At 38.1% G+C, this 67352-nt stretch overlaps 2 protein-coding genes across 2 annotated transcripts; one reads left to right on the top strand and one right to left on the bottom strand.

Annotated features, from left to right (window-relative positions):
* Window positions 1-19391: 19391 nt before the first annotated feature.
* On the top strand, window positions 19392-53044 carry LOC134801011 (uncharacterized). The gene is made up of 2 exons (XM_063773510.1): window positions 19392-23439; window positions 53032-53044. Exon 1 carries the CDS (start codon window positions 19487-19489, stop codon window positions 23288-23290), a length of 3804 nt encoding a protein of 1267 aa, XP_063629580.1. The 5' UTR covers window positions 19392-19486; the 3' UTR covers window positions 23291-23439; window positions 53032-53044.
* On the bottom strand, window positions 43470-56171 carry LOC134801339 (uncharacterized). The gene is made up of 3 exons (XM_063773879.1): window positions 56167-56171; window positions 52124-53095; window positions 43470-44622 (listed from the first exon to the last, which is right to left on the bottom strand). Exons 1-3 carry the CDS (start codon window positions 56169-56171, stop codon window positions 43560-43562), a joined length of 2040 nt encoding a protein of 679 aa, XP_063629949.1. The 3' UTR covers window positions 43470-43559.
* Between the last annotated feature and the right edge of the window lie 11181 nt (window positions 56172-67352).

Here is a 67352-nt window from a genome sequence, read left to right on the forward strand (position 1 = left end):
TAAAGTGGTACTAATAGTAGTAGGCTTCAGCGCCATCTTGCTATTTTGCTGTCTTCTAGAGAGACGCGTCCTACTAATGATTTGATTTGAATGAAAAAGTAAGTATTAATCCTTAGAACGCCATACCTTACATACCTATCGAATGCCCATGTACGAATGCACGAAGGTCACGAATGCACGAAGGTCACGAAGGCAAAGGCAAGGCAAGGGTACGGCCAGGGAACGAATGGGGGAAGGTAGTATTGGGATGTAGCCGCTCGCGTCACTTGATATCTTTGGGGGTCAAAGGGTTAAGTAAATATTAAATAATCTTTCTCTATTTTCTACTTACTAATTAATCTATATGCCATCCTTTTTGACCGAAGCGAAGCGAAGGTCTACGTTTTGACTCGGGCGTTTTGCTTTTGTATGTCCGGATGTTCTCCTCTGGTCGCAATTCTTAACCGATTCTCGTGAAATTTTGTAACCGAATTCTATGAACCGATAATTTATTTTTGTCGAGCCGGTTTTTGAAAATTGTTCAAAATGGAAAAGTTGTGATAGCTCGCGCTTATACAAATAGTCGTATCGGTATCATAAGAGTGTATTCTTTTTGAGATATGTTTATAGATTAAATGGCCATAAATTCAGAAAATTTATTTCGCTGGTTTCGGAGGTATTGAGATATTTGATTGTAACTAATTTTAACTTGAGAATGAGTAGCTAAATTTCGTCAGCTTATCTAAGAACTATTTGGCTCAGTTTGTAAACATTCGCTTTTTTTGTTTGCACAGAGAGTCTGGGTTCGATCCCCAGTATTTGTATGCTGGGATATATAACCTTTTTTATTTTTTTACACTTAAATTTCGTATTGTTTTTTTTAATTTACTATATTTAAAGCTCTTAGCACCATGTAATTTAAAGCTCTGCTCGCGAGGTCTACAGCTCACAGAGCCACTAGTTAAGTAGGTACTTAAACGTTTTGTTTTAAACTGAAATACCCGGAACAACGTTCAGCGATCAGAACTTTTTGTTTTCAGCTTGTACTGCCCAAAACTCTCCAGCAAAAGTTGGAGGCTGAACGCTTAAAAATCCAAACACGGCCTAAGCAGGCCCGCGGCATCAGTAATGAGGGTAAACGAGCAAAAATGAAAGATGGCATTGAGAAACATTTCCAAGTTAACAAGTGACTGATGAGATTTCTTAAGTTCTAAAGAACAATTTTATGCTCTACGAGAGAGGGGAGAAATACCATAGTCTACAGACAATAATTTATGCTAGTTGGAATCAATTCCAAACGGCGGCTGATGCACGTAGTCAGAAATTAATCTGTCGTGTACCAAATGCGGATATTACCGGTCAATTGTTTGTTGCCCCCGTCTACCGCTTCCCACCCGCGCGGGCCACCCCAGAGTTGTCACGACCACAGAATAAATAATAGTACTAGGTACAGAAGACTCACTCTCTAACAAAACGCGTCTGTTACGATTAGCACAGATATGGCCGCTAGGTGGCGACAGCGCCACGCGCGGGTTATGACAAACCCCAAAATTGGGGCCGAACGGATGTACTTTTAGCTACCTGTAGCAAAGCGACGAAATCGCGGAGTGAGCCACGCCTGTCACGACTGATTTTTTTAGGAAATTTGCAGTCGAAAAACAGCTTTATTTTCAGAATCAGAATCAGTATCATTTATTGTGTAAACAAGAAGTATAACTAGGTACATTTTTGATGAGTATCAACTGTTTTACCCTTTTTGGGGCATACAATTTATTTTGATTTTAATTAAATAAAACTGCTTTTCGACTGCGGGTACAATGACCGGTAATCTCCGTACGTAACAAATACGGGGCACAAAATACTGGCCGGTAATCTCTCCTAAATATTTGTTACGGCGAGCGCGCCGATCAATGCTTCACGCACTTCGCACATATCCAATTCCAATACAATCGATATCGTGGCAAAAATGGAAGTTTCTAGATCCATATAAGAAAACACACAGCCTGACCCCATACACAACACATCAAATACCCATTTAACGTCCGTCGGGCAATCTCAAAGTTGAACAAATCGGGAGCCCCGCGCGTGAAATGGGTACGCCTACACCGCCGTATTTATTGTACCTACAGAATTATGGGACGGGGAAGTTTTTCGTGGTATTGTATTTTGTAAAGGTCAAAAGTAAGAAGACCTTTATAAGCAGACGGACAGACTAAAAGTTGCCAATCAAAATGAACGAGCGATGAATTAGAATAGAGTGAAATCGGGATTGGGAGACCCGCGCGTGAAATGGGTACACACCAAAATTGTGTGCCGAATTATGATGATGAAAAGATCAAAAGTAGGAAAATATATGCAAATATATAAAAAGTTGCAACCAAAATGGATACGCAACGAATTAAAATAAAGTTAACAGATTCTGATTCTGATAAAAAATCCTAAAAATCAATGATCCCTTTAAGTATTTCAATATCTGTAAGATACACGTTAAATTTACTTAGGTAGTACACGTAATATATCCAATAAATTACAAAATGGAGGAAAACCCGCGGACCACAAGCTAGTTTGCATGGAAATCCCCGTGGCGTAATGTCGGTAAGCCGCGATTGGTTTCGCTCCGTACAAAGGTCAAGGCTAGAGCAAGACCGATATTTCACGGACCAGGGATATTGCCAAGGAATTTTTCCAAAATTTACTCAAATTAAAGCGTAATTAGAGCGACAGAGAAACCCCCACAATTTGTGAATTTCGGTTTTCGCGATAGGCCCTCGATCTTAATGGTAGGTACTAGAGGTGAGTAAATTATCAAATTCCTATCCACTTGACCTAGTAATACATTGTAGCACGTCGCATACTTACAAAAACTACCTCAAATTTTTTCGTCGATTTCTTTTATTCCATTTTTTTTTCAAAATGACGAAGACAAGGGGGTTCACAAGGGTATAATACACTCACAGTACGGTTACCATCAGTTTGTCACTGACATAAACGCCGTCGAGAACGTAATTTACTTTCTATACATCTCGCTCGCACTCGCATATTAGTGCAAACGGGATGTATAGAAAGTAAATTACGTTCTCGACGGCGTTTATGTCAGTGACAAACTGATGGTAACCGTACTGAACTCTTTTAGCTAGGTAAACATTAGTAAATACATATTCTTATAAAAATATTTTATAGAAAGTAAATAAACATACCTATCCTCTAAGTACCTAATTGTAATACCTACGTTAGTTATGTTAGTTTGAATTGGTAGTTGCAGTTAGTTGTATTTTATAAAATTGTTGATGTAGGTATTGTTATTATTTTTTCTTGTATGTAAATTCAATGTCGACATGTAAAAGTGCCCTTGTGGCCTATTTGCTGAATAAATATTGAAGTTTTGAAGTTTTTTGAAGTATTCCATCAGCCTTCTCCGATCTGTCTTTGCTCCGTGGCCCTGCTAACCGTTGATACACCATTTGCCATTAATCAGGAACTATACCTAAAAACGGCGCAGTTATTGGTTTTTCCGATTCACGGAACCCTATTAAAGGAAGGACGCTTACCACGCGTAATTACGTACATTGACCCGCCCGTTCCATGTGTGCGTGCACACACACACATTTTAGCGCACGCGGTCATGCACGTCAAACGTCAACACACACACAGCTACTACTACCACCACTTTTGACATTGCCATCACGTTTAAGAAATTTACTTTATTTGCATCTCGGTCGTACTCGCATATTAGTGCAAGCGAGATGTATAGAAAGTAATTTACATAGACGCGAACTAATATGTCAATATTGTCAATGTCAAAACTGGTGGTAGCCGTACTGGTGTGCATAGGTCTTTATACCTAGTAGTGAAAATAATAAAAATTCTAATAGGACGATGTAAGAAACAATCGTGTCCCCGAGATTGGCAGCAAAACTTGATGGCGCTATACAATCATAGTTACCGCATAATGAAGAAGACCCAGGGGCACATTCATTTTTATAATTTACACAGCTATCTATACCTACTTACTATAAGACCTATCTATACTACAATAACTTATAAGTAAGATCTAATATCGCTCCTTGAGAAACACAGTGTCATTAAGCGAAAAACGTGTTTTTTGGGTACAGAGCTTTAAAATTTTCGAAATCTTCAAACGTCTAAAACTGCCGTACTAGAGATAAAAGAAAGAGTTTTTTTGCTATATTTTGTTAGATTTTAAACTAATCTTGTGAGTCATTTGAGTAAACTGTGTTTTTTTTGTTTAATTTCTAAGATAATTCAATTAAAAGAAAATTGTAATGTCACTATTCCGTTTAGTTTTGCTTAATGTCACATGACGACTTCGCAATATTGATTCAATTTATGGAACAGTGACACTATATCCAGTTATTTGATATGACTTAACGTTTATTTCAAAGAAAAAGCGCAAATAGAATCATTTTACATGGATGTTAATTAATATTTACTAAAGTAAGCGACTTTCAGTCTTAAAAAATTAGCAAATAAGACTAGTTTTTCTTTAAAACTAGAGTATTCTTAGCTTGTTCTGTTTGGCTATATTTTTACGATCAAAAATTACCAAAGTAAATAAACAAAGGGGAGGATAATAATTGGGGGATGCGATGTAAGGGGCCCGAATGTCATGTAACGGACCCCAGACCAGCCTCTCCTGCACGTGGTCACCCTGTGGAATACCAAACAAGCCTCTGGCGATCCACCAACCCGCACTGAACCAGCATGGTGGGCTTATGGCCCAATCTCATTTGACATGTACGACTCCTCGTTACGGCGCTAAGTACCCTGTAAAAGGGGTGCTAAGAATCCCCGGGCGGAAGATACCCACGTCATCATCATCCTGCTAGGCCTTGTTCTCATTTACTTGGGGTCGGCCTTCCCTGTTCTTTTCCTCCATTCTGCACGATTGAGTGCAACGTCGGCGTCTATATTGAGGTCTTTCAGGTTTCGCTGAACCGTCGTCAGCCAGGTGGCAGATGGTCTTCGACGTCCTCGCTTCGTCGTTGAAATATCGAGCGCTACCTTAACCATGTAGTCTACAGGACGCCTCTGTACATGACCGTACCACCTCAGACGTTATTCCGTTAGCTTTTCTGTTATTGGCGCTACTTTGAAACTACCCGGAGGAAGATACCCTCACGATTTGTCGTCAAAAAGAAGTGGCAGGACAACATTGTCGGATTATCAAATTACTCGGACAAGGTGGCTGTGTTGACGTTAAGCATATCCCAAATCCCAAAGCTATATACCTACCTTAACCGCAATCAAAGCCTACGCATCAACATCTACACATTGCGATGATAAGATTGAAGAGTATTACGAGATTATGACCCTCTAAATAAATCTACTGATGAAAAGCAGAAAACATGGACCATTGTCCTTGGTGAAGTCAGATCAAGCACACATACATAGTTGGACCACATATGGCCTTGGCAGCAGAAACGACCGTAGTTCTAGGTCTATTCCATTTGCCTTTGGTCGAAACATGAACGTAGATAAGTAATTCCTTCTTTCTCAAAAAAACTTCAAAGTCGCTGGACCTGGACTTCGCCTGGCGGAATATCACACACGAAATTGACTACTTATATAATAATATTTTCATCTGACAAAAGTTTAATTAGATATTTATTTATGTAGGTATTAGGTACATCAATAGGTTTAAATTTAGTTCCGATCACAGACCCGTGAGAGCAAAAATAAAGTTTAAGACTTAAATCCACCGTAAGCAATTAATTCATAAATAGGCAAAACACCTAAACAGAAACACACTCTTATTTGTAACCACGATCAGTTTAACTTAGAATTACGAAGTAATTTTGACACCTTACAAGAAGAGATACCACAAATACACATTCAGAAGTTCAAATTCAAAATAACAACATTATAAATACTTTAGAAACAGCCAGTAGCAAAATTAAACCAACCCGGAAAAACAACAAAAAACTCACAAGCGACACATTACGTTATTAGAACTAGCTCTTCTGAAGGAGGTACGAATTCTTCATCATCATAAGTATTAACTTTATTAACAGTTTCAACTGAAACAGTAGTATTAACTTTATTAAAATAGCTTTAAACTTTTTTGTCATTCAAGACACATTGAGACATTTTCTACTGTAAGAGAACAATAGTTTTATGGGTAATTAATAGGTAAGTACCTACCTAGTGATAATAATAATTAATGTGTGTTTTGTGTCACCTTGTCAGAAATAAAATTGGAACATAACAGACATCACAAAAATAACTTGCTAATTTTGATGAATGAAAAAGTATCACACAACACATAAATAATATTATATTATAATTAATAAATATGGGAATCTTACACATACCAACCTAGTTCCACAGTTAGATCAATAGGGCTCGTAATGTGGCTATATCTATCTAATTATAAAAAGTCGTCTAGTAGGTACCCATAATACAACTCTATTATGAACCTTATAGAAAAAATACAACACAGTGACATTAAACAACGAGTGACATTCATTAACCACACCGTTATAAGCGTTCTGTACCAGTTGTAGTGGCTTTAAGCTTAAAACGACATTTTTCACTTAAGCATGCCAACTGTCGCTATGGTAAACTAAGCTAGCATATTGACACTACACAGATAATGACGATCGACCTGCTAAAACTTCTGTCAGCTTCTTAAAATCACAATGTCACTTAAAGTAAAAGAACAGTACGTTTTTATTTTTAGTCAGCATTATGGCTTTAAGTTTTAAGCAAAACCGTCATTATAGGTATAATGTCACTTTACTTATTTCAAAACGTTATTCTATTCTACTAAATTCAAAGGTACAAGTGTCCTTAAAGGGAAAAGTACGATATTGCTTTAAATTGAGTTTTGATTTTGATACCATATTATAAGTTTAAAGTGACATAGTACGTATACATACACTATTCCTTATGTAAATTGACGTACTTACCATTGAATCTCATAGAAAACCGTCACTAAGCAAAAAAATACAATTTACTTCCCTTTAATGACATTGTTCCTATGAGACAGGCACCTATTCCCTCTATTCGCCATAACGACATTAGCGCCCTCTGACGTTTCTAATAGAGCTAGGGCGATACGTGTCTTCGTATTGCGTGCGTTGCGATCATACGAGCTAGATGGCGTTATTAACTCAAAAACCCCATTTTTTGGATAATGACGTTATGTTTCTCAAGGAGCGATATGTTAGAGGTACACCAAGAAAAGTCTGCAGCGATTTTGATATCATACACAGTGCAAGTGTTATTTAATACGTCATAATTTCATAGAAGTTTGACGTTTAAAATAACACTTGCACTGCGTGTGCTATCAAAACTCTAGCACAATGGCGATTAGGGACATCACATACAACCGGGCTTATCTTGATTTACTTGGGAATATTGTCCCTAAGTCGACCTTGACAACGAAACAACAAATAACCACAATCGAAATACCTTAGAGACCCTAAAACGTAACCTTTTACCCTCTCCATACACTTAGCTTCATTTAACTCTCCAGCCATTGGAAAGTCAACCTTACTGTAATATTTTTGGGTCGGTATTCCTTTGAAAGTCGGCTTTATTAACGGGGTGTAGAATGTTCGAACCTCTATAAAAATGGAGATAGGCAGCTGTTTATGTGTATTCATAAAATAACATGAGACGGTTATTTTTCTTAGCAATTTTACAACAACTGTCCAGCTTAGGGTGCGTTAAAGTTTGTAGTCTATAGCGTTGTAAAATGAAAGTCAATATGAAATTGAGGAACCCCTTCAATGCCAACAAACTTTGAGTTGTATCTTTCAACTTAGGTCATTTGCAATGAAGGTGGGTGTCAACTATTAGGTGTTAGCTTTTTTTTTCGTATGTTAGGATTTTTTATCCGTATTTACTGTAAAGGAAGACATAGGGTTAGGTTATATAGCCTAGATTTATCATTTAACTTTATCATTATACTAGCGACCCGCCCCGGCTTCGCACGGGTTAATAAATTATACTATTGACAGGTGAAAACCGCATTAAAATCCGTTCAGTAGTTTTTGAGTTTATCGCAAACAAACATACAAACACATAAACAGACAGACGTGGCGAGGGACTTTGTTTTATAAGGTGTAGTGATCAAACATGAATTTCAATTTTTTGGCCTTGTGTTTTTTGTAAAAGATATACCATTATAACTAGAAGTAAGTATAGTGAACATCGCCATAAGATATATCGGAGCAGCCAAGGTATTCACAAATATCTGAACAAAGCCTTTATTGTTATTAAAACGTTGTAAAAACTTTTATTAAATATAGGTATAGTACACATAATATAAAAAAAAATATTAACTAAAATTAAAAACTACATAAAGCTACAAATAACTACAACAAAAACACTGTAAAAACTTGTATTCAGTTGAGATATTTTTGAGAAATTAGTAACTTTAAATAAGAACATTTTGACCTCGCGTGAGTATTTTTTACCAGTAAACAAATTTCACGGAAAATTAAAAAAATAATAACATAATTTCATCTTTACCAATTTCCTTGTATTTCTAAAGCCTAAAGCGAAGTTCTGAACTCTTTATTGCTTTAACCAAAACGTATTATTAAAAGGGCCTAACCGCCATTATATTGCTGAGATCCTTAACTCCTTTTGACACTAAGACAATAACAGTATAACAATATTTACAGTAAACTCACTTAGAGCGAAAGCCACGAAATTTCGAATCCCTTCTGGGTAAAAGGATAAGGGTTAATATTATTATGAAGTTGGTTGTCTTTGAAAGTTGTGTTATGATTATGACTTCAGCTGAGTGATTTATGTAGGGCTGTCAATTTTAATTTACGTTATTAAATATTGGTTGATTTATTTCATTCAGGCCCCAGTACACAATGGGCCATCGCCGGCCACTCCAAGGGACGCATTTATGCGTTAGAAGGAGCGAGTGATATTGCTATCTCATTCTACCGCATGGCTGCGTCCCTTGGAGTGGCCGGCGATGGCCCATTGTGTACTGGGGCCTTTAGGATTGGTTTTGCTTTTGTTTATCGTTATATAGATTTTTGTTATTGGGTCATGTACAAATTGTACAAGTCACAATGCAGCTATAGAGGTAAAATCGCTGTGACGAACCTGTGATTGTGACGGCCTCCTAGCACAGTGTAAAAAGTAACAGTGGACCGACGCTTTTGATGTTTGCGTAAATGCCGACACCGCACAATAGGGTTGTCACAGACTTTTACACAACTGCCCAAAAAACTGCACATTTCAAATAAGACACGCTAGCCCTGTAAGTAGTACCGAGCTACTAAAAATGCCGATGTATGCAGCTCGGTTGCGCGTGACCCACCCCTCGCCCCGTCGTTATACAGAAATAATAACTCAATGGTCTCCCTTGAGTTTTCTAGAAGGAATAACTGGTTGTTTTGAAATTGTAGATTTACATTTTATTCCTCGTATCGAATTGCTACGTGCCATTTGGATGGACGGAGGACTTATAGAATTTACATAGGAGCCTATGATGGTAACCTCACCCTCGACACACCAAACCCCGTTGTCAATAATATTGTCTTCGGTTACCGCGATTAGTTACTCATGATGACATGAAATGAAACTATTGAAACGGATTATATCGCGTATATTGAATTCATACTGTCACCCGTTGACCACGAACGCATGTACAGGGTTCGAAACGTCGGGATGTAGTATGAATTCAATATACGCGATATAATCCGTATCAATTTTTTTTAATTGACATTTAAAATAAAATCAATAGTTTTAATAGTTTTATTTCCCGTTGTCAATGTTGCAATTCATTGAAAATCAGGGTTGGAAATAAATACATTACGATACAAGTGCGGAAAATAGGAAATGCAACGAGTGGCATAACTTAAGAGGGCAGAATAGCTTTGCGATCCTAAGGAAATAACGGTACCAGTCTACTTTTTCTATGAAGCTCCATTTCGGGAGAAAACGGTTTCCACTAACTAAATATTAACAAATCACTTTGATTTTGATGTCGATCGCTTCAGCATATTAATATATATTCAGCATAATAATATATATTCTTGGTTTATAGGTTTCGATTTTTTTTTTTGAGTTTGAAATTTTGAAAAAAGGAAAACTGATAACCTTTATTGTGTCAATAAAATACAAAAAAAAAATCATGGAGAATGGAAAATATTTAGAAGTGGACAAAACATATTTTCTTTTTGTATGAACGTGTACGTGATATACTTCCCTCTTAAAATACGAAGGGAGTGTTTTAAATATTCGCACGTATATCGTACGTTTTACAGTTTAAATTTGATTTGTTTTGGATTTAAGTATACCTTTAGATTTCTCAGATTTCTTTCTTTATTGTCAAAGCTGTGTTGGTATGTACATAGGTCTTATAAATATTACAGCCATCAGCTTGCCCATTTCGGGCTTTTTAGGTAAGGTCACTGTGGGCAAGTCCGTCTACAAGGCAAGTCCGTCAACACGTTATAACTTTTGAATTTGAAGGCGTATGCGACTTTGGAGTCCAGTCGATTAACCAGTTTTTCGCGCTAGTTCCGTCACTGTAAAACAGATGGCGCTGTGACAGCCAACTTCAGAGCAATCCGCCTCAACAAGTCATTTCGTGTTTTGAACTCGAAGTCATAGTGCGACAGCCGTTCGAAAAAAAATTGTTAAAAATAGTTTTTGAAAAGATTGTGCATCAGAAAGTAACTACGTAGGTAGCATAAGAACCAGTTGTCTTTATTCTATTTTTAAAATATCAGAAATTAACTTAGTTTTGTAATTATACGTTCCACAATTTATCATATTAAAATTTGATTAAGTTGGAAAGTCCGTCTATTATGTTCAAGGCAAGTCCGTCATATGCCGGACTTTCGTTAAATCAGAGATTACCAACTGTTTTTGCGACTTTAATATTATAACGATTTGATAAGGTATCAAAAAATCCTCCTGACTTTGCGCATGATGTTACTTTATTAAATTTTGATCTCAGTAAATTAAAAGAAACGATTAAAATTCATTTTAAAATTACTATTGATCTTTTATTTCGGAAATCAAAAAAAATATTATGTTTAATTATTTGCCAAAAAGGTTTACCACCCCATTTCGGTAGTATATGCCGGACTTGCCTTTGTTTCAGAAAAATGGTGTTTATTTCGAATCTGAACCGTATATTAACAAGTTTAAAATACACTTTTCATTGTCTTGATCCGTTCTTTTTAGGAATTTGACTACGAACATATACGCACCCATAGACTGGTTGGCTGATATCATAACTAGACGGACTTCCCTTAAACTGCACGGGAAGTCCGTCTAGTCACCGAATTTTAAAAAATGCCATAGTTTTTGCTTAATTTGTGCTTGAAATGATCTGTCACTAAGGCTAAACTATTAATTATTAAATTCGTCATCGTATGCGATTACAAGCAGTAACATAGGTGAATATTTAACGGAACTAGATCACTCCAAAGTCAAAAAAAAATAAAGTATGCCGGACTTCGCCACAGTGACCTTACATAGTAGAAAAGTCTGTTGATTCACAAAAATACCTGACATTTTCGTATTCCGGCCAAACGGCCAACATTCCTGCCATCTGGTACCTAACCCTAACCGTGAGGGGCACATAAATAAATAAACGGTCAAAGATCTCGGTAGTATAAGTTTGATGTACATCAAACTTAGGTGATTTGAGTCGTATCTTCACGGGCGGCCTGGGACTCGTTAGGTAACGCATCGGATTTATATGTTTGACAGTTAACGCTTTTTGAGCGTCTACGTCTGAAGGTCAATATACTCTTATGAGACGTAAGACGTGAGAATTATTTTTCATATCGGAGGCTGAAATGGCAACGTGGCTTCATTTATTTCGCGTTTCAACGGTATATTTCCATTTCCAACTCCATACTTTTTTTTTCACAATCCATAACTCCCGCGGGAACAATATAGACCTTTGTCCTTCAGTACACCTGCATGAAATAAGGTAATTTTCGAGCAAGTGTGATGAAAAGTAACTTAACACAACACATTCAATGTGAGATAACCCGTTGATTGCATTCTCAATACAAAAAGTTGATTATTTCACACGTGTTTTAGCGAACACAGTTTGTTTTCCTGAGCTTTGGGGCTTATTCCCAACGCTTACCTACTTTACGCAGGCAAGTCAAAGCTAATAATCCAAAAATAAACTGTTTTAGACTAATAATATCATTCCATATTTGCCAGTTCTCAGTGAAGCACAAAAACCGCGTACCTAATCATTTCGTAGATGATATTATGTAGATGCGTACAAAAATTCACTTTTTTACACCAAGGTCGGTGGCAAACGAGCATATGGCCCGTCTGGTGGTAAGCGGTCACCGTAGCCTATGGACCCACTACTATAGAGTGTTATTTCACCTGATCGTTTCTTAGAATACATTCATTAGGTTCGATTATCGTTTCCCATAAACGATTCAACGAATTCAATGATGACGTGTAAAAGTGCCCTTGTGGCCTATTTGCTGAATAAATGTTGATGTTGATGATGTTGATGTTGATTATAGTTGGACGAAGCTTTTGTTTTTTTATGTATACCTACCTATACTTACATTGATACTTTTTTTGTAACATCCTAAAGCCTTTCCAATATGTATATGTCAGCGGCCGATGGTAATATCCCCCAGGTCATGAAATTCCTAGGCATATCGTGAAACGTGAAAGTCATTGTCTCGTTCCCCGAGTCGACGGAGCCCCGCAACGCGGGACTCCTAGTATCATACTATACTATCTATCCTTTTTAACGTCCATCTGTTCTATGTATTCTTTGTAATTTTGGTTTGACGTAAATAAATGTGTTTCCTTTCTTTTCCGGTCGGCCACCCGATATAAGTAGGTATACTCGTATACCCGCGTGTAGATGAACACGGGAATACGCAGCGTTTTCGAGTTTAATTCAATCTGTTCCCGGATGCACGCGTGCGGAATAAACAAACAGAAAGGTCAAGTTCGACGGCTGTTCGCGGGCAAGTCGAATATTCCCGTGAGGGCCCGATTCAACTCAAATAAAAAGAATGAATGATTTATAACCACGAAACAAATAGAATTATTTTATCATTTTTAATCCTGCGGGCTCAGCACGGTTCCATTTTTATCGACTATCACTATGCGCGTCCCTTTCGCACTTACATACTTGTTAGAACGTGACAGGCATGGTGACAAGGGATAAAAACGCGACCGTGCTAAGCCGCCAGGGCAGCCTTGGTGACTTTGGGTTTGTATAAATACATGACATAAAATATTTAGAGAATGTTACTAAGAACTCAAAATTGGATTTTAATTAAGTCTCTAGTTAATATGTTCTTTACTGTGAGGATTACATTTGGTACCGGATGTAAATAATGAACTAGGGTGGGAATCGAAAACGAACTAGGCACTTAATCAATTATTTGCTAACTCCCAATGAATTGATTTTTTTTTTCAAAAAAAAAAAGCAACCGATTTTTCGACGAAGCGTATAAATTTTTTCGTCATATTACGACTGTATTTGTTGATTTATATATTTTTTGTTTTATACTATCAACTAGGTATGTACCTAATTGAATAAAACTCATCCATGCCCAAACTAGAGCTTCGAGCATTGTCCAGTTTTCGAATGCTCCCAAAAAGCAAATCAGCGTTGAGTTTAACCGCTCACGTGAACTTTCCCGGAACCGCCCGGGGTGGACAAAGTTTCTAGAAAGTTTCACCTATATCTACGGACTAGTTGTTTAACCCTAAAAAAAGATAAGCTGTGAGTATGCTAATTTGATTTGTTTGCTAAGTAAATTTACTGGATGTCTATAGGCTCTATGCTCATTGGTATGCCAGATTCATTTATTTTTGTATTCAAACTATATAGCAAAATAGAGGAATAGTACACACACAGTAGTCACAGTTCACATTAATGTACTTTCTATCAATCAACTATATTTTTGTTATGTCTACACACTACAAAACAACAACACAAAATGTTGCCTTGATGTGTATACACGACTACACAGTTCCTGTAATGTATTCCTATTTCTTCTTACAGTTGGTGTGAAACGGTTACCTATAGATATGTTTTGTTAACTCGACTGCATTTTCCACATTATTTTGAACAAAAATACAATTTAATATTTATACCTACAAGGTGTAACAAAATAGTGGGACTGAATCCGTATAAGGGTATATTCGGTGTTGTGTTCTCATTAGGAAAAAGTAGAAATATTTTTTTGATGCGAGAAATATTTCGTACTTACATAAGTTCCAAAAAACACATTGGTACGAGCCGGGGTTTGAACCCGCAACCTCCGGATTGAAAGTCTCACGCTCTTACCATTAAGCCGCGTATCCATTAGAGGCAGCCTCGGGCCGAGCGGCATTTGCTTCGTGTCGCGGCGAGCCTCAGGCCGCGCAAGTGGAGACGCTTGCTCGACCTGAAGCTCGCCGCGACACGAAGCAAATTCGTGACCGCGAGCCGAGCCATATTTTGTCGGTTTTTTTACCGTGCTCAAAGGAGCCTCAGTCCGAGCCGTGCATTTGATGGAGACGAGCGACGCGTTTGGGCTTTAAACTGCACACGTTGCACATCAAGCTGAGGCGATTCGCCTCAAGCTGATCACAACGTGCCTCGAGCATTTGCCTCAGAGCGAGCAGCCTCAAACTGAGGCTGTTTGCTTCAAGTTGAGGCTGCTCGACCTGAGTTTGCCTCTAGTGGATACGCAGCTTTAGGCCACCAGCGCTCCAGATCCAGTCTATACAATCAACAACAAAAATACTTATACTAAATGTTGGAATCCTCTGCCCCAGCCTTATATTCATTGTTCTGAGGCGTTTACCCATTTTGCACTTAACCAGATTGCGATTAAATTAGTAGGCACGGGGCTTCGTTAGTATGTGCCCGACCTTCAGTAAAATCCGGAAAATACGGCTAGTGCGCGAAATGCCTCGTACGAACTTTGAAAATCGGAATACGTGAGCCTATTTCCATGACTTTGGTGAACCGTACGATACAATCGACGTATTTTTCTACAGACTCTACTGAGCCTGTTCGGAAAGACATGTACTGGGCCCCATACATTCCATGACTCTTCTCTTTCCTCACAGACTCTAGCTGATTTTTTTTCATAATTTCGTGGATGAGTCCTCAGGTTCAGCATGTGTCTGTAATGGGACCAGTAGATACACAACTTGGGCAGTTTTAAATGAACGCTGGCTTGTTAAGCACCCGTTTTATGATTATAACTAGTAGGTACCTACTTAAATTTTCACGCAAAGGATGTTAAGTAATTTATATTTTTATTTATAATATTAATAATAATATCATGTTCGGATAGTCCGCCGGTTCCTCTCTCTGCAGCCCGACCACCGGTAGCTTGGGCCTTGCCCCGCTGCTGGCGGCACCCTAGGTTAGGTTTTTTATAATGTGTTTATACTCGCATGTATTTTTTATTGTTTTGTAAGTGTTTTTATATTTTACTTTTATATTCATATTATAAATAACCTAACTTAAGACGAAAAATAAATAAAGAATAATATCATGTTCAAATTTATTTCATATTGCTTCGTCAATTTTTAACGACATATTTAAATAACAATGTTGGTCAGTTTGAGAAGTACAACCCACAGTTTAATTTTTTGCTTGTATTACAGGGCACAACCCGATATGTTTCATATTAAGGTGGGATCAGACGGTTCATTTTGTGTTCATTTTGTGTTCATTTTCGTGTTTCATTATTCATCTTTCACTCAAAGTGACACGTGTGAACACAAAATGAACCAAAAGTGAAAAATGAATTCATTAGTGAAATGATCCAACAGTGTTGGATATTTTCATTCGGCATCTTTCACTCGCACTCCAAATGAACAAAAATGAACAGTGTGAATACAGAGTGAATGTTCATTCCGATTTTGCATATTGTTCTCGAATCCTGTGGGTAGTAGTACATAGATTTCTTGGAAAAAGCAGGATATGGTTTTTGTAGGTACCTACTCCGTAAAAATATTCCAGAAATCCAAAATAATCGCCAGTAGCAAGGTATCGCAGTAAAATTTGATGATTCATTCGGTTTGGTATATAATATATATACTGCGGCTGTAGCACGGTCGCATTTTTATCGCCTGTTACCATGCCTGTCACGTTGTAACAAGTGTGTTAGTGCGAAACCGACGGGCATAGTGACAGGCGATAAAAATAGAACCATGCTGCCACCGCTGATGTAAGTGCAACTAATAGTAGAAGTTCTTCAAAATTACTTAAATTCATTCATCAAATGGCTAGTTTCCCCAATGTATTCGAAGCTCGCGCCCACCACCGTCGACGATTTCTTTGCTTTTTGCTTGTTAAGATTTTTATTAAATGATCCCAAATAAAAAAATATCCAATACGCACAACTTCATTCGACGCCATAGTGAAAGAAAATGAAAAGTGAATAATCTTAGCACCAGCACCGTGTGAACATGCAATGAAAGAAAAATTAATCATTCACTCAAGTGAACATTCATTCGAGTGAACCGCCTGATCCCACCTTTATAATTATAACGTGTAAATTGTTTTTATAACTAAAATAACGACTTATTTTCTTAAATTGCGTCAGTGTTCATTATGTCACTAATAAAAATAAATAAAATAAAATAAAATTAATTTATTCCGGACAATAGAATCCATATAACGTATAACTACAATCTTATAACTAACTTACATTAATTTTAAAATGAATATAAATGGAAATTCAAAATTAATTGCCCTGCTGTCAGGTGTAGAATATTAAAATACCCGACATAAATGAATCATTGCGGCTCTGCGGAGTGGTTTATTTTCGGCAAAATGGCCACTCCAATACACAAATAAACACGAGAAACAGATACTAACAATACACTTTTAGGGATAATTAAAAAGTACAGGTAAATCCTCTCGTACAAACTATACCAAACGATAGAACAAAAGACATCAACAAGCTTCTTTTTCAGTAGGTAGATAATTTTGTTTAATTGTTTAGGTTGTAGAAAATGTATTACTTTAGTTGACTCATATAAAATAATTGTATACAATCATCATCATCATCATCATCAGCCTACTCTCGTCCACTGCTGGGCATAGGCCTCTCCTATTGCACGCCATTGAGCACAATTTGCGGCAACTCTGATCCAGCTCTTGCCAGCCGCCTTGTCATCGCTCCATCTAATAGTCTGAGGGCGTCCTACGCTACGTTTGCCGATGCGCGGTCTCCACTCGAGAACTCGTCTACCCCAACGGTTATCGGTTCTACGGCTAATATGACCGGCCCACTGCCACTTCAGCTTGCTAATCCGGTGGGCTATGTTGACGACTTTAGTTCTCTGACGGATAACTTCATTTCGAATACGATCCCTCAGAGAGACTCCGAGCATAGCCCTTGCCATAGCTCGCTGAGCGACTTTGAATTTATGGACCAGTCCTACCGTGAGTGTCCACGTTTCGGCTCCGTATGTCATCACGGGTAGGACGCACTGATTGAAGACTTTTGTCTTCAGACTTTGTATACAATAGTCAAGAGTAATTTGATCAAGCTTTTCAATCTCGTGTCTTACTTAGGCCACTCAGCAAACTTTTCGGCCTTGTCCAAATTAGGCTAAGTAGTTAAGTACTTATGCTATACATGCGAGCGCATACCTAGTTATAGGTCAATATATGTATACAGTCCACATCGATATTTAGTTAGTATAGAATAAATAAGCATCGAGAGCACACGTTTTGAGTTTAAATTTCCCGGCTCCTCAATAATCAACCTTACCGCCTGGACATATGGTCCATATCGAGCCGGATGCAATTGGTGCATACCTGTGGCCGGGCGGTCGGCGATCGAGATAAGGATGAGCCGGACGAGTGTTTACTGCAAGTTTTAAGTGCAATTATAATTACGCGTAATAACATTGAATGTGAACATTTACATTTTTGGTGTCTATAAGTGATTTTTGAGACTTTTTCGCTAAAGTTTATTACGCTTAACATTATGAGTGAGTTATAATATCGAACTGAGCAATATAAACCGAGTTTTTGAGACATTTTCATCTGAGTGCTAAGTTATCTACCTACTTATAGCTACGAACAATACGAACATTCGAGAGTTGTGCAAGTCATCATGTCTACATTAGAAAAGCTTATTGAATATCAAGAGGAGTTAATCAACAATTTGAAGAAATCTGAGAAGAACTATAAAAAATCGCCTAAAGAGAGAATTAAGCAGCCGTATTTAGAAACTAGACTGGAACTACTTGAGCAACAATTTAACGAGTTTCAAAGCGGACATAAGGCGATTATTTCCAAAGCGTCAGGAGACAGAACGGATACATATTTTACACAAGAGAAGTATGAGGAGTTTGAGGAGTTGTATGTTCAATACAAAACGATTTTACGTGAAGCTTTGAAAATGTTTTTGCCATCAAATGCCCAATCATTACCGCAAATTAGTGACAAGGCCGTTGTCAGTGAAAATGGGAATTGTGACGTAAAATTACCTCGCATTATTTTGCCGACTTTCAGTGGCAAATATGAAGAATGGCAAACGTTCTATGATATGTTTTCCTTGTTAATCCACACAAATAAGAATATTACGGCGGTTCAAAAAATGCATTACTTGAAAAGCAATTTATCTGGAGAGGCGCTGAGTTTACTTAGTAATTTTTCGACTACCGATGCAAATTATGATGACGCTTGGAAACAATTAGTTCGACGTTATGATAACAAGAGATATAACTGTAATGCTGTTATGAGGAGCTTATTTTCGACCAAGAAAATACATAACGAGTCTGCTAACGCTGTGAGGCATTTATTGGACAATACATCAACATGTTTGAAGTCGTTGCAGAATATAGGCATTAGCACGAGTACTTGGGACACAATTATCGTGTATTTGGTGATTACAAAATTAGACGCTGAATCTATTAAGCAGTGGGAGCAGCATTTGAATATGCTAGGCGACGACTTACCTACCTGGGAGCAGTTGCGTGAGTTTTTGGAGTACAGATTCAGGTCATTGGAGATGATTGACACCAACACGTCCCGCCCAGCACCACCAGTTAAGCCTGCAGCTAAGGTTAAAACATTTCACACTGCTATCGAGAATAAAGTCAAGATGAGTGACATCGAGTGTGCTATGTGCCATGAGACCCATCACGTTTATCACTGCAAGCAGTTTGGTTCTATGACGCCCAAGGAACGTCAAGATTTTGTGCAAAACAATAAACTGTGTTTTAACTGCCTGATGCCCACACACTCTGTAATGAAGTGTCGTCAGACGTCGAGTTGCCGTAAATGCGGAAGGAGACATCACACTCTCCTTCACTTCGAGAGAGATACCAACCAGGAGACGAGAGCTACGAGCGAGGTTGCTGCGTCATCGGCGTCACCGAGTGTACCCCTACCCGAGAAACCGAGCACAACACGAGGTGACGCCGATGACCGCTTCAACCTAACCGAGTGCTACTCGCGACGGCTAGAGTTAAGGTATTTAATTCCACTGGTTGTAAACAAACTATTAGAGCTTTAATTGATCAAGGAAGTATGATTTCCTTTATTACTGAGTCAACTGTTCAATTACTTGGTCTCAAACGTAGACCTGTAAGTACTTCGGTGTCAATGCTAGAGGAGTGTAGTTTGAATACCAAACACATGGTTTCATTTCGCGTGGTATCATGCCATGACCCAACAAGTTCAGTCGAAGTTTGTGCTTACGTATTACATTCTTTAACTGCTTTGCTTCCAGCTATCAAGCTTAAAGTGCCTAAATGGACAGAGATTGAAGACTTACCTTTAGCGGATCCTGAGTATTCAACGCCAGGTAAAGTTGAGATCCTTCTAGGTGCCGAGGTGTATGCAGAAATATTACTCGAGGGCTTAATCAAGAAGCGTTCAGAGGCGAGCAAAGGAACCATGATAGCTCAAAATACTATGCTCGGATGGATCGTGTCTGGCCGAGCAGTGAGAGGATCTGAGACTGAGGTGAGTGCGAGATTTACTAGTTTGCATGTTCATATTCAGGAAGATGACTTATTGAGAAAGTTTTGGGAGATGGAGAACGAGCCTAATATGATTAAAAAAGACATGACTAAGAGTGAGCAACAATGTGAGGAGTTTTTTAACTCGACGACTGTGAGAGATGACGATGGTAGGCTTGTAGTAAGACTACCATTCGCAACTGAGGACCCTAAGTGTCAATATGGCAATTCTAAGGAAATTGCTATCAAGAGATTAGAGATTTTAGAGAGAAAATTAATGAGAGAACCTAAACTTAGAGAAGAGTATAACAAGGTCATGGAAGAATACCTAAGCCTTAATCACATGAGGGCAGTAAGTGAGAGAGAGTTAGAGAATCCGAAGGCTGTGTATCTTCCTTTCCACGCTGTGATTAGGGAGGACAAGGAGACGACAAAATTTAGAATTGTATATAATGCGTCGAGTAGGGGAGTCAACAATGTTTCCCTTAACGACGATCTCCTTGTCGGCCCTAAACTACAACAAGATTTGAGACACATTTTAATGAGAGCTAGGAGTCACAAGATCTGCCTTGTCGCAGATATCATTAAGATGTACAGGATGATTCGTGTAGTTGAGGAAGACACGGATTTCCAGAGAATCGTTTGGCGGTTTAAGTCAGACGGATCAGAGCCAATACAACACCACAAGCTATTGAGATTGACATTCGGGACAGCTTGCGCGCCTTATTTGGCCGTTAAGTCATTACAAAAGCTTGCAGAGTTAGAAGAGAGTAAGTATCCATTAGCTGCGAGAATAACAAGACAAGACTTTTACATGGACGACTTAATTACTGGAGCTGACACTGAGACTGAGGCACTAAAAATATTTGAGGAGATGAATGAGTTGATGAGATCTGGTGGTTTCGAACTTCAAAAATGGAATACTAATTCTACAACTGTACTGGAGAAGATTGTAGGTAATAAAGAGGTATCAGAGCAGACAGTGCACCTAAAACTAAATAATACAATGAAGGTTCTTGGAGTGAGTTGGAACAGAGATACAGATAATTTTGAATATACATTAAATTTATCCAATGTTCAAGAACCTATTACTAAGAGAAAAGTGTTGTCTGATGTAGCTAGGTTATACGATCCCCTGGGGTGGATTGCTCCAGTCGTGGTTGTTGCCAAAATCTTCATCCAGAAGTTGTGGAAGTCGGGTCTAGAATGGGATTGCCCATTGACAGAAGAGTTGGTGAGAGAGTGGCTGTCGTTCAGAGAGGCATTGGTAGATCTTAAGCAGCTGGCTATACCAAGATGGCTAAACGCCACGCCGAGCTCAAAGATCGAATTGCACGTTTTTGCAGACGCTTCAAAGTCAGCGTTTGCAGCAGCGGTCTACATGAGAGTGACTGATGAACTAAATGGTGTACATGTACATCTGATAACAGCTAAAACAAAAGTAGCCCCGACAGAGAGAGAAATTTCCATCCCGAGACTTGAGCTGTGTGCTGCCGCCTTAGCAGCGAAACTTATATTTGAAGTTGCACAGGTAATGGACGTACCTAAAGAGAACCTACACGGTTGGACAGACAGTACAATAGTTCTAGCCTGGCTCAAAGGAGGATCAGCTCGTTGGAGTACATTTGTGAGTAACAGAGTGTCTACGATCTTGAATATACTGGAGTTTGAGCAATGGAGTCATGTACCTACTGAGTTTAACGCTGCCGACTGTGCGTCTCGCGGTTTACAACCAAGAGATTTACTAGACCATTCATTGTGGTGGAATGGTCCGCAATGGCTAGCCCAACCTGACTTTGAGAAAAACGACATAATCATAGAAGACACACATGAGGAGGAAAGAGTCGCATCTTTAACTGTTGTATCCCATGTTGATGAAGAACCCCCAATCTGGTCGAGGTTTTCTTCATTGTCGAGACTGTTAAAAGTTATTTCGTACTGTAGAAGAGTATTAAATCTAAAATTGCCAAAAAACGAGAGAGTTAAATTACCTAATTATGTAACTTCTGAGGAGATGGATAAGACTTTGCTTTCGTGTATTAATCAAGTTCAAAAAAAAGAGTTTTCACATGAGATAAAACAGTTAAAGAGTCGAGGAGTCGTGCCTAAAAAGAGTTGTCTACGCACTCTTTGTCCTTTTTTGGATGAAAAGGGGACATTACGAGTTAGCGGTAGAATAGAACAATCTGATGCAAGTTACGATACGAGACATCCGGTGATTATGCCTGGTAAAAATCAATTTACCTCGCTTCTAATTATTGATGCTCATCATCGTACTTTGCATGGCGGTCCTCAAATAATGTTAAATTTTTTAAGATCCAAATATTGGATATTGCAAGCGAAGGATCGTACTAAGAAGGTTTATAGAGAATGTGTCACGTGTTTGAGATATTCGAGCAAGAAGTCTATTCCTATAATGGGACTTCTACCTGAAGCGAGAATGAAACCCAGTAAGCCTTTCAAATCTACGGGGGTAGATTACTGTGGTCCTATTAATATAAGGTTTTCACCAGGTAGAGGAGCTAAGTCTTTTAAAGGCTATATATGCCTGTTCGTGTGCATGGTTACCCGGGCAATACATCTCGAGGCAGTTACGGATTTGACAGCCAAGGGTTTCATTGCTGCATTCAGGCGTTTTACTGCAAGGAGAGGTTACTGCCAAGACTTGTATAGTGACAACGGCACTAATTTTGTTGGTGCTGACAGAGAGATGAGAGACATGTTTAACACTGCTAAATCATCATTACCTAATGAGATAGCAGCCATACTTACCTTAGAGCATACGACTTGGCACTTCATCCCTGCGCACGCTCCCAATTTCGGCGGTCTTTGGGAAGCTGGGGTTCGTAGTACAAAAGGGCATTTGAGGAAGGTAATAGCGAATGGCACACTTACCTATGAGGAATTAGCGACGGTCCTGGCGCAAGTGGAATCATGTTTGAATTCTCGGCCTTTATCTGTATTGAGCGATGATCCAAGCGACCCTCTACCATTGACACCAGGTCACTTTTTGGTAGGTGAACCATTGATAAATATAGCTGACGAATATAATCCCGAGTGTAATGTAGTTGGTTTAGATCGTTGGCGCTTAACGCAAAAAATTGTATCTGATTTTTGGAAACGGTGGTACAAAGAATATTTAGTAACCCTTAGTCAAAGATATAAATGGAATTCTAATGTTACTACCGAACCTGAGATTAATGACGTTGTTATTTTAAAAGAAGACAATGTACCTCCTGCTAAATGGATTTTAGGCAAGATCATTCAAAAACATACTGGGCCTGACAATATAACACGAGTTGTTACCGTTAAATGTAAATCAGGAATCTTGAAGCGCCCAGTTAGTAAAGTGTGTGTAATAACTAAGTGATGTTATACATAACTAAGTTATACTTGTACATATTAGTTTAGAGTGCCGACTGTGTTATGTTTGACATTTTTATTGTTGTTATTGTATAGATTTTGCTGTGTAAATAAAGAACTATGTTCTTGGCGGGCGGAATGTCCAAATTAGGCTAAGTAGTTAAGTACTTATGCTATACATGCGAGCGCATACCTAGTTATAGGTCAATATATGTATACAGTCCACATCGATATTTAGTTAGTATAGAATAAATAAGCATCGAGAGCACACGTTTTGAGTTTAAATTTCCCGGCTCCTCAATAATCAACCTTACCGCCTGGACAGCCTAAACGTCGTACTCTACTGATAAGCGATCTATTATATCACGATTGTATACAATACTATTGCAAATTTAATTTTATTAACCAACCAGAGCCACCAGAGGTTTTTTTAAAAAGCGGAAGTAGCTACTTAGAAAAGTTACCTAGGTATCACATTTTTCTGTAAAACTTTTAAAGCCCTCGAGTCCGATCACCCCGAGTAAATTACAAAGAATAGTCATTTGAAACCCAAACTTGAATAATGGCCGCCGAATACTTTTAGCAAAGTATTTTTTTTTATTTAGGGCCGCGGAACCCGCATCTTAGTATGCACGGCGTGTTTACCCAAGTTTTAATTACGTCTGACCTCTTTAATATCCATTGAGGAATATTTTCCTTTAAGATGAAATGAGTTTTTTGAGCGCTTAACGGCTTCGAGCAACAACGGGAAGGGAGTCTGCATTCGCACTATAATATTTCCCCTCTGCCGAAGCACATAACCAATTGGACATGCACACAACTAGCGGTGCGTGTTGTGACTCATCCGTACACAAAAAGAGATCGAGGTGTGCAAGATTTGTCTTTGACGTATGACATTTTCTATGTAGGTATTTGTGTCGTCATTACAAATTGGATTTTATATTTAGTGAGTGAGAAGTGCGACTGTGTGCACTTTTCCCCCCACTACAAACGATTTGTACGGTAAGGTATCGCTTGGGCTCCTCCATTCCGACGTATCGGAAGTAGAGGTAGGCGCCGCGCCGGAAAGTCTGCGCCACCGGCGCCGCCGGCCGTTTGGAAAATTGGCGCCGAGCGAGCTTGGTTAAATCATATTTTCAACCGCGAGTTTTGCTTGCTCAAAAATGGAATGCTAGAAAAATTTGATGTCAGGTTCACTGTGACTGCAATTATTATGGTGGTATCTCTTTTGGATCCCAGACTTTCAGGGTTAACAGAAATCGATTCGTATTAAGAGAAAGACAGAAACACAACTAGTGCGGCTTTTCTAATACAGTCCACTAAGGAGCACGTTCAATCGTGCGCTTTGTCATGTCCCGAAAGTAAGAAAGCTTCCGATGACTTACTGACAAATGAAGGGTACAAAGTATAAGTACTTAGGTAACAGCACAGAATAAATAATAGTACTAGGTACAGAAGACTCACTCTCTAACAAAACGCGTCTGTTACGATCAGGATAGATATGGCCGCTAGGTGGCGACAGCGCCACGCGCGGCTTATGGCTAGCCACCAAAATTGGTGTGGAACGGATGTACTTTTAGCTACCTGTAGCAAAGCGACGAAATCGCGGAGTGAGCCACGCCTGGTAACAGTTAGATACTTTTCATTACACTTGCTCGAAAAAGATAATATTTCATGTACTGAAGGACAAATGCCTATATTGTTACCGCGGCAGTTATAGGATGTAAAAAAAAAGCTCTAACTCCCTTGTGAAATTGTATTTGAATTAGAGAAAGTTAACAGATGAATGTAACTTTTCCGTCCAGCCGTGACTAATTGTTATATTCGTGCAATAAAATAATTCACACTTCATTCAGCTGACGGTTTTATAATGACTAAATCATTTCTAATGTCCCGAAACACCGTGTCGTAATGATTACGGTCTAAGGAAATAACATGTTAGATTTGTATTAGGTTAGGAGGTTAATACGGTATTTTGTGAACGGTCATGATATTTTTTATCTACTCGCCTGTCGTCATGTTTATTTAGTTAATAATCTAGACATACTATAACTAGTTTCACCGGCCAAGTTAGTTAGTTTCAGCTTGTAGGTACTATGAGTACTAATAGGCGAGGAAATGACGATATACATACGTATATAGATAACCACATGCTTATATACATAGAAAACACCAATGACTCAGGGAAAAATATCTGTGTTCATTACAAAAATAAATGCCCTTACCGGGATTGGAATCCGGGGATCGGCTTCATAGCCAGGGTCGCTACCCACTAGGCCAGACCGGTCGTCGTATTAGATTACAATATCTGGGAGACCGAGCTTTGCTCGGAAAACATAAAAAAACTAAAAAATGCGCGTTTTCCCAGAGATAAGACCTAGCTAGATCGATTTATCGCCCCCGAAAATTCCCATACCTATAGCAAATTTCATCGATATCGTTAGACCCGTTTCCGATATCCCCGAAATATATAGTTGCTCAAACCAATTTGTCAGTCAGTAAGAAGCAGGGAAACTACACTCATCCTTTTCTTTTGGGTGCTAGTACTGGTGTAAGACAAAGATAGTAAAATTCTCTCTGTCTATGTTTTAAATGAGAAAGTCCTTTGACAAACTATATATGTATACAAGAATTGCTCGTTTAAAGGTATTATTGTTTTCTGTTGCACTCATAAACATTCATTTATTAAACAAGCATCTATTTATCTTATTCATGTTTTTTACTTCCATCATGCCACAAGTCACACAGTCGTTTAATGAGAGCGTTACCTCGATTGTATGGGAGCGTCGTTTTACCGGCGGGTTCGTGTGTCTCTTAACGAAGATTTGACAGCAATAATGAGACGGATCTCAACTGAGACAATTAAGGGCGTTCGTGATCTCGCATCCAGACACCGACTCAGGATCGAGCGACTTAATCTGGCTCAGATTATGAATTCACTGTTTATTGTGAACGCAAACGGTTTCTAAAGGGTTATTATACTTTTAAGGTCATGGAATTCCTTAATCTAATGCCTTTAACGCATTCACTGCCAGGGGGCGTGGCCTAGGAACAAACTTGTATGACGGTGGACGCACATGTGCGTCGGGGGCAGTGAATGTGTTAAACGAGCAATTCTTGTATACATATATATTTCGGGGATATCGGAAACCGGGTCTAACGATATCGATGAAATTTGCTGCTGGGGTTATCAGGGGCAAAAAATCGATCTAGCTAGGTCTTATCTCTGAGAAAACGCGCATTTTTGAGTTTTTATATGTTTTCCGAGCAATGCACGGTTTCCCAGATATTATATATTACATGTGATAATTGTGACGCCTTTTGCACTTAGGTAGGATTTAGTTAGGATTTAGGATAGACGCACAAGCTAATATTTTCGCTGCACCCTTAAAGTTAAAGGCGGGAGACATTATTTCAGAGACTCAAATAAGAAAACGGGATATACCTATATGTACAGTCAAGTATATAAATATGAGTGTAAAAAACTTACTCCAAAATATGTCCCATATTTAATTTTTAACAAGCAGAAACGCCTGCGGTTGATCTAGAGGCCGTGAGTTTCTAGTGTCATAATTAACAGTTTTTGTATCACGAGTGTGATGAAAAACATTGCAAACTCAAGTCTATAAATCGCACCGGCAAGCCGTCGCGATTTAACTTACTCTCGTTTGCAATATTTAACTTACGCCCCATGTTGCACAATGTACTATTGTGCACCCATATTTTTACACTTGGCTGTACCAGAGTACCTAGTTAACTTTTATTGTATTGTTCACAGAGAGTGACCTTTTTCTAGAGTGTGCTTGACCCACAGCGAGCTGTAAATTTTACACTTTTGAATGAATGAATGAATGAAAATATGTATTTATTTTCAGGCCCATAGATAAATACCTTAAAACTAGCATACATATTATTATAAAATATATCTAAAAACTAAAAACACACAATTATGGTTACGATGCAGTTCGCAACCCTGTCAGGGAGCCGGCCGCGGAACCGCCGGAACTTGACACTCTTCGGCCAAAAGTGCCAAAACTTCTCCTTGGTAAAGGTCGCATGTTCACTCAGAACGCCCAGCACAAAACTTTTCAACTTTTTTTTTCAGCAGACTTCTTCTTCTTAGTCGGATACTCAGACAGAGCAGTCGTGGTCATTGAGGTCGTTGTACGGCCTTTTTTGTTGTTTCCCGCCATGCTTCTCTATTTATTGCATTCCGCGCGCACAGATTTAAAGGTGACCCGGGGAGAGCTTTAACTTGGTCGGTCCATCGCATTGAAGGCTGCAATCTGGGTCTTGTGCCATCCACTCTGCCCTGAACTACAAGCCTCTCCATGGCGTCGTCTTCCCTGCGCGTAACGTGACCGAAGTATTTAAGGCGAGGTATGCCCGAGGAAAATTTTCAGATTCTGTCAAATTACCCCATTTCACACACAAGCACACTTCACGCACACTACCTCACTTTACTGGGACAGGTCAGTGACCCATCCTGTTTTTTTTAAGATGCAAATGAGAGTATTTTGAGTTTCGTGTTAACCACTAGCCTCCTTTGAGGAAGAGAAACTCTAAAAAAGTTCCATTGAAAGAAGGAAGAGAAACAATATATTTTTTCTTACTCTCCTTGTCTGTTCATGTCACATGTGACGTATTTAAATGTAAATTAACTAAAATCGAATTCATTAGATACGCGTACTAAATAAACCGAATAAATACAGAAGTCGTCAGATGAAAAACGTTATTTAGGTACTACTCTATTCAATAGGGCTTTCGATAAGGCGCAAAATCAATTCAATGACAATTTCATTGAAATCATATGTGTATTCCGATGATGTTATTATTGTATAACTTACTTACCTTAGCTTAGCTTCAATCTGTATATATTTAATTATAGTACCTAGCTATTAAGAAAATTTTGCATGCTTTTTCAAGTGAAATGTAGGGGAGAGCGGGGACAAACGTAACGGCGGGTGGAAAGGAAAGTAACTATTGCTCTGTAGGTGTATCTAATAGTCAAAACACCACTCCGCTGCTATTAGGTGATAGACAGTGGCGCCCCCTTCACTTGCATTCAGTTGAAACGGGCGCCACGTGCTATTAGGTTGTGTGAGAGGACCCAACGTGATTTTTCTAATCAAAAGTACGTTTTTCGACTTTTAGTTATTTGATGTTTACGTTGTATTAAAAACATACATTTTCTGAATATTTGCATATCCCCTAGAGTGGCATTGTCCGGCTCCCGGTCTCTACGGTAAGTGGCGGGAGCCGGGAGACGGACAGACATAACAAGCCGTTGAATGGCGGCGCCTCAGATTTAACGGTGGGTTGAGGTTGAGTGGCGCGGCCATTTTGGAAAAATATACGTCAAGTGGCGGGGCCTCCAGGATGGTTATCGCGAATTTGGCGCGTGTTAGAAATATGACCGTTTCTCAAAAAATATGTATGAAGGATATATATATTAACTATGTATTATTGAAATCAGCCTAAAGTGGTTTATTTGATTGTATACCAATGAATTACATTCTATTTTATGTGAATTATGCTGGACTTGATCAAATCTCATATTATTACCATTTTTTTTCTACTTTCATGTATAAAAATACGTATAATTAGGAAATAAAACAATTGACTGTAGAAAAAGCAGTTTTTATGACAAAACAATACATTTAATATGATTCACACAGTTCTAACAAACTTTATTTTACGCGGGAATTCGACCGTTAAGGAATACCATCCTTGTTTATTGACGAATGCATCTTGCAAGAGTGAACAAGCAAGGCATAGTTTTAACGGTTTTATTTTAGGCGCGAAATACGATGTCGCACAGAGGCCGGGAGACGGTCTCTGCCACTCACGGGCTTGTTATGACGGAACCGTCTCCCGATTCGCCGCCAGTTAGGGAAGTGTTCGGCTCCCGCCCTCTGCCACGCAGGGGCATATTTTAAAAAATGGCCGCGCCATTTCTCCTACCCTTCAACCGGAGGCCCTGCCACCCGAAGGGATATTGATTATTGATTAGATTGATTGCAATTTATTTTCTCGACCACGTTCCGTTTCAAAGATATCTTTCAGGTTTTCAGAAAAATGCGGTCGGGTACAAAAGTAACAAAGCCGTATAGGTACAAAAGTAACATTTACATCCCATACAATATATACCTATTGAATCTAATATGGTGTCACATGCTTAATGCGTCAATGATGATTTAAACCAGGGCTCGCCAAACCCCGGCCCGCGGGCCAAATCCGGCCCGCGAAGCGTTCCAATCCGGCCCGCCGACAGCGGTCCAATCCGGCCCGCGGGAGGCAGGCTCCAGGTGTTCAGTCCTATCAGTATCAGTTCAGCAGCAACCAGATACACCCCCCCCCCCCCCTCCCTCGGCGCCGACGGTGGCCCGCGCGAACATTATGAGGCCCTCAGGTAAAAAAGTTTGGAGACCCCTGATTTAAACGATGTATGCCATATTTGTGAGTGAAAAAACTCTGACCCTGAATTAATTATCTGAGTAGAAAACATGTTTATAACAGAATAATTGACCTCATCACTTGAAATAAAAACAATTTCTAACAAGGACTTAATATTGATTTGTTTTCTTAAAATGCTAATGTTTATGTAGTTAAAATGCAAATATTAAAGTGTGTGATCAATAATAATTTACATATTTAATTAGTACTTTTTTGATTTCATATACCTATCATATTATATTAATTACAGCCCACTGTGTCTTGTTACTTTTGACCCACACGTGTTACTTTCTGCACGCCAACGGGGTCATGAGTAACAAAAGACGATTTTTTAGTCACTCTGGTACTTACATACAAAATACACAATTATAAGGTTAATCAAGATGTTAATGTACAGAACATGCAATGAAGTTATATATGACTACATTAATTTCATCAAAATAATAACGGTTAGCCAGAAACTAAGTTCAAAGTACAAAGTGCTGCGTTTCTCCCCGCTCTCCCCTACGCATCCAAAATTACTGTCCACCTATGTTCATCACTACATTTTTGCAAACATATCGTTATCTTTATCAATAAATAAAGTCCTGGCAGGGTGGAAATTTAATTTTGGCGGATTGTTTTTCTCTGCATCTGACTGTACAGCTACGCCAAATTTTTGGTAAACTTACGGTTATATGTTCAGAATCTGAATCCGTGTAGTTATTTAGTACGGAAATACTTAAGATATGGACATTCCTCTGGTCCTTGAACTACGTCCAAAAGAGAGGTATGGGCACTGTGAATTACATCTCGCTTTGTGTGGTAGGACACAGCACAGCGGATGTCATTCCAGATCTAGAGCAGAGCTCAACCTTACAGAAATCTGCAGCCAAATAACACTAGATCCTACTCATAGTATTGTTCCTGCCGGTGAGTATGGTTGCCAGTTATCAACGAGGGTGCGGAGGGTTAGGCACGGCAACGCGCATGTACCTAACACCTCTGGAGTTGCAGGCGTCCATAGGCTACGGAGACTGCTTACCATCAGACGGGCCGTATGCTTGTTTGTCATCGACGAGGTATAAAAAATAAAATTAAATATGCACAGAATATAATTGAACTAGAAACTTTGTTTTATTTTATAGTAAATTTGGATAACAATCGATACATAGACAATCACAGTAAACCAGTCCGCAACGGTATTGACCTGTAAGCCTCGTAGGCAAGTATATCTCGGCCTCACGAGCCGCAAAAACTCACTAGGACTGAGGCTAGACCATAGTCGTTTATTTATTCTTGATTTCATGAAGGTTTGCAGAACAGCACGTAACCGCATTATATATCTGGGCGGACCTCACAGCAACAAGATAGGTGTACCGCTTCAAGATTTTCAAGTAGTACACGAAATATTTACATATCGTTCCGTATTAATAGGTAATATTTGAAGATCAAAAGATCTCTAACATAAATACAAGATCACAAAATTGTCATCACAATCAGTTCATTGACGTTGACGTACAGAAGTCACATGGGTACGTTTTTAAAATTACGCAATATTAGGTAATACCAGCATAATGAAAATTAACTCCAATCAGTAAGTATGAGTCTTCAAACTTTTTTCATTTTAAGCGGGGTTTGAAGGAGCAAATTACTTAAATGATTTTAGAACCGTATTGTTTTGAGATAGTTTACTGCGTTTTTCAATAATTATCCCCCGTAAACAACAACAAATCAAATTTAAGATGAGACCCGAGCTCTATGTGATGATAATTAATTTACCCTATTTTTTTAAATACAATTTGTCTACTGGTATACTTTTTCGTATACGTATATGATTTAATGTCAAAATAATTGCAAAACCCAACTGTCAGTTTAGTGCGCCCCGCGATAGGACCGCCTTCGTTCAAGCCCAGCGGGCATCTGATCAAAGAAGTTGCGTGCACGGGACCGCTGATATCATGTTTTTGAACTTATTTATTTAATGTTAAATTAAAAAAAAAAGTAATCGCGGAATTCGCTCAAGCATAAAATTGCGCGTTATTAGAAGCAGTTTTCATATTTTTATCATTTGTGCACAAATTGTTACGAATGTTTAAAGTCCGTTTTAGACCTATGTTCGTGATCGTTTTCTATCGAGCAAAAGTCAAAAACTTAGGATTCGAATCGCGGAAGTCACTAGAAAAAGCCCTCAAGATTGTTAATTGAATGTATGGCAGCCGTATTGTGATCCAAAAAAGAGCTACGGCTTTTTAAAAACTTCGTTTTCTGAACCCACTGCACCTTAAGGATACAAGAGTGAACGATTGCCGAAAGTCTTTGTGTAACCTTGAGCTCCTGGACTGGGAGCACACTTATGTGTTATTGTATTGTATTATACATTACTTATCTACTTACTTTTCAGGGCCGCTGCGGGCTCAGCACGGTTCCATTTTTATCGACTATCACTATGCGCGTCCCTTTCGCACTTACATACTTGTTAGAACGTGACAGGCATGGTGACAAGGGATAAAAACGCGACCGTGCTAAGCCGCATGGTCTTAATTTATATTTCAAAGTCGACCTCACTTCACACTTCCCGACTCCCGTTACCGAGCACGTACCGCGTAATTAATTTGTAAGTGCTCGCTAATTTGCGTTTCCATTGTCCTTAATTGAAATTAAGGCAACGCAATTAACTGTTGATTAGGTCTGCAATCGAACCGCAATCGAACCGCGTAATGTAATGAGTTATGGCTACGCGACGTGATTTATTGCCTACGAGTAGGTTAGTTAGCCTTACCACGAGTTTCACACTGACATATTCGCTAGCGATAACTAGCTTTCTAATCTTTTATGCATCTCGCTCGTAGTGGCATATTAGTGCGAGCTAGATGTGTAGAAAGTAAAACACGCCGACGTTAGCGAATATATCAGTGTCAATTTGTCAAACTCGTGGTAAGGTAATCTTAACGATTAGGCGGTCTTCACATTGGATGCGGAACCGCATGCCGCTCCGGTGTGAGAGTGGGACATCGTTTTATACGTGTTTATTTGTACGTCTGTTAATGCCATCTTAAAGGCCAGCAATGCACTTACAACCCTCTGCTGCTGCGGGTATCTATGAGCGACAGTAATCACTTACCATCAGGAGATTCGTCTACTCGTTTGCCTCATATATCATAAAAAAACCTTTGAACGTTATCTTCCCAGCTACGCTGGCTTCCTTAAGGCATCTTAAGGCAATTAATCGGTAAGGGTGGTATTCCATCTGTCCAATGTCTGTGCATCTCACTCTCTCACTAAGCAAAATGTGAGACGCAAGACACATTGGACAGGTCCCCGGTACCACCCTAAGTAGTTTTAAATAAAGCTGAATGGTAATTTGATGATTTGTATGACCGCTTTGGGCCCTCCTCTCGCCTCTCACAAAAGGCTTGAAAGGGCATTATTAGGCAAAATGGCTTACAGCTGCCGGCAGGTACAAAGGCCTACAGTTCTATGTAGAGTCAAGGAGTTTCGTTCGATTACAAAACAAAAGAAGTTCGACCATATTTCTGTCACTAATATTGATTTCAAATTCAACTGTATTTTTTTTCTATCGTGGCTAATAGAGTCTATTTGCTGCTAATTTCTACTTAAGCATGACTCACGCTACAACGGTCCAAGCCCGGGCCGGGGCCTCTTCAGATTTCTATAGAAAACGTCACGTGATCACCGTCACGTGTCATAGAAAAAGTAGTGTCGGGCGCCCCGGACCCGCGTCTATTAGGCATCAGCCGGCCTAGCCAAGGTTACAATCGATATCGCTACGAAAACGAAACGCTTTGTGTCTCTCTATCACTCTTCCATATTAGTGCGATAGTGTCAGTTGCATTTCGGTCGCTACGGAGCGTTAGCGATTGACATGTTGTGTACGGGGCCAGGCGGCCTAGCAAAAGGGACGATCGCTAGCGCTTCGCCATCGAATCGCTTTGTTTTTCTATCACTCTTCCATATAAGTGTGACAGTGACAGTTGCGTTTCGTTCACTACGTAGCGTTAGCGATTGGCACGTTGTCTACGGGGGTAGGCAATTCATGGAAATAGAATTACTAAAATTCCATTTAGCAGCTAGTACTGCTAGTAGGTACCTTATCAGCACATTTTCCTTGGAATTCAGATAACTATGTTCTCTGAATGTAAATCCTACTTCAATACATTAGGAAATACCTACCTATTAGGAATTCTAAGGGATTTCTATGGTTCAATAGACCTGTTTGTAAAATAGTATCGGATTAATGCGAAAAGCTTCAGATCGTTCTGAATGCTGAATTGGTTTGCCTTCGGGGAAATGTAGAGTTGAATTAATTTGTCTTGTATTGCTGGCGTTCAGCCCTTTGAGCTAAGGACGTCTATAGCTAACACGTGACCTCCAGAGCTATTTGTGATTGTCATTGTGTGCTTTCAGGTACTTTAAGCTTTCAACAGGCGGCAACTAATACTTGTCAAGACAATTTTAACAACCCCAATTAGGTTACGGCTGTTTGTTTTTTCTTTTTATTTAGCTTGTAAGATTTGACCCGAATAAACATAGGTATTACAAACAAACATTGCTTAAAAGCTTATAAACTAGTAAAATGAAATGACAGACGATCGACAGAGAAATCGCTACAAACTTGGGATGCTAGAGTAATGAATTGGCCAATTGAATTGCCATTTTAATTGAGACCGCATATCACTCAGTTAAGACTAGCGGTCACCACACATTGGTAGCATCAATAAATAGGTAGATACTTACTAGTAGATGTGACAGTAGACGTAGATGTGACAAATTATTTGCTTGCGACTTGTGACAAATGATAATTTGTTTCTTCTGTATGTTTAAGACATTTCCAAATTATTCCCAACAACCTGCGTCACCACAATGATGATAAAACTACAACCACTAATAAAACCTAGGCAGTAAAAGAGGCATCAAATCATAACTTCTTGTATTACGACTGGCAATTTATGCGAATTGTCTATCTCAGTGTCGCGGTCATATCACGATTATAAAAGACCTACCTAACTTCAAACCTCGTATACACTTAGGCCATTTTCAGTATAGTTGGGATTGATAGGATATCTCGCAGTTAAAAAGGCCTATCTACCTTTAAAACTCCTATACACTTAAGCCATTATTTCAATTTTCGAGCCTGGTTTACGTACAGACAAAGGTACAGATTTATACGAAAGACGGCAGTAAAAGGAAATTGTATGATTCTTGAGGCAGGGTAAAAGTGCGAACTTTAAATTTCTGCGACATGAAGTTCATTCGCAATTTGGGTAAGGTTTTGAGTACCTACGGCGGTCCTATAATAACTTTTTTTTGGAATTTCTCTCTCGAATCTCCTCGGCCACCAAACGCAGTATCTGCTGATCCTGTCGATTTTAAAACTTACCTTGAGGTGGTGGTACTGGTGCTCGACGCGGTCCCAGTACTTAGCATCTTGAAACTTAAGTCATTGTCAGATAGAGGTGACCGCAGGGTGTCATCTATTGGGCATTAGCATGTCGAGCACTAGTACCACCACCTTAATTGTGTCTCGTTAAAATAAAGAATGTAGAACCCGCCAATCTTATTTTGATGCTAGTGCGTCGCGCTCCCAATCATTTTTCATATAATAAAATAGTTGACCACGCAATGAACCACTACTTTGTCATGGGTATGTCTCATACTCACTGTATAATAAATAATAATAGTTATTCCTTCGGCCGTGTTTTAAAATTCGCCACTCGTTGGGAATTTCCTATTTTTCGCACTTGTTTCGTACAACGTTTTACAGTACGTATGGCCCTTTAAGTTTTCGACGTAGTTACGTAATGTGCTTATTATAGCACCTGGCGGCCTAGCCAAGGTGACAATCGCTTGCGCTTCGCCATCGAATAGCTTTGTGTCTCTCTATCGCTCTTCCATATTAGTGTGACAGTGACAGTTGCGTTTCGTTCGCTACGGAGCGATAGCGATTGGCATGTTGTCTACGGGGCCTGGTGTCGTAATGTAGCACCAGATCTACTGTAAATGTATGATTTCTCCCTATTTTTTATTTTACCCAAGTGTTTATTCTAGCCATTTACCAAGGCACGTACTTAACATAACCCATGTAACATACTTACTGTACGGTCAGCCAAGAAAGTGGTCTACCACTTTTCGACTCTATCAATCAGATGATAGAGTCGAAAAGTGGTAGACCACTTTCTTGGCTGACTGTACATATTAGAAGTTGTGAGCCCGAATCAGCAGCCGATATCCCTTAGGACGTAGGGCGTGACGTAGCCGAGATCTAGGGCAGAAATACTACTATAGCTTCGAGTTTACTTTTAGAAAACCAGTTATATGATACTTAGACGTATTCTGATTTTATTAACAGGCCACGAATTAGATCAGCCGGCCTAGCCAAAGTTACAATCCCTATCGCTTCGACAACGAAACGCTTTGTGTCTCTCTATCACTCTTCCATATTAGTGCGACAGTAACAGTTGCGTTTCCATCGCTACGGAGCGTAAGCGATTGGCATGTTGGTTACGCGGCCAGGGCTATAACCGCAATAAATCAGATCCATAACTGATCCAGATACATATAATTCGTGGCTTGTTATTAAAATAAAAATATGCCTATTAATTCCCGAGGCGGTGGTGGCCGTGTGGACCAGGACTGACGGTACGGCGCGAATTCGGGAAATGAATTAGAAATTCACTAGATATGAAATAGTAAAGATATGTGACGTTCCACGGCAAAAGGTACCTTATGGCGGTTGGCGCTTACGCTATTATTAACGCCGGGCCAATATTATTGCGGCCGCCATACCTTTTGCCGTGGAACGTCACATATCTTTACTATTTCATATCTAGTGAGTCTCTAATTCATTTCCCGTATCGCGCTGCCGCTGGTAGTAATGTGCAAGTTACTGGTTTTGGGGTTCTGGTACTTATACTGGTTCATTGAGGCAGTTGCTCTTGGTAAAGGAATGAAGCGGGGTCGACGTCCGGGCGCTGTTAACACTGTAATCCATCTTCGCTTCTGAATCAGGAAAAATCTGACTTGGTCATTTGATACTCAAAGCTGACGGGCTAAGTAAATCTAGACCTGTATAAATATGATCAAACTGCGCTTGATTTTACACAAATCACAACTTGCTATAAAAATATTTATTTGTCAGAATAAATATTCATAATACAATGAAATGGAAGGCCTTTTGGCGGCTTTATTTTAAAATACGTGAATAGAGCCCATCTAAGCTAACTCTGCATCGATTTTGACGGTATAGAGCGTGGTAGTGTCATATATTATCGTCATATTTTCATACAAAATTTAACATTTGATTACATTTCTGGATTGGTAAGTAACGACGGTACGTAGCGTCAATGTTTACTTGTTGGACAAATAATGTACGGTGAATTGTCAATGTCTGGCGACAATAGGGTATTTTCCTACTAGTCAAATCAGTTACTTTTTTAGAACTGTCAAAACGATTTGCTAATAAGTATGGAATTTATATGAAACATTACATCGTGACGTCAGGTCAACTCACCTACTTTTTATATTGTTATCCGATTTATTAAATAGAACTTGTGTTTAAAAATAACTCCTATCTGTCTTTTTCTAGTAATTATCTGGTGCTTTATTTCATGCATGGTGTAAAATAATTTATTTTAAATAGAGTATAATACCCTATTGTCAGAGTGGTCAAACAGGGGCTTAACTTCCCCTGCCGACATTTATAGCTACATTATAACACGTACGTTGAGCTAATATTAAAATCTTATTCTAAACGAGACGCGCCGTTTGCGTAAGTACGCAAGATATAGGATTACATGTGCTGCTGCGATAAATCAGGCTTGTTAGACTTATTTACGGCCTAGGGCGGTAAATACACATTGCCGAACCAATGTGCTCCTTATTTGTTAAGCCTTAATTGAAGAGAGCTTTGTGACAATGCAACGTCAAATATGTATTATTTACTTAATTCTGCTAATTTAATGAGATCTATACGATTGTGCTTTTGTTTATAGAAAAATAAGTAAATATAAACTCATAATTGCAAATAGCAACATCTTAGTGGTCATGTAGAGTTTTGTAAATGTGTCACATTTATAATATGGAATAAAAACCTAAGATGTATTTAGATGGATACATATTATTCGATTTGTAAATAATAATGTTCCACTGGATAACTTACCCAAGAGTTTTAGTAGTAGGCACTTGCCTTTGTGCAAGCGACTGCCGTACGGTTGGACTTTGGCGTTGACTGCTTAGATCAGTGGTGGGCAAAGTACGGCCCGCGGGCCATCCGCGGCCCTCGAATGGATTTTATCCGGCCCGCCGCCGGTCCTATGAAATAATTATTATGTGGCATTGGCTCACGATTATTAATGTATCACAAATCAAAATAAATTTTGGCTAATATTCTGGCCCTCCACTTAAATTTTATAAACTTTCTGGCCCCCCATGAAGAAAGTTTGCCCACCACTGGCTTAGATCATTTTGCAGCGTGGTACACACTATTGTAAAATCACACATCGTTCTACTACTTATGTATGTATGTATGTATGTATACTTGCTGCTGCTGCAAAACAAAGAAAGGCACCTCCGAAGGTGCTCGAATCTGTTTCTCGAGATGAGAGGCTACCCCGCGCCGAAAAAGGATTCACGCCGGCGTCGAAGGAGAGGCGGCCGCGCAAGGCGCCTCGCAAGAGCCAGTGTGGCACCGCGGAGCCAGATATTGCATCTGGACTGAGAGTTGCCACGCCGAATACGGCGCTATATGTATCGCGCCTGCATGTTTCCGCCACGGCAGACGATGTGGTGGAATATCTTCGCAAGAAGACCCGTTACGAGTTGAAAGTGTTCCAGCTGCGATCACGACATTACGTGCACTTCAGCTCGTTTGTGGTGCGCGTGCCGCGGCCGCTGCTGGAAGCCATCGCGAGCACGGACTTCTGGCCGAAGGGTGTGATATTTCGGCGATTCCGTGGGAATCTACCGAATCCTACACCAGAGCAAGTGACGCCGCAACAGAAAACTGCGTCACAAAAATGATTTTTTAGTATTTAAGTTTGTAAGGTTTGTATCTATGGGCCTTAGTAGCCTGAAAATAAATGCTTTTCATTTCATTTCATTTCATTTCATTAATCATAATAAGGTCGAATTTTACTCCTTTTAAAATTCAAAATTCCTCATATCATATTGTATATTATGCTGCTGACTGTAATGTAATGACAACAAAACTTACATTATCTTATATACACTATTCCCTTTTAAAAAAGCATTTCGACAAGATTGGTAGCAAAATTAATATAAATGGTAATTTCAAAGGCCCGGGATATATTTTGGCATTGTCCAGGCCGGGTTGATTGAGAAAAACGGCCCTTTCTTACTAGGCCTTAGAAATACGGCCCTAGACGTCTGGGATAATACTCTTGGGGCATTTTTGTAAGCTTTTTGGCGATATCATTTGGTATAGGTATTTATTAGAGTTAAACCGAAAAAAGTCTTCAGCGATTTTGATAGCCCACGAAAGTAAGTGTTATTTTAAACGTCAAACTTCTATGAAATTATAACGTATTTGCACTGCGTGGGCTAACAAAATCACTGCAGACTTTTATCTATTTACTTGGCCCTTGTGAAATGAGAAATTATAGAACATTATTTTTACAAACAAATTTTTATAGGTGTAGGAGTGGTCCTAAAATACGTTGACAATAAATTCTTAGGAATAATTTTCTTACTTAGGTACACATATTTTACATCTTGTTAAAAATATAAGCTAGAATCATTTAAAACTGAAACAAAACGTATTATGTTTCAAAATATTCTCCTTGAGCTGTGATACATAAACGCAAACCTTTGTTAAAATTATTAACTATTGCACTTGAAGCCCACACTTTACACACTCGTGCGCGAATCGCGGCGCCGGCGCGAAGCCGCGAACGCGAGTGTGGAGGGGCTTAAAAGAAAACCCGATTTTATTTTTGGGCCAGCCTGTACCGACGTAAATATAGAACAATTTTTTAAAATTAACTATTTTAATAAATTGCAAATCATGTAACTACAGTTGCACATTCTGTAGATATATGTATAAGAAAGAATAATTATAAGTTTAACTTATTATAATACATAGTTATAATATAGCCTTTATTCACTGACATCATAATAAAGTAAAACAGTTAAAATATTTGTTTTATTCTGTCAGGCTGCCATTGGCATAGGCCTCCTCCATATTTCGCCATTCCTGGCGGTTTTTGGATATTCTCCTCCAGTTTTTGGGAAAGTCGTCCTCCCATCTTTTGTGTGGTCTATCTCTTGCTTCTACCTTTTTCTAAATAATTATAAGTTTAACTTACACCAGTGTACTGTTGTGTTGGTGGAAAGAGAGCAGATTGGGGGTTTGCTGCTCAATAAAACATGAGTGTGGGGAGAATTCGTAAAAACTATGACGTTGTACGCGGACCGGCGAGCGTTTGGTCTGCGAATACACATTCAATTTATTTTTTATAGTTTATATTGTGTTCCCTGTCTTTCGCCACTCGTCACGGCTTTGTGCATGCTCCCGCCAGTAGCCACAAATGAGTCCTCTCGCCATTTCGTTTTTGATCTGCCTCTGCCTCGGGTGATCTCTGGAGTCCATTCGGTCGCTAGTTTGGCCCATCAGTCTGGGTGCATCCGACAGATTTGTCCCGCCCAATCCCACTTGAGCTTTCACATTAAATTAATAATAAAATAATGTAAATATTTTGGGACAATCTTACACAAATCTACCTATCCCCACAATAAGCTCAATAAGGTTTGTGTTGTGGTCTTGACGACGATAACCTTAATTACTTATATAATAAAATAGAAAACTCAGAACTCAGAACAACTACACAAAAATAAATGCCCTTACCAGGATTTGAACCCAGGACGTACACTTCGTTTTCTATAGATCATTCTATAGCATCACGTGATCACCGGTCACTTGTCATAGAAAAAGAAGTGTCGGTTGCTTCGGCCCGGGCCCGGACCGTTCTAACGTGAGTCATCTTTAACCCACACTTGAGGCTTTGTGAATATATTAGTGTATAGTGTTACATGTGTTTGATAATGCAAGCTATCTTGTCTATTCTGTCCAGTAATGTTACCAAATACATACCTAAAGCAAGAAGATGACTACCTACCTATATTTTGACAAACCAATTTGTCCGACACAGAGAAACACAGAGCTTACTCTCCATGATACGTAAAGTAGGTAATACTATATTATTAAATTTATTATAGCCGTTCGTAGCTAATGTAATGAAGAATTTTAAATGGCAAAGCATCGGTAAAAAAATTAAAAAGGGAATAACGGACTAAATAAACATCAGAATGATAAATTATATTAGAATCACATCAGTGTATTGATGTGATTGATGTGGATGTGTCCGAATTGGCCTGAGTGCTAATAGCCTAGTGTAAATAAGTGTTAAAATAGGTAGGTACTTAATTTTATCTGAAGGGTAATTTCCTAATTTCTAAACATTTCGCTTACCATCACGCGATTCGTCTGCCTCGTATATCATAAAAAAAACAATGCGCCTGCAAAATGCTTAGAAAATTCTCAGGCAATAATAACAAAGGGATACAAATAGTATCAAATAATCTGTCCTAAAAGTAAACAGATTATAATAGTTTAGGGCGGCTTGCGGTAGTAATCTAGGGTTAGGGAAATCCGCCTCGCGAGGCAAATGACACGCGCGAGCTCTCGATTTACACACAATTTAACACTATCGGATATATTTTAATGCAATAGTTAGCAATTTAAATTACGGGTATAAAGGGGCCTAAGATGGTGGCGCATCTATAACTAGCAAGGTACCTGCACCAAATAAGGCCCAGTTCTTCCAATGTAAGATCAATCATTGTACCTGTGTTTTCACAAATAAAGAATCTCTCTCTCTCTCTCTCTCTCTCTCTCTCTCTCTCTCTCTCTCTCTCTCTCTCAAAAATTTCATACTTTTGTAAGTGTGAATGGGTTCAATTTTTGCGCCCATGCATTTCTGCTAGTACCATAGAGAAAACAGCAAGTTCATATTAAGTGGAAGAAAAGTAAAAAATAAAAAAAACGATGGGCCTTATTTCGTGCAGGTATGCCTTACCTAGGAAAGTGCGATCCGATAGATGATAAAACTGTAACAAAAATACGCATAGAAACACGTGTATGGCAAGTATATGGCCATTAATCAAAAAATGTAAGTATGAGTAATTTACATGTTAGCTTAACCTTTTTAAAGCCTTATGTCATATTCGGCCCGATTCGAACTTTAAGATACGTCAATTAATAGATCCAGAAACGATATGGATTAGATGTGTCAGTGTCAAAAGTGACGTTTTTGTTTGAAGAAACGTCACATTTGACACTGACATATCTAATCCATAATATCGTTTCTATATCTATTAATTGACGTATTTTAAAGTTCGAATCGGGCAGATTCTAATATGTCACGCACACGCTATCGACATTACTACTTGAAACTAGCAAGATAGGAAATATAAACTATACTTTGAAATGTTAAAGGTTATAACGCTTATAAGCGTTATTGGCTGTGAGTATGACAACTTATGTCGTTTTCGAGGATTTTTGGCGAAAACAAGGTATTTAACAATGTATTGAAATAAAACACTCGTATTGGTATAAACAATATGTTTAATATACCATCACATAAAATAGGCAGTGTCATTCATATAACATGGAATTGATATTGATATATACATACATATATATTTGGTAACTATAATATTTTGAAGTACATATATATTTACGTTAAACATCTTTTGCAACGCACATTTACAGTTTTTTTTAAATTTTACATTACTTATATTTTTGGTAAGATATGCTAAACTTTTGTCAAAATAACTTTAAAAGATAAAAAGTTTGTTTTAAAAAGTAAATTAAAATGATTGAAAGATTTTTTTTTTCGGTAAATGGACTAGTATATTTACCTCTCACGTCGGTCCCTATAACAAGCCTTAATTCCTTCAACCCTTATTTGGTTGGGCTTTATTTAAAAATAATTAAAAAAGTACCTTTTTACCATTTTAATAACTTAAATGTTTTAAATAACTTAATGCGATAAACTTCTAAAATATGTCTACAAATATTTTACGTGACAGCTACTCCATATAAAAATGAACTTCCGTTTTTTTGCAAAATATTTCTATCTGCTAAAATTTTACAATCGCAACAACTCATAAAAACATATCTGAAAAAGCTTTAAAAGCCAAAACTGTAATAAAATACATACATTTTAATTTGTCTATAAGTCTGTATAAATGCATTGTTTTACTTGGCACACCGCCAACGCACCATACTTTACTAATACGCATAGTCTTTCTATTCTAGAAGATCCTATTTGCATACAAAATTGCGTGTACTTAAGCCCTTCTAAAATAACGAGACAAAAACTCAATTCGCTTGACCACAACTTTTAGGAAACACATGTGACATTGTTTTCTTAGTTAAGTAATTCCAAAGGAAAACAGAAAATAGGAAGTTTATTACTTTAGTAATAAATAATTATTTGATGATAGAATATCTTTAGTATTTACTTTAATATACTTAATCAAATATATACTTAAACAGTTATGACACTCACTAACAACTAGTTTCAGGTTATGGGCCCAGAATTCTTCCACTCGGTGAGTCACTTTTCATACCCTTTTATGTTGATTCGACTTTTGCGAGTCTATCTGTATATTGAATTTACTAACAAGATTTTGCAGTATGTTTTAAAATAAACCTTTAAAAACCCCTCATTCGAAAATGAAATTATCATTCCATTACTAAAAGTTGTGATCTAGACTTCATAAAAAAACTAACTCTATCCTTACACAAAACTTTCTTTACTTTTAAAGTCGTATACAAATATATTTTTGCTCTCCCTATCTTGGACCGGCACACAGACAAACCTATTCTTGCCTTCACTCTTCTCTGTTACATCTAGAGTTATAGAATACACGCTATTTGTCTTAACATCTAGGTTCAATATTTGTATCTGTTTATTGTTCTCAATGGCAGTGTCTTCGTCTTGGCAGTTATGCTCATGTACTTCTACTTCTACTTTATTATCGTTAAGTTCATTCATTGCTGATATGAACTGCATGCTATTGCGTCTTGTGTTTACGACATTGATAATTTCTCCTACTTTTAACTGTTGAACATTAGGCTCAGGCTCTTTTTTCTTCTTACTGTCTTTAATGATATTCTTTTGCGAGCTTGTCCTATTACTATATCTCCTCCAGAAAGAATCAGAATTGTGATGGCTGCTTGAGAATGCAGTTGAGGTAGTCGTATTAAATGTATCTCTCCTTTGCATATTCTCTCTCAAGCTTCTCCCACAATTCATCAACTTGTTTATTCTCAACAGCTTGACGAACCCCTCTCTAAACTTCGACGACATCAAATTGTACAATATCGGATTTATCGCGGAATTCAAATACAGCATTACTCTACAAAAATACAAAAGTATATAATACCCATCTATACCTAACGACATTATTGTCTCGGGTGGAAATACTATGATCCACAGTGTAAGAGCCTTGAAAGGCAGTAAACAAAGAAAGAAGGATAGGACGACAGTTCCCAGCATTAAGATGACTTGTTTCCTGTATCTTAGAACGTTGTTTGTGTTGTTGTTGTTCTTGGTGTTCTGTGCGATGATGACGGGGTTCTCCATGAGGTTTTTGGCGATGACGCTGTAGAGGACAAGCAGCACGCCGAGGGGAACGATGAAGAAGACGGCGATGGTGAGGATGAAGAAGAGGGCCGACCAGAATGTGTCGGCCTGGGTGAGGCATACGGGGTGCTCCGAGCCGTCTTCGTACACCTCGTAGGTGAAGGTAGCCACGCCGAGGATGGGGCTGTGAACATACAGTATCGATTTAATTATTCTTGATAAGTTTAATTATGCTTTTCATATTCATGAGTTTCATATTTATTAATCAGGGATTCAGGGGATTCCTTATTAGTGGATTTTGATTACACATTTTCACAAATTCCCTTACGTAATTAAATTTCTGGCAAATTATGTTGTGCAGATAGAATCATAGATTTATAGGCTTGTATGTGCAAATAAAATGATGCCTTTGATTCGGATCTCCCGTCAGAAATTTAATTAATTTAATAAATAACACAACTTATATGAAGAAAGCATTTTTAATTCCTTCCAAAAAGTCCTTATAAACTACGACAATATTTTTAATTTTAGCGAGATTGTCTCTAATTAGCTACTTTATTGACAAAATTAAGTCTAGCCTCAGCAAAATAAAAATTATGCTAATTTTTCAAGCTTCTCAGTAAAACAAAGTTCCAACTTGGATTAACAGTAAAGGCAGTTACATCTTTGTTAAACTGAGGTAGTATATTCATCTCGACACAAAGAGGCCTTGGAGCCCCAAAATTACATTTCTTCGGGATTATTTTTGTTCTCGAGGGACTTTAGATATTACATGTGTGTAGGCAAATTTACTTTGTTGCTTCAACTACCTTGTTTGGATGTAAATAAGATTTATGATTCAATTAAGTTAACAATTTATGTGAGAAAATATAGAGGGGATGAAAAAGATTGTTGAATAACCACAATAGCGAATTCCCTGTAGAATTTAGTTTGATACTGTTTTTGGAACTTGGGCAGAATAACATAAAATTAATAGTGAGGTAATTTAACCCCCTTATTCATAAAACTTTACGGGTTGGATTTAGTTAAATTATGTTTTATCCCTTTCTTACAAATACGTAAGTTAAAATGACAGATAAAGACAAACGATTATTAGTTGATTGAGGTTTGTAGCGCGTTTATGCATAAGGGAGTAAGTGGTTACCTATTGCAACTTGGAAACATTATTTGTCCGATGTTTCATTTGCCAAATGATCATTTGATCAAACGTGATTTTTCTAAAAACTGTGTAATTTTAGAAGTGTCACAAATCGAACCTAATCTAATCGAATGACCTCTCCAAAATGTCTATTTTAAAATTTTAGTTTTGGTCAAGAAAACAATCAGACACAATATAGTTTCAAACATAGACAGAAATAATCATACTACCTTTGTCTTACATTAGTACTAGCCCCCAAAAGAAAAGGATGAGTATTGTTTTTTGGTTCTTATTTACTGACAAGGTTTGACCAACTATAATTTCGAAGTTGCGATATGATAACTACCGGCGATGACAACATTTATTTTATTTTTTTACATATTTCGGTGGCTGCCATTCCTCAACCCACCAACGGAGTGCCAGCTGACGTCCATGAGGGATGATCATACATAGCCGTTAACCAATATACGAGTTATCGCCCGGGAGGCGATTGGTCATGGAAATCTGTTCGTGGCTCGCGGTCCATAAGCTTTTTATAAAAACAGGCAGCCTCCCATACATAGCATCGGCATCCAGTTAAGTGGCAGCCGCCATTGTCCCTTTGATAATTTACTGATATGATAACGCCCATTGTTCCAACGGGCGATTTACCCCCCTTAAGATTAGTGGAAGCGTAAATTGCGACCGAAGCGGCATACATCGCTTGTATCAGAGACGAGTAAATAATTGAAACCATCAATTTCCATGACAAGTTTTGTTCTTGCTAAAGAAGAGACGGTTAGCATGAGGAATTATGTACATTGCACTGCCTGTTTCTATCTCCTCCGTCCTTATGCCGGCTGACACTGCCACTGTGCGAGCAGTACACCAATATAATTAAGCGCATGCGATAGAGATAGGAACAGCGGCATTATACGAAATTCCTCGTTTAAAGCGTCTGTTCTATAATAGTAGCCTCGTGCTGCCCAATGTACATTAGGATGTAAGTACAATGTCAACCTTAATTAAAAATAAAGTAGGTAGCATTTCATTTGTCGCGTAAAATTTTCGAACAAATGAAATTTAGCCTAATAGGAAATACAACAAGATTCTAACTTCCTTGACTATAATTTTGTATGGTGGGCGGCACGAAGGTAGACATCCGCCATCACGATCTTGACCGAAACTCTTTTTACAAGCTTTTATTTAAGTTGCAATGTTTGTTGTTTGGGTCCAATCTTGCAAGCTAGATTAGACAGTATGTCTGTCTTACTTACTTACTTACTTAACTTAATGGCGCAGCGACACAAAATGAGTCTTGGCCTCCGACTCGAGTACACGCCAGTTGTCTCAATCCTGTGCCATCTCCCGCCAGTTATCTTAAGGCCCCTGTACACAATGGGCCAGCGCCGGCCACTCCAGGGGACGCATTTATGCGTTAGAGGGAGCAAGTGATCTTGCTATCTCATTCTACCGCATGGCTGCGACCCTTGGACTGGCCGGCGCTGGCCCATTGTGTACAGTCACCTGCAATAATATGTTACTCTCCGAAGGCCGCAAAAATATGTGACACGCTCTTATGGTTCTACAAATACGATCGTGTCAGATATTTTTGCGGCCGTCGTTTTGTAACATATTATTGCAGGTGACTGTACAGGGGCCTTTAGACAGAGCCGCGGCATGGAGATCGCGAGTATGTCTGTCTAAAACCCATTATTATTACCATCAAAAATTGTAATACAAATAAAACAGAGCGTGTAGAAGTTGTGTATGTAAAACGCTCTATTTTCAATTCCTAGCAACAATAGCTAAAATTTGACATAGATATATGTTAATTAAATGTTCATGCCAAAGTTTTATATTACTTCAGCTTGTCGTTTTTAAATGAGAGCGTAACTGTAACTTCGATTGTATGGGAGCGGTTTTTTGGCGGACGGTTCGTGAGTCTTAACACTTTACCAGGCTAAGGGATATATATTTCCCACATACGGCACTTCAAAAATGCGTTCTATTTTCGATGAGTAAGACTGACATTCTATTGTCATTTCTGAAATGTCAGCCTGGTAAAGGATTAAGGTCTATTTGCTATATAAAATATGGAATTAGGACCTCGCTTATTTTACGCCATTTACAACAATAATGAGAAACCCAACGTTGTGTTCGTTACGTTCTTATTTCTTGCTTGTCTTTTAAGTTAACAATGGATCCGGTAAAGGAGCCCCTCATCGTAAGAACAACGTATTAGACACTGAGAAATTATACAAAGTCGAATCTATGTGTATGGCAATAAGGTTGAAAACAGAATGACCTTCTTCAGGATTTAATACATATAGATTTAGAAAGTTGGTTGTATTTGTTTAAGGAATTTACATATCTGACAGTTTATTGCGGTTTCTGTACAATGGTATTTAGTTCAAGTGTTAAAGAGCAAATATTAACGATTTAATTAAAACTTATGAGAATTTGAGAATTTTCGAACTTGAACTGTCGTGGGTCATACTAGCACTAAGCTAAATAAGGTTGTTAAAACATTTCATTTCTAGCACATTTGAGAATTTCGATTTTCGCGGTTACCTAACCCCTCTGTGCACAAGTAGCGTTCGCGATACGACTAAATATATATACCTAAGTGAGTAAAACCGTATTAGCTTAAGTGTTAGAGAATTTTGGTTTTTAGGGTTCCGTACCCAAAGGGTAAAAACGGGACCCTATTACTAAGACTCCGCTGTCCGTCCGTCCGTTCGTCCGTTCGTCTGTCTGTCACCAGGTTGTAACTCGAGAACCGTGATAGCTAGCAGTTGAAATTTTCACAGATGATGTATTTCTGTTGCCGCTATAACAACAAATACAACAAAATAAAATAAATATTGAAGTAGGGAGCCCCTCCCATACAACAAACGTGATTTTTTTTGTCGTTTTTTGCGTAATGGTACGGAACCCTTCGTCCGCGAGTCTGACTTGCACTTGGCCGGTTTTTTTATTTATTGCAGAGGTTGGAAGATCAGATAGCAGTCGCTTTTGTAAAAACTAATGCCTACGCCCATTCTCGGGATTAGTTGCCAAGCGGACCCTAGCCCAGGCTCCTATACGCCGTGGCAAAAAGCCGGGATATCGCGAGGAAGATTCACTGTATTCACGCTAGAACGGTCCGGGTCCGGGCCGAGGCTTCCGACACTACGTTTTTTATAATGGGTGATCGGTGATCACGTGATGCTTTCTATAGAAAACTGACGGCTTTACGCCCTCTTAATAACTGACATTGTAATGCGTAATATATATTTACAGTACATATGGTGCTACTTTACCGCCCTAGGGCGGAATTAAGGATAAAGATAAGATAAGAGAAAAAAGATAAAAATAGTTTATTCAAGTAGGCATATTACAATGCGCTTATGAACGTCAAATAAAGCTATACCGGCTCCAAAAGTTGAATAATAATAAGGATAATACGCGCCTATGTCAAAAATTTAAAAGGCCATATGTACTGTTAAACGTTGTACAATACACGTGCGAAATAGTACATTATTGTCGAGGCTCGGAAGTAGCTACTTGCAGGCTGAGGATTCGTTTTAAACGGACGACCAAGTAGCCTTCCAGCCGAGTCATATATAGTGCTTTTCTCAAAAATGGTGGAAGAAATATAAATATCATAGAAATATTTTACAAAAGCAACGTTGTTACGTATATATTTTCACAGAAGAAAGCCCTTGCAGCCATGGTATAATAATATACTCCGCCTGGTACTCCATTCCGAGATTCGCGTATGACCTAACTGACACGCGCCTACGTCATCATGCTGTTTACAGGTTCTCAAACTTTGAAATGTGGGAGAATTTTAACCAACGGTGAAAATTATTTTAACGGCATTAATTTTAAGTTATTCATGTAGAAACATAGTAAAATAAAACAAATCTAATGTATTAAATTAAACTTTATTTATCTATACAAGACAAACGTTTGAAAAACTAATTCACAGTTACACATTAATTACCAAGCTTACGACGTGAAAAGTTTGGAAAACACTGCGACTGCTGACACTGAGCGAGAAGGAAATAACAATTAACACGCGTTCGACAAGGATGACGGTCAGGGCATGAAGTTATCTAGATCCGAATTGTCAAATGTGCACAGCGCTATCCTGTGTTGCCAGTAGTATAAACAGAATTACCCGAAAGTCTGAAATTTATTTCGTGAATCGGAAGATATTGCTAACGAGTAATTAAAAATGACGTGTTATTGTAAAATTTAAGCTAAAATACATATAAATGAAAATTATAAAATTATAAAGAAATATTTTAACTTATTAACCATAGGTATAATGTACCCATGTAACATGTTATGTTGAAATAAAGTGGCAATGTTATTGTGACGTAGGCCCGTGTCACTCTGGGAATGGAAGACCATGTTTTATTAGACCATGCTTGCAGCCTTTTTATTTTTTTAATAAAAAAATAGAAGTGTATTTTTCTGCCGAAAATACGCCAGCCTATTTGAGACAACTAAATAGTCGCGGCACTAATCATCTGTTTGGCTGTTCAAAGGGCCTGTGCCTTCAATTGATATGGCCATTTCAACTTTTAAAAAGTTTGGAACTCGACAAATAATGGAATTTGTATGCGACATTGCAGTCCCAAAATCGAGACTGCAATGTTTTTAACTTTTTAATTTTTGACTGACCATAAACTAAGCGCTTCGCGACCTATTTTTTAGACGGCAAAGTCGACTTTGCCGTCCATTTTTGAGAAAAGGTAATTCGCAACTCGTGTCGATTTAAAACTCTCCCTTTGGTCGTGTTTCAATTTATCGCCACTCGTTGCGAATTTCCTACTTTCCGCACTTGTATCGTAATGTACTATTAATCACATTTAATTAGAAGCAGAGTTCGCATGGCATTAAGGCTCCATCATTGTTATATTGCAGTGATTAGCTTCAGCGGCTCATTGTTCTATCGTAACTGCCGTAATACGGCGTTACGGCGTTTATGCTGCCAAGTGGGATGATTAACGGCCCGATTCGAACTTTAAGGTACGTCAATTAATAGATCAAGAAACTATATGGATTAGATATGTCAGTGTCAAATGTGACGTTTCTTCAAACAAAAACGCCAGCGCCACTTTTGAGCCACCTTTGGCCGTAAGTTAAGTACTTAGTGTTGCTTACAATTTAATATTTTATTACACTTATGTGTGAGCTTGCGCTTTATAATCATGCTATATCTTGTGTATCTACATGTGATCTTTTCGAATCAAACTGATAAATTACACATCTGTGTAGATTCACAGATTTTTTCGTCCAAAAATATCACGAGCGGCAAAATTCGCATGAAATGATCGTTACATTGCAGCAATTAGCTTCAGCGGTACTTCACTGTACAGTCGTAAATGCCGTAATACGGCGATTATGCTGCTAAGCGGGGCCGTTAACTCAACGTGTGACTGTATTCAAATACACGTGACTGCTTGATATTGTGATAATGTTAAATTTAAGGTCACACGAATGCAGGTTTAGGGTAATAATCTCTAACTTTGGAGTTAAGTACTTAATGCAAAAAATGACTCTATTTCTTGAAGCTACAGCTTTTGCTCAGCTTTATTTAGAATGAACATTTCAGTGATATAGTTTGTATAATTAAAGATTTAAGGTAATAACCTCTAACTTTGGAGTTGCTTACTGGTGCAAAAATGATTCTATTTCTTAAAGCTATAGCTTTTGCTCAGCTACCTACGTTTAGAATTAACATTTCAATGATATATTTTGTATTATTAATACTTTAAATAGTTAAGCAATCAATCATCAATCGATATCAACAACGACTAAATAAAAAGAAGTGGTTACTTTGGTCTTGCGCTATTCTTATACGGGTTTGTAGTATAGTAGTACCTAGTACTTTATTGTACAAAAATCAAAACACAAGAGGAAAAATAACATTCGTTATTACTACAAATGTCCATCGTTTAAACATTTATGAGTAGGAATATTTAGACAGTACATATTAGACTTTTATGCATTCATATGTTACTTACAGTTCATTGCTAATTATTTTACGGTAAGCTGGAAATAAATAAAGTAGGTACTTACCATAATTGAAAACTAAAAAATCTAAAACGCTACAAAGAAAATCAAACAATGTTATTAGTTTAATAAAGTTTATAATTATAATTCATAAAAGGTTTTTAACTCATTCTGCTCCATATATTATATTTTGTAACAAATACCTACATCTAATAATACTTTTAGAACACTCGTCGAAAACCAGACGAACCATAAACTTTAATAGATCAAAGGCATTTTCAGAAACGCAAACTACGATACCAATTTGATTTATCAGTACACATTTTGTACAATATTTATATTAAATTGATATCATTTTCTACATACGTCCCAAGTTCACGATATATTTTATTTCCTAATTTAAGCTACATTAATGGCTCTAACATTTAAGTAACTAAAGAGCTTGTTACATCGTCCTAAATTTAGTAACTGACGAGAGAGACGCCGCAATACGTGAGACACGATGAAGATTTCCATATGCAATAATATCGAGGAACGCATAAGCTTTTTCTTCAAAATTAAGCCAATAGAGACCAAGCTATATCACACGAAACTTTCAGGGCAGTCGTAGTCGACACTCCTCGACTTCACCACGCAGTCAACTTTTATTTTATGCCTCAATCTTTTGCTTTCACACTCTATGCTCTTAGCTTTCGCACTGTTTATTAGTACACTGCGCCGTAACGAGCCCCGGCCGTCCAACTCGATGTCTGGCCGGCTAACACTAACATCGTCCATGTCGGACCGGTCTACCGTCGCCACCTCAACCATACTGCCCTCACTTCGCATCCTGTTTATCTTAGTCACCTTTGAACCACACACCGGCTCCGACTGCTGTCTAATAAATCTTTTATTCAATAACCTATCAAAGAAATTAGTTTTAACTTTAACCGTGTCAGTTTTGTCTAAACTTCCTCTATGGAACAACTTCTTCAAACTATTGGTCGTGCGCGTCAAACTGCTGCTGGTCGTTGAACCGTTCGTCCGGTTTTCCACGCTTTGATTTCTAACAGCTACCTTCTTATAACAGATGCACACTTTGCAGAAACCTATTCTAAATTTGGACGACATTAGATTGTACAATATAGGGTTTATAGCGGAGTTAATGTATAACATTATTCTAGAGAAATAAAGGACGCTGTACCACGTTTCTGGGTTCATGCTCTCAGTCCATTCTGACGGGGTTACTATTATCCATAAAATAAGTATTCTATACGGCATAAGGCATATGAAAAAGCATAGGACTACAGTTCCGAGCATCAGAATCACTTGTTTCCTAGCTCTGGCGTTGTAGGGATCGACAGTCTTGTTCATGACGACTTTGGAGGCCGCGGTGACGAGGTTTTTGGCGATGACGCTGTAAAGGACGATCAGGATGATTAGGGGGAGGAAGTAGAGGAAGACGATGACCATGAGGAAGAAGCTGATCTGCCAGGGGGAGCGGGCCGGCGTGAGGCAGCGCGAGTGCGCGCCCTCGGCGTTCCAGTCCTCTGTGTGCTCCGCGATGCCCAGGATTGGACTGAAACAGAAAACTTAACTAAAGACTTTCGTAACAAATCAAGGCCTAGGAGTTACTAAACATTTGAGATTGATTGAACAGTTTTACATTCACAAATAAGTTTATATTTTCTTTACTCAAATAGACAGTGATTCTCCTATAGACCCAGAAGTTTTGAAGGAAAGCGCTAGCAAGAGAATTTGCAGATATCAGAAAGTGGCTGGTATTTTTTGATCTGCAATTTGCATACTAGCACTTTAGGACGTTCTCCCCAAGATAGAACCAAGCTTCAAGAAATAATCATGCCCCGTTATAAATATTAGTTACTTGTGCACATATATTGCTGAAATGACAAAGACATGTCTTTGTTTTGCAAAGAAAATAATAATAATATGTTTAATGCCAGTGCTATCCCGGTAAGATTGTGATCACTTGACAGTTTCTACAGAGTGGTCAATTTGCAAATAAAGTACTTAAGTAGAGTCTGTGCGGAAAGAGAAGAGTCGTGGAATGTATGGGGCGCAATACATTCCACGACTCTTTTACTTTCCGAACAGACTCTATATGTACAAAAGTCTACAGAATTCTAATTAAATGTAGGGAAATTATTCAGATTAAGAATTACGTTTGACATGACATATATATGTTAACTTGTTTGATAAAATGAGATATAGCTAAGCGAACTACTTTTCGACAATTTCCAATTCAGAGATGTTTAAAAGTAGCTGGCCCGGAGATTCCTTATTGCATTATTTTATATCATATCATAATGTCAATAAGAATTACATGATTACTTTTATATCATGACAAACGCTTGAATAGAATCATAATATACAAAAAAGTAAGTCACATCGAATTTCGACGGAAGAGTAAAAAATACATAGTCTACAGAAAAAAGAATAACCATAAAATAAAGTTCCTAGAAAGCACATTGGAAAAGAAACAAGCAATTTCCTCGATGTTGTCGCATCTAATTTGGATCAACTGATACGATCATTTCATTCGTTCATTGAATGAATGGAGAATGGGCAATATTGCGACTTTTATGTTTCGTCAGGGGGGTCACTACGCAGTTTAGGTATATTTGGCCGGCGGCCTCCCGGGCAGGGCAAGCGTATGGCAGTGGGCTGCCGCTCGACCGCACGATAGTCGTGTCACGTGGCGCTCGCGCAAAGAAACTTCACGGTTCGTGCGCGGTTATAAGTTTCAATTTTGTTGCAGGCGGCGAGTATAGGTATAATTTTATACCTAAATCTACTTTTGTGAGGGAGTGAATTTTCTGTACCGTAGTACTATTAGTTATTCTGTGGTTTCGTTTGGAAAGTGACACTGGCCGAGTTATTGTAAGTAGTTTTTGTTATTTCGACACTTTGTTGACTTTTTAAAGCCAGGGCCAACTTAAAGCCCTATGAACAATTTGCGCTTTCATTCAAAAATGTTTATATTGGTAAATCGATCAATAAATATCTGGCTTAGTAATTTTAATAAGGTTTGTTGAGATGTTTGATGTTAACCTAATTTATAAGTAGAAAATTAATAGTGTAATTTGTCTTAGAATTGTACAGTTTTATAATTTAGCTTATTCCGTGAGTATATTATTGGCTTGCTTACATGACCGAGTCTGGCTAGCAAAACCAAAACCCATCTTTTTTAAATGAATATGCCTTATTTCTACGCTATAAGAGTCACATTCCTATGCCAAAAGTTGCGTTTAATGTAGCGGTCATCAAAGTGAAGTGTATATGTTTTTACGTACGTTCTGGTATCCCATTGAGTTTACGACATCAGTTACGGTTTTTAATAGTTTGGATATCGGCTATTGACGCTTGAATGGCCATAAACTGACATTATAGCTACATTAAATTGTTTCTTATACTCTCATTAAATGTACAGAAGCTCTTAAAATAGCCACTTACAATAGACACTTACACTTACAATAGATTGGGCCAAATTGTTTCGACAATAATGATATTATAATTTGTAAGCAACTTCAGTAGTTATTTTGAAATGTGAAGGTATAATATTATTTTAATTATTTCGTATAGTTTAAATTTTGTTATCGCTGAGAAAAAAACTCTTGTCAGTTGCGTTGTGCGTAACGCGTAAAGATTATTATGTACCTAATTTAACTTTTTATTGTTATTTATTTGTTTACTTAAAAACAATTATTACAAATTATGATAATGTCGAATACTCAACTGCTATTGCCAACATTGCCCATTCTCATAACTGCGCCAACAATGTTTATTGTACGAAAATTATACGGGAAATTCATAGGTTTAGATCCTGAAAAGGCTTAAAGTACTCTGTACTATGAGGCGCTTGACCCCTTTTTGTATAAGCGCAGAAAATGACAATAAAATTATAGTTACAGAGCTGTAAAAATAAATAGCTACGAATAAAGCTTAACGAGTGTGATGTACGGACAAACAAAGCGATGTACACGATAGCTGTCACATATAGTTTACATGGAACATAGATATACGAGATTGCTAGTCTTTATGAATGAATGAATGAATGAAAATATTTATAGGTCTGTGAAGTCTGTGCAGGAGAATATCTTTCTAAAGGTGCATTCACACTTTAGTTACTTTTTGTAAAACAACGGTTTCAAGTGTTACTGCGACACTAGGTATTAAAGTGTAAGTACCGTGTTGCAGTGTTGCTCCACAAAAGTTAACTACGGTGTGGATGTTCCTTAATGAGTGGTAACTTTGCCCACATAAAAATGTAAAATAAATGTTCTAAAATAAAATTAGGATGACATATGCATACAGTAAGTTAAGTTGTATTAAAATTTTGTCTATATACGTAAATATACGATAAATAGGTTGTGTGTTTAATATTTTGTAAAAAGGCGGACTTAATGCCAATGGCACTCTCCTGCCGCTGTTTTTGTCATAGGCGCCTTCCGACATCCGATATCTGACGTATTTAGCATAATTTACAAAGACTAGCAACCCTGAAATATAATCTATGTAATATAACGAAGCATGTACGAACCTTGTTTCACAAAGGTATTGTTTTTAGGATGTTCCCACTGTAAGCACTTGCCGTAATATGGCATTCCTGGTACCTTTGGAAGTAAATACCTCATCTTTTAGGCATTATAATATACACAATATAGGCACAAAAATTGCAAAAGGCATATAATGTCACGAAAATTCGTCTTAAAATTTGCAAGGCATAATAAGGTCAATAAGGGTAAAGGATGACTCACGTTAGACCGGGCCGTGTCCGGGCCGGAGCTTCCGGCGCTTACCTACTTTCCTATGACATGACATGACACGTGATCACGTGATGTTTTCCATAGAAAACGATGCGCCGGAACCTCCGGCCAGGACGCGGCCGATCTAACGTGAGTCATTCTTAAGTGTGGCTGGAGTTCACATTGGGGCCTGTTTACACATTGATTATAGTTTGTTACCAGTTCATACATTTGCTAATTGTTACTTGTGAATAGTAGCAAATGTATGAATTCGCAAAAATTAACAGGTAAGGCAGGAAGGTAGTTGATAAGTAGATAAATTGACGAACAATATAGAGTCCCGTTTTATAGTTACAAAGGTATCGGATATTGAAGGAATCGGATGCAACGCCCGTCAGTGTGATGAACGCTTAAACCACTGGGGCCAAACGAGTACATGTAGTTCCATCGTTTACCATCGTATTTTCACGGAAACGCACAAACGTGTTATGCTATTTCAGTCAGTCTCAGTACATGTACCGTAAAAGTATAAAACTTTGCCCTTTAACATATACTTTCTGAAGAAAGTGAAGAAGTGTATCTGTAACTACTTTTAAGTTATTTCGCTTTCACTGAACTGTGACGCGGTGGGCAAAGTTATGTTAAAGGGCAAAGTTCTATACTTTTACGGTACTGAGGTAACAATACCTGGTAACTGAAGTAGCATGACAAATACGACGTTCCTGAAAAAATACGATGGCAAAGGATTGTTCACTACATCTTGTAGGTACTTTTTTTATTGAAAATGAACTAAAATTTCAACACTGTATCTTAATTTAATGTTTCGCCAAAGTCAAGTATTGCTAGACCTAATGTTTTATTCGCACATTTTTCAATTTTCAATATCAATGTGTCGTTATTAATAAGTAAACTGCTGGACAGGTGTTAGTTGGCCACAGACCAAAGGGCCTACCGCGAACCACGTTCGACGTGTTGCCTCCCTGTCACACTTACGTACGAATTTACAAGTGCGACAGAGAGACAACACGTCGAACGTGATTCGCGGTAGGTCTTCTGAGACCTGCACGCTCGAAGACACGTGTGAAGTACAATGATTTAAATCATTTCGTGCTGATATACGGCCGAGACGAATATATTTGCCATCTGGCATTTCACAGGTCGTTCAACTGTTTGTTTATTTAAGGCATGGTATATATCGTTACATTTATTAATCAATTAACTAAAAATTATTATGAATCATGCAAAGGATATGTAAAAATCGAATTATGGTAGAATAAACACTATTTTTTTTAGCTGACTGCCCTAAAGAACTTTCACACATATTGATGCGTTTATAGACGTAGACGAAAGATGATTTCCGCACTACGAGGTGTCCGTCCAGAGGCCATCTTTCTCTTTTACTCCAAATAAGGCGTAATTAGAGTAACGAAGATAGTTGCTACGAACGTAGATTTTCACGGTTAACCCCAGTGCCACCAGTTTTCCATCCTCAGCATCGCATCAATTCAAACACAACGAGCAAAACGGCGCCATCTTTTATTGGGACCGGAAAGCGGACAGTTATTACGCCTTCAATAACACGGAGAATGTGAGACGTATGGACGACTATTGGACATTCCGAAAGACAATGCGTTCTATTTCTGCTTTAAATAAATTGAATTACGAGTTTTTAAAAATAACCTACATGACTAGTGGCATTGTGATACCTTGAGAGTCCAGTTTAACTAGGAAAATTACCGAAACGAAATTGAGAAAGTCGAACGTGCTCAAATTTTTTTTGCGAGAATCAAAAAACAATATTATTTTTAATATTATATTATGTTATCCTATAAATATCTTCTTAGCCCTTCTTAAGTTTAGCCCGATGGTTGACGGTAATGCCATTGGGCATTAAGTTCGCCATTATACATTATTTTTATATTTTTTTGAAATAAAATTTAAATAAATAAATATTTCAGAAAACGGATAGACAGCCGTACATGTATATTGTGTATGCAAGCATTTTTGCTCAAGCAGAGATGGATGCAAGCTTCACTGACTCACTGATTGTATAAGATGGTAAAATCTTAAAAATAAATTCATTATTAAATTATGGCAGCTATCTATACATAAGTTTTCACTACAATGTAGGTTTATTGAAATTGAAAACGCGCTGACTTTGCTAATAAGAAAACAATTGAAACTTCAAATACCGATGACAATATGCAAAAGTACCTATTTACGGCTATATAGGACTTCTGAAATATAAGAAACTCCTGTACTTACTCTATACCAATTTACTAATTTTAAGCTTCCGAAATTGAGTTTTATTGCTAAGACAATAAAAGCGAAGATGCGCTTAAAGTATTCAAATGCTGTGAAATATTGTCTGGCTTTGTCTATTACGATCAAGTTTTGGCGTTCGCGGCCAAAAAATCATAAAATATACCTGGGATAACGATCTTTGTGGCCATGACTGGTTTATAGGATATTTATTCGATTATTTATGTGGCTGAATTGTTCGTATATTTTTTAAATAATATCTACCAGTAAAATAAGTTCAAATTAAAACTAAAAGACACGGTAACACCACAAAATAAATAATAGTACTACCGTACAGAAAGGACACTTCCTACAAAACCGAAGTTTGACAGCGATTCAGGGACGAATCATGCTCTCTTTCTAATGTATGGCTATTTAGAGTTGTCAAAATTCAAGTCATTATCTTATCTGTGGTCGTGCACGCAAAAGGACGTCAAGTGGTGCCAACCCTAATATGTAATTGCTCGGAGTAATGCTGAGCCGAACGGAGCCGAGTATGCCCGAAGTCAGGAGTGTCTTCCCACACCAGTGGTACCAACTATGTACTTACATACAACAATATTCGTTTAGGTACCCGATGCATGTCCTATAAGGAAGTTAAATGTCCCCAAAGTAGTATAGCAACTTTAGGCCACTTAACTATAGGACTATTCTTTCCATGACGTATCTTACAAAAATATTACATTGTAAGTGTACTTTGTTATATGTACATAGAGTTCATATTATAGTGCGCGGAAAGAAAAAAATATATTCGAAAAGTAGTTGGTAGGGCAAAGTTTTTTATTAAATTATCCGGGATGTTTTCGAAAAGGTCTTATTTCGTAAGTTTATTTATTTAATCATTCTTATTATATGAACTGGAAGATTCGTTTTCACAAAGCCACTGATATAAAGTGAAGTTCAATAGAAATGGCAAATAATGTAAATAAATATGACAGATTTTTATAGCTTTTATTTTGACGTATAACCTAAAAGTTTTACGATGGTTGTTGTCATTGAAATACTCGTATTAATAATTAACATATATATTTAACTAGTAATTGATATAAATCATCATCATATTCCTCGCGTTATCGCGGCATTTTGAAACGGCTCATGCGAGCCTGGGGTCCGCTTGACAACAGAACTAATCCCGAGAATTGGCGTAGGCACTAGTTTTTACGAAAGCGACTGCCATTTACCCCTGACTAGCACTACTGACATTTTTTTTGTATTTACGATTTTTATTCGAATTGGCGTAGGCACTAGTTTTTACGAAAGCGACTGATTTTTTTTTGTATTTACGATTTTTATTATTGTATGTTAGTTTGTAAGGTAATGTATCTACTCGTACATATGGGCCTTAGTTGCCTGAAAATAAATGCTTTGATTGATTGATTGATCAAGACGATTGTCAAGGTCGTATCAAAACCAAATCAAAACGTAACAAGTTCAATCTGGTTAAGGGGTTGTACACAAATGACGCGAGGTGTTTTCGGCTACTTTTTGACCCCCCCTCCCCCTTGGTGATATTTCGTGACGTTTTTTGCTACCCCCCTCCCCCACATCACCTCACGTGTATTTTTTTGAAATTTTTCTATCCGACCGGTCAAGGCCACGCGCTCCAAAATTTCGTAAAATAGACTCGCTATTCTGAAGTGCGGAGTGAATATTTATGTTTAACGAAACCGAGAAAAAGTATCTACTCATGTGGTAGGTGTTTTTTTTTAGTTTCGTTCACTGTAGAAAAATACACGTGAGTTCTCCTTATACCCCCCTCCCCCAACCTGATCAGTCGTGATTTTTTCGTGACCCCCACCCCCCATCAAATCTCGCGTGATTTGTGCACAAGCCCTAAGAGGACATAAAATGCAATGTGGGGCGTGCAAGTAATGTTACGAGTGAATTGTTTGACTGACGGAGGAAAGTTATTTATTGTTGAGTAAAGTTTCTAAACTGCCCCGACTGCGATTTACGATATATCGAACGCCAATGCATTAGGCTATGATGGAAACTCTACCTAATTACAATGGCCCATATTGAATTACACAAACGGGTCTACCGCGTAATTTCATCGCGCTAGACCCGCTTCTGTAATTAAATATGTGTACAAAACGCGAGAGTTTAAAGTGTTATATGTATTACTAAGTATTATAATAGCCCAATCTTAAGCTCCAGCCAAACTTCATCCATAGCCTTGAACTCTTTCTATTTTTGTTACAATATTCTGTACCCGTGAATGGGTTCCAGCAGGCGTTCTACATGACATCAAACTTGTCTTAAAGGGCCTCTGCGATGTTGCCTCACGCCCTCACGTTCAGCCCCACGCACGCCTCCCAAAGGTCCGGGACCCCATGGTCCCAAGATATGGACAAAAATAACAACTTTTCGTTCAAGAACTTAGAGTAGGTAATTAAACATCAGTTTTTGATTTATTTATTTAGTTTTTGATAAACAAACTTTTTTAGGACAATTTTTTTGGGTAAATTTTTCTGAATGCGCGACGCAAAGGAGGTTATCAGTATTATAGGTATGTATTATAAAAACAATACATTTGAAATAGTCTGATATTATTGATTATGATTATTTCAAATCTATTGTTTTCATAAAAAATATTTTAAAGGATGACTAACGCTAGACCGGGCCGGGCCCGGACCGAGGCGTCCGACATGTCATTTTCTATGACGGCTGATAGGTGATTACGTGGTGCTATCCATAGAAAACGAAGCGCCGGAAGCTTCGGCCCGGCCCCGGCCCGGTCTTGCGCGAGTCATTCTTAAAGGTATTTTGGGTTAAGATATTTTAAGAAATAAAACATGGAACATTTTTGCCCTATTTTTAACATTCGCGGAACGCGCGTTGGAAAACAAACGATGTCACATACTAATGACACGATGACAGCATTCAAGTTTCCTCGTGACATGTCTTGCGTTTCAAGTTCATGCCAACAACAACAACTTCGCTAATCGTTGACACCACTTATTACATTATTTTTAAACGGGATCTTGATATGTTTGTTATGGAATCTTGTTTAGCTTGTTATTGAATTGAATTGTACCGACTGTACGTACATAATTTGGGTGAAATGGGCGTTTCAGAAATAAATATCGAAAACCCGATTCTCACAGATCCCGGTGTTTTTGGGTTCTTTCAACTCAGAATCACTAGCATATTCAATTCTGACGATAAAATAAAATGTCCCAAAAATTTGTATGAAAATTGTACATTCCACTACGTCACGCACATACAAGTGAAAAAAAATTTCATACTAAAACGTGACGTAATGGAATGGACATTTTGGGACATCTTTTTTTAATGGTGGGATGGGGAATGCTGTCGATTCTGAGTAGAATGAGCCCAAGAACGTCCAGATGTGAAAGAATCAGGTTTTCAATATTTATTTCTGAAAACGCCCAAATATGACCGCGGTCGCGATCCTACTAAAATTGTAACCCCCTTATTCATAAAACTTTACGGGCCTGATTTAGATAAATTATGTTGTATCCCTTTCTTACAAATACATAAGTCAAAATGACAGATAAAGACAAACGATTATTACAGCCAACAAACACAAAGTCAAAGTATTAAACAATTATTATTGCCTTTGTACATAACATTTTTAGGGTTCCGTACCCAAAGGGTAAAACGGGACCCTATTACTAAGACTTCGCTGTCCGTCCGTCCGTCTGTCACCAGGCTGTATCTCGTGATCTGTGATAGCTAGACAGCTGCAATTTTCACAGATGATGTATTTCTGTTGCCGCTATAACAACAAATACTAATATAAAATAAAGATTTAAGTGGGGCTCCCGTACAACAAACGTGATTTTTGACCGAAGTTAAGCAACGTCGGGCGGGGTCAGTAGTTGGATGGGTGACCGTTTTCATAGATAATGGTACGGAACCCTTCGTGTGCGAGTCCGACTCGCACTTGCCCGCTTTTTTATTTTTGTTTTGTTTTTGTCCGTTTTATGTAAACCTGTTTATGTGCAATAAAGTGACATACATACATAATTAGCTGCCTAATTGATATTTGTAGCGCGTTTATAAATAAAGGGGCCCACTGATTCACAGTCCCCCGGACGGTATCGGCCTGTCAGTTGTTCGGAACTGTCAAAATTTTGTTCTAACTGACAGGCCGATACCGTCCGGCGGAGTGTTAATCAGTGGGCCCCTTAAGGGGGTAAATGTTTGAGTAGGAACTCTCAGAACTCTGTGACTGGAATGAAATGCATATGGAAATCAAAGAAAAACTAACATTTTAGGCCTTATCTGTTAGCTTACCTCCCTCCTCTCTCCTCCTAGTACCTACCTCCTAGGTACCTACCTAGTAACTACCTCGACAACAAAGAGTATTTAAAGTAATAAAAAATTTACAATACGAGTAACTAGAGCAATTCGCCAGTAACTGGCCACTTTTAGTAACTGGCCGCCCTAAACTAAAAATGAATTCTATTCACCTATAAACATAATTCATTTTAGTATAAGGTTACAATAGCAATAGCTTTCAATAACTGGCCACCTTATACTAAAATGAATTCTGTTTATAGGTGAATAGAATTCATTTTTAGTTTAGGGCGGCCAGTTACTAAAAGTGGCCAGTTACTGGCGAATTACCCTATGTCGGATTTGAGAATAACTAGACAAATATGTCGATTGATCTTCAACTTTTCAGTCTATAGGGGCCCGTTACTCAAAAGCTTGTGATTGTAACTTGTAATACAAGTGGAAGTCCCTTTCAAATAAAAGCTGTCAAAAAGTCACATCCGCTTGTATTACAAGTCGCGTATACAAGCTACAACATGCCGTAGATTTAGAAGCTCACAGGCCCTTGAGCCATGTCTAGGAAAAGTAGGAAACACAGATCACCTTACAGGTAGACGGAGCACGTAAGATTCGAGGTCACCAAACGTTGGCACTCTAAATTTTACGAAGTTTAGGTTCAGTTAATGCTCGGCGAAATAAAGCCCGACCTCATAATCGTACAAGTAGATTATAAGGGGTACACATATTTAAGTATTTATTTATTTTTTATTTATATAAGGGGTAGTCCTAATACAACGTGACTACGCGATTATTGCCGAGAATTTTACTCATCCGAATGCGCGATCATCGATCAAACATATTGAACTCGAATAGGTGTCCTAATTGACTATCGCGCGACTCACGACGCTCGTTCGGGTTCTGTATGTTAGATCGTGCGATCGCACGAGTAAAATTGGGTTATTTCCACTAGTTACCACCAAGTTGCTACCAGTGGTAACTACTGGGAATTTTTTTCCCACCGTTTACTTTAACCCGTAAAATTCGAGCGAACTTGCGATAACATCGTAGTCGCGTTGTTTAGGACGACCCTTACTTATTGATTTATTTAAAACATATGTTAATTTATTAATACTTCAATGAACACAACCATCGTAAAACATTTAGGTTATACGTCAAATGCTAAGAAAATCTGTCATATTTGTTTACATTATTTTATTTGTGCTATTTCTATTGAACTCCACTTAAGTGACGTAGTAGAAGGCTTCGTAAAGCGGTGTCCATTCCATAGTAGGTACCATCACCCACACTGTTAACTGTACATCGGTGGACCTTATTTGTAATAAGAGATAGTTCGGGAGTGTTGCTGTTTGTACTTATGGGAGTCTGTGTTCCGAAACGAACCTTTCAAACGTATGAATTTGTCGATTTTATGAGTAGACACGTTTCGTTTCACTTCGAGATGCACTCGATATCAATATGTGTATCATAATATTCATAATGTTATCGTATTCAAAGGCACGGCGAAGTGGTTTGGGGGTTTCACATGCTCGGTGCTATGAGGCTATTTTCGGATTTTCAATAGAGTACTTGATGAAACATTTTTATAGCGATAAATAGATAAAAGAAATATCCTAATAAACTTTACAGTCTGAATTTGCATCTGTAAAATTAAATAAAGGTTCTTAAAATGAAATAATCTTTAGGTAGGTACTTATAGGTTTTAAACTTTTAAGTCTTCGAAAGTAACTTCGTTTCTTCGAAGAGAATGAGATTAACAATGAATTAACATCATTGCTGTTTTTATTAACTTGTGATCTGTGACCACTGCTAACCTATCTACCCAATGCGTTCTGAAAAAATACCGCGCTTTTCTTTGCGTGCGTGTCAAATAGAGGCCGCTGTTTGTTACAATCGACTTTTCAATGTAGGTACGAACTTTATACGTGACTGGTTATACAATAAAACTTTATTGCCAAGCTTTATGGCTCAAGAGGGGAAAATGGAAAATAAACAAACGCAAATACTATTTCACATTTCACGTTATACTTAGTATATAAAACTTTAGTGGCGTAGAATTAAATTAACTCATATATCAAGTTTACATTTCATTTTAGAGAAAATACTAAAACGCACACTCGACTGAAATAAAATAATTTATTATTCAAATGTGGGTATCAATAAAAACAGCTACTTTCAACAAAGTTACGTCTGCGCTTGTGAAAATTGAAATCGGAAGATATTGAATTTGAATCCTTTGAAATAGGGTGTAAGAAACGGTTTATGGAAGGCAGAGTTATGTTTGCTGAAGTGTGTGATCTGGAGTCATGCAAGTAACAAGAGTTGCGGAGATGTGGATGTAGGGTTGTCACTGTCAATTTAATTAAAAATATTTAAAATTTGATAGACTGGTAACAGTTATTTTTGTTTAAGTACCTACCTACCTATGGCATATTATTATGAAACAGGTATCTATTCTGTGAAATTAAATTATATTTAACCTTATTTAAAACATTATTTTAATGGCCAAATCTCAGTAAAAGAAGTTCAATTTTGTGATAAGCATAAATCTATTTTAATGATCTACATAAACACTGTTATTTTTTTATGGAAGTGTTTTTTAGAAATAATCTTTTTATATATTCCATCTAATAAATTATTTGATTAGGTACTTATGGGGCACGGCTTGCCTAGCAAAGAAATCGATATTTAACTTGTATTTTTTAACGTTTTTGAGTGGTAGACAAAAATCGCGAGTTCAGCTCAAGGTTGAATAGCGCAGAAAAAAACGTATTAGAAAATCTAATCACGACTAATAATTCGGCTTAGTTTCGGCACAGACAAAGAACTCAGTTAAAACATATCAGTGGCAACCCTTCGTTATAAAGCCTGAATTGGAAATGAACCGGAGGAGCTGACGCCGCGGAATTCGCGGAGAATGACGCTTTGAAAGTTTTAAGAGGAGTCCCTCACACGTAGCGTACCTACTGTTCCGAAGCTGTAGGGAGGGAATATCACACGTTTAGGGAATTTAGGGAACCTCTTATCTTATCTTCTTATCTTATTGTTTTCGGAGGCCCTTGTAATTACCCCCTAGAAAAGATCCGTCAACTACTCAAGAGCTTTTCCCACCATAATATCCATGTGTCAGATGATGGAGCTCATGGGTAGCGTTTTGAAGTCCTTTGGTTCCAGATATCCTGCTTCAAAGTTCTTTGTCTGGCGAGGGCGTGACATTAGATGTTTTACTGTCTCTTCCTCTTCGCCACACATACGACAATCGGTGTTGTCAGAGTGTCCCATCTTGGCCAGAATTCCTTTGACCCCGTAATAGCCAGTAAACACCCCTAGGGAACCTCAATAAAAGTAATACATTGAGGAATTTGATTTGGAAACTTTTCAAAATGGCGTTGTCAGGGGGTTCGTGAGGTCTACAGCTCACAGAGCAACTAGTCGTATTCTTGTCACCCCGACTAGGGAGCCAAGCCAACAAGGGAGCCTAACAATCGTACATTGACAAACACAAATGTATCGAGATAAATGTTAGTTCTTAGGAAAAAAGTTTAGTAAAATTAGAATTGTACATTTTTCAGAAATATTTATGATTATTTATGAGATTCACGAGAAACCAACAAAATTTATTGTTTTTTCATTTAGGTACTTGTTGCATGTAGGTAGGTACCATGTTTGCCATAAATTAGACATAGAAATATTTTATATAACTTTTTAAGCTTTGTCAAAAAATGGCTCCTAATTTGGTATCATATTTTAAAAATCTGCATACGTTTCAATGTGGTTTGCGGATGGTTCTCCATTCTCATTCCCGTCACCCACACTGGCGGCTGGCACCCATCCAAACCTAGTCAGGGTAATAAAGGGAATATGTGGCAAACATTGGAGTCAGTTTACTTGCTTTCTAGAGGATTCACCAAGGTTTAAAACCAACGTGGTTTTAAAATTGAAATAAATTAAAAATCGTTATTGACCAAGTAAGCATTAAAAGCGAGTGAAGCGTTACCTCCATTTCAGCTTGGGCAAATATGCTTTTGTTGTAGGTATGTCCGGCTATTCTCCTCTACAGGTAGCATTTTTCGATCGATTCTCGTAAAAATGTGAGCAGGTTCGATAGTTAAAGTTAATAAATAAAGTATCTAAATGGACTTTTTAAAATAATTTCTAAATAAATAAATGAATGGAGTTTGCGAGGTCTACAGCTCACTAAGTCGCTTCACTAGTTTTATTTACTCAGCCGATTCTCATGCAATTTTGTAAGCAAGTTCTAAAAATTTTTGTCAATAAAATTTTTGGAATTTTTCCAATATGGCCGAGCCATTGCGTTTTTGCTAATGGCTTACGACAATTAGCGTACATCATTCGGGAAGGGAGTTCAAATTACGCTACGAAAACATTACCTCACGAAAACTCTTCTCTTAGATTTGTCATAGACTTTTCACATCTTAGACACGTCAGTAAAGTACAAAATACACACATCATTTACTAATTCACTCTTCACACTACTTTGTATTA

The sequence above is a fragment of the Cydia splendana genome, chromosome 21, assembly GCF_910591565.1.
Source record: "Cydia splendana chromosome 21, ilCydSple1.2, whole genome shotgun sequence".
In the NCBI taxonomy this organism is placed as follows: Eukaryota; Metazoa; Arthropoda; class Insecta; order Lepidoptera; family Tortricidae; genus Cydia; species Cydia splendana.

Bases quoted from the DNA above. Each gene is read 5' to 3' on its own strand.
- LOC134801011 (XM_063773510.1), top strand. From the start codon at position 19,487: ATGATTTCCTTTATTACTGAGTCAACTGTTCAATTACTTGGTCTCAAA.
- LOC134801339 (XM_063773879.1), bottom strand. The intron at 44,623-52,123 runs GTGATATAGCTT...AAACTTATCAAG, and splicing joins GACTGCCCTGAAAGTTTCGT to AATAATTAAATCGATACTGT.